Source organism: Cricetulus griseus, chromosome 6 (assembly GCF_003668045.3).
Source record: "Cricetulus griseus strain 17A/GY chromosome 6, alternate assembly CriGri-PICRH-1.0, whole genome shotgun sequence".
Lineage (NCBI taxonomy): Eukaryota > Metazoa > Chordata > Mammalia > Rodentia > Cricetidae > Cricetulus > Cricetulus griseus.
Window position 1 is genome coordinate 66,145,824 of NC_048599.1, and position 59,018 is coordinate 66,204,841.

At 38.9% G+C, this 59,018-nt stretch overlaps 4 protein-coding genes across 5 annotated transcripts; 1 reads left to right on the top strand and 3 right to left on the bottom strand.

Annotated features, from left to right (window-relative positions):
- Window positions 1-7,439: 7,439 nt before the first annotated feature.
- LOC100750400 (olfactory receptor 4F3/4F16/4F29) lies at window positions 7,440-8,378 on the top strand. The gene has a single exon (XM_027420894.1). It carries the CDS (start codon window positions 7,440-7,442, stop codon window positions 8,376-8,378), a length of 939 nt encoding a protein of 312 aa, XP_027276695.1.
- Window positions 8,379-17,483: 9,105 nt separating this feature from the next.
- LOC100770541 (olfactory receptor 4F15) lies at window positions 17,484-18,446 on the bottom strand. The gene has a single exon (XM_027420995.1). The coding sequence runs from the start codon at window positions 18,444-18,446 to the stop codon at window positions 17,484-17,486; it is 963 nt and encodes a 320-aa protein (XP_027276796.1).
- Window positions 18,447-30,234: 11,788 nt separating this feature from the next.
- Window positions 30,235-32,607, bottom strand: LOC100774881 (olfactory receptor 4F6-like). Of its 2 annotated transcripts, XM_027420997.1 has the most exons (2): window positions 31,697-32,607; window positions 30,235-30,256 (listed from the first exon to the last, which is right to left on the bottom strand). In XM_027420997.1, the coding sequence occupies exons 1-2, from the start codon at window positions 32,605-32,607 to the stop codon at window positions 30,235-30,237; spliced, it is 933 nt and encodes a 310-aa protein (XP_027276798.1). The 2 variants fall into 2 exon arrangements, with proteins under 2 accessions (XP_027276798.1, XP_027276797.1); XM_027420996.1 differs by lacking the exon at window positions 30,235-30,256 and having other exon boundaries at window positions 31,669-32,607.
- A 16,431-nt stretch (window positions 32,608-49,038) lies between these two features.
- LOC100774586 (olfactory receptor 4F6-like) lies at window positions 49,039-49,977 on the bottom strand. The gene has a single exon (XM_027420998.1). It carries the CDS (start codon window positions 49,975-49,977, stop codon window positions 49,039-49,041), a length of 939 nt encoding a protein of 312 aa, XP_027276799.1.
- Between the last annotated feature and the right edge of the window lie 9,041 nt (window positions 49,978-59,018).

Below are 59,018 nucleotides of genomic sequence, written 5' to 3' on the forward strand. Positions count from 1 at the left end.
ATTTCTTTGACACTTTTGTTTTTCTTTTTTCTTTTGAGAATTTCCTGTTCAGGTCCAAGGCCCATTTTCCCAATTGGTCATTTGTTTTTTTGAATCTTTTTTTAAAAAGTTCTTTGTATATTTTGGATATTAATCCTCTGTTAGATGTATAGCTGGCAGTGAATCTCTCCATTTGTGGCCTTCCTCTTCACCTGGTTGATTATTCTTTATTTAGGCAAAAGACTTTTAGTTTTATGAAGCTCCACTTGTTAATTGTTGACATTAATTTTTGGAGTCCTATTCAGAAAGTCCTTTCCTACACCTGTGTCATGCAAGGTACTGTCTATGTTTTCTTTTAGCAGTTTCACTTTCATGTTTAGGACTTTGATCCATTTGGAGTTAATTTTTGTGCAATGTGATAGATACAGATCTAATTTCATTCTGAATGTGGATATCCAGTTTTCCCAGCACCATTTGTTAAAGATGCTTTCTTTTATCTAGCATATGTTTTTAGTATCTTTGTCAAATTTTAAATGGATGAAGTTATATGTACTCATGTTTGGGTCTTTGATTTCCTTCCTTTAGTTCACACGTATGATTTTGTGTCCATACCATATTGTTTTATTTTTCTCTTCAAGATGTCTCAGGAGTATATCTTGAGACTTTGTATGGTAAGTATTTCATTTTTATTATTTTTTACTCAGGATCGTTTTGGTTATCTGGGGTCTGTGATTCCACATGAATTTCAGGATAGATTTTCTATTTTTGTGAAGAATGAGATGAGAATTGCATTAAATCTGTTAGAAGATGTTGGGTGTTGCTTTTTATCTACATACTGAATTCTTCTAGGAGGTCTTGTTCTCCCTTCCCTTGTCCTTTCTTTTGTATATCTGCTCCTTGTATAGTGGAGTTTGGTGTATTAGAGTAGACAATAGTGTTGGAGAATCCATAATTCTTTCACTTTTTAATTTAATATCTTACTGAATAGATAACTACTTAATGACCAATTTTTTGTCAAGAAAATTACCTAGACATTAGAAAACCCTAGTTCATAACGATTATAGATAGTTATTTGGAGCTGGGCATAGTGGCACATGCCTTTAATCCTAATACTTGGGAGGTGGGCAGAGGCAGGGGAATCTCTGAGTTCAAGAGGTCTACAAAGAAAGTTCCAGGACAGCCAGGGCTATTATACAAAGAAATCCTGTTTTCAAAAACCAATAAATAAATAATAAATAAATATTTATTTATTTGATAGAATGATATTTCTTTTACGCAGAGGCAAGACTATGGATGAAAGCTATTACATAGATTAACAGTTGCATTTGAGATAGATCCAAGAACAAAAGGTTTACTTTTTGGTGGCTCTTTTTCTTGGATTCTTGTTGTATTTGCTTATACCTTTTTTTGGCCTACCTAAATATATGTATCTGGAAAATAAAAATAAAGTAGGTATTTTTGTGTCTGTCTTGTGTGTATATGGGAGGAAACATGATTTCATTCAAAAGTAATTAGGATCTGAGTGTGATGGTTTGTGACCTCAGCACTTGCAAAGCCAAAGCAGGAAGATAACAAAATTTGAGGCCAGTCTAAGCAGTTCAGTAAAACACACACCAGTAAAGCTTTTGTATTCATGAGGGACACCACTTCCCCTAGGTGACCTATTAGCTACCTTCTCTGATGTCACTGTGGGGAATCAGTCTAAGAGGCATTCTGCATGGATTGAATTCACAGTGGCCTTTCTTTCTTTTTTTTTTTTGTCACCATTTTCTTTTTGCTACCAACTGTATTGCTAAATAGCTATATGTTTTGTGCTTAGAGGCATGTCAAGTAGAGGCACTTGGCAGGTGTGAGCTTTCTGGAGCTGCTGTCATTAGGCCTTCAAGAAAACAGGTGAGTTAGGAAAGATGGGCTGCATTTCAGTGACCAGGATTTTCTTTCTTTCCAAAAATACATTGTTTACTTAGGTGTACAAATGTGTATTTATGTGTGTATGTGTGTGAGTGTGTGTCAGAGGACAACTTGCAGGAGTTGGTTCTGCTTCTACCATGGGGGTCCTGGGCATCAAACTCAAGTCATCCAGCTTGGTGGCAAGTGTCTTACTTGCTCAGCCATCTTGCAGGCCATGATCAAGATTTTCTGGTAGCTCAGACCACAGTTTGAAATCAATGAGTAGAGTAGAAGAGGCACCGAGACAGTTGAGGATAGTGGTTGAAAATACTCTGTTGAGAACAAAGGCTGGCATTTAAGACTAGGAAGCATGCTGTGAGAAGCAGGCTGGGAGTCAGGAACGGGCACACAGGAATACAAATAGTTCTGAGATATTTGGATTTAGTTGTGGATTAAGATTGGTTTGGTAGTAAACATCTACTAGAAGTGATTTGTTTTTGACAGTGGAAAACAGCTTTCAGGATCAAGCAGACACAAGGACATAAATCAGGCAGTGTGACCTAAAGAAGCAGAAATTAACCGGGTATAAAAAAAAGGAATGAAGAGACAAAGCTGAAGTGATCACTGAGAGAGATAAAATATTATATTCCCTTTAATTTCCTCAGTTGGATCCCCGTCTTTTTGAAATATTGAAAGAACCTTAATTTCTAGTTGGAATGATTTTACCTAAGTATTCATCCAGAGAAGACCACCTCAGCCAACTTTAGCTGCTCTTATATTTGCACTTCTGCATTGGATGTTGGGCAATGGTGTCCTGTTGTGTTTCTCCCATTCACACCCCCCCCTCCCCCCCCCCGCCTCCTCCCTCCGAGCTTGGGTCAGGTATGGGAGACAGAGCAGAAGACTGTAGTGTACAGCTCGCTGCCCAGGAAGAGTCAGATGAAGAGCCACTGAAGGAGGGTGCTCTTCAGGGAAGTGCTGTACTGAAGAGAAATGGAAAAAGCAGGGCACCGAGTTACCGGCCAGCCATTTTCTATCCACTAGGGTTTGGGTCAAACATCCCCTGAGAACCCAAACTCATGGCGTGCCTGTGTGAATAGCTTTTCCTTTTAAAGACTTCCTCTGGTTGGGTGGGTAGAGCCCATCCAAACTGTAAAAATATAAATGAGTTTTTAGAAATTTATTTGTGTATTTTACACCCCAACTACAGTTTCTCCTCCCTCCTTTCCTCCCACTCCCTCCCCCAGTCCTCCCCTTTGCCCCCATCCACTCTTCCCTTTATAATTCAGAAACAGGACCCCTATGGATGGCATATCAAGTTGCAGCAAGACTAAGCACCTCCTCTTGTGTTAAGGCTGGGCAAAATGACCCAGTATGAAGAACAGGGTCCCAAAAGCCTGCAGAAGAGTCCGGGACAACCCCTGCTCCCATCGTTAGGAGTCCCACAAGAAGACCAAGTTACACAACTGCCTCTTAAATGCAGAGAGCCTAGGTCAGTTCCATGCAGGCTCCCTAGTTGTCAGTTCAGTCTCTGTGAGCTCCTATGAGTCCAGATTATTTGTTTCTGTGGGTTTTCTTGTGACGTCCTTGACCCCTCTGGCTCCTACAATCTTTCCTCCCTCTCTCTTTAGCAGGATTCCCTGAGCTTGGCCTAATGTTTGACTGAGGGTCTCTGCATTTTCCACCAGTTGCTGGTTGACTATTGGGCTAGGCACCAAATCTCTGAGTGAGGCATCATTACATTGACTTTTATTTTTCTCTAGTCATACTTGGTTCTATCCTAGGTCGCTGGGCCATCCAGCCTCTTGGTCCTGATGCCCCAAGTAGTGTCAGGGGTGGGCTCACTCTTGTGGCATGGGTCTCTGACTGGACCAGTCATTTGTTGGTCACTTCCACAATCTCTGTGTCACCTTTACCCCAGCACATCCCATAGGCCAGGCAGACTACAGGTTATATGGCTGGATTGGTGTCCCAGGCCCTCCACCGGTAGTCTTGCCTGGTCACAAGAGGTGGCCAGTTCAGACTATGTATTCTCTTTTACTAAGATTCCTAACTGGGGTCATCCTTGTAGATTCCTGGGAGTTTCCCTTGTGCTGAGTTTCTACCTCACCTGAAAATGACCCCTTTTCCAGCTGCTCTTTCCCTCATATTCCTATCCCCACCTGCCCCCAGTCCACACATGAAATCTCTTCTAATTTCTCCTTCCCAGGGAGATCCAAGTGTTACCCCTTGAGGCCTCCTTGTCACCTAGCCTCTCTAGGGCTGTGGATTGTAGCCTGGTTATCATTTACTTTACAGCTAATATCTACTTGTAAGTAAGCAATTACCATGTTTGTAATTTTCTTTCTGGGTCTGGGTTATCTCACTCAGGATGATTTCTTCTGGTTCCCTTCATACACATGAGTCTTAAAGTTCTTTTTGTCTTCTACATTTTTTGTGTCTGTGAATGTTAATCGCCACTCTCAGAAGAGGAGGGTTTTTCTTTTCTACACATTTCCTTTTCTCAGTATGGTTTTTTCCTGCCTTTGCTCCCTTTCTTAGATTTTCTCCACTTTCCCCCTTTAAAGACAGACTTCAAGTAGCCAGACCCTTGAACTCTTTATGAAGCCAAAGATGACCTTGGATTTCTAAATTTCCTGCCTTTGCCTCCAACTACTAGGATTGCAGGTACACGCCACCATATCTAGTTTAGTGGATACCAGGTTTCGAACCCAGGGTCTTGTGCATGTTAGGCAAGCTTTCTGCCAACTGAGTTACACCCTCCGTTCCACATTTTCTACCTATTCTTTATATGTCTCCTTTATTGTCATTACCCAAAATGATCTAAGTTGGAGCAACCATTCAATATTGCAAAGGAATGAATTTGAATTAATTCATAAAATATTTATCTACTTCCCAGAACTGATAATTATACCCAACCATATACCCTTTGATCTGAGGATGAAAGCACAGATGACCAATGCAGGGAAGTAATTTTCTAGAGCTTGGAAATAGAGAAAATATTCTACACACAATCAACTCTACATATCACAGATAAAAGATATCAAAGGAAGGGGAAAGGGATATATATATATATATATATATATATATATATATATATATATTTCTAGATACTAGAGTTGAGCAAACTTCATGAGGCTTTATTTGGGGCTCTTAAAAATGGGACATATTTCAGAAGAGGTGAGACAAATGTTTTGTGAGGAGGGGGAGTTTTAACAAACGAGGAGAAGGAAGTGGAACTGGTGAGAACACTGACTTGGCTGGAGGGAACTGTGAATGACTTAGATGATGCTGATGCCAGGAGGCCTGAGGCTGCTTGATTTTTCTTTAGCCAATGGGGAATAACCAGCCAATTGGGAGTGATTTGAGCAGTAAGGAGATCTAACTAGAGGTTTAGAGTACTAAGGTGTGTGCAGTGGGCTGGGGAGCAGAAGCTACTGGGACTACATTGGGTATTTAGGCTCCCCTATTTCCTACGTTTGGATGGTTGATCCTTGCTGTGTGTAATTTGCCACTTCCAGTCTCCTGGGTGGGTCCAGAGTTTTATTTTTGGTTCTCCTCTTGCTGCCTAAGTCTTTCTCAATCTCAACCAGACTCCAAATAAATCAGTGAAAATGCTGTCTTTCTTTTCCTTTCTTTCTTTTTCTTTCTTTCTTTCTTTCTTTCTTTCTTTCTTTCTTTCTTTCTTTCTTTCTTTCTTTCTTTTTTGAAACAGGGCTTCTCTGTGGCTTTGGAGGCTGTCCTGGAAGTAGTTCTTGTGGACCAGGCTGGTCTCGAACTCACAGAGATCTGCCTGCCTCTGCCCCCGAGAGCTGGGATTAAAGGCAGGTGCCACCCCAACGCCCGGCTTTATTTTCTTTCTAATGTCCAAACTGAAGGATACCTGGTGACCTTTCACTTGGTGCCTAGGTTTATTTGATTTGACAGTGATATGATCAAAGGAAAAAAAGTCAGTAAGCAACAGATTTTACAAATCTCATTGAAAACTTAAAGTTATACAGTTCATTGACAATGAAGCTGCTAGATGAGATCACCACAGCTAAAATCCACCTGTTACTATTCTACTGTACTGTTTTCTGTAATAAAAGTTATATGTAACACTCTAACTTTTTACATAGATTTCTTTCTCCTCTCTAGATTCTGATGGCTATTTGAAACAGGCTCAATCTTATGTTTATTGTGATTTCATGCACTTTTGATTTCCCAGAACTTTATAACGAATTGTTTCCACCTCATATTTCTTCCTATTCTGGCTCCAGCAAAATGCCCACCTTTCCTTTTTATTTAGTTGTCAAAAACTCAGTTTTGAGAGATTGTTTCTGCCTTCTTGTCTTTCATTTTGTTGGTAGTTGTACAGCATCGATAGGTGTGTGTGTGTGTGTGTGTGTGTGTGTGTGTGTGTGTGTGTGTGTGTGTTAAAGCCCATGTGTGGGATTGAACACATGGCCTTGGGTATGCTAGCCAAGTGTTCAGGTATCAACAGACGGTCAGTCTGATCAATCACTTTTGCCTTGATTTTAGAGATTCCAAGTTTCTCTCTCATTCACCTATGTTTTATATTTTTGAATACCTTTGGTTTAGTGGTTATGCTCCAGCCCCTATAATTCCATAGGTGGGGCGCTCCTACAAGGTCCTTGTATTCCCAGCAACTACATTCTTCCTAAGGATTCCATGGACACAAATTCAGTTATTATTTCTTTTACTGCACTGTGAATGGCACCCTCCACTTTTGGGAAATAATCTCAGATCTTGAGTCTGGGACTCTGAGCTCTCCTGTTCATTGATGCCATTTTCCTGTCTCTATCACTCTTTCTGTTTCCTTTTCCAGACTCTCAGTCTTGAGCATTTCTGTCTTTTCTCTAGATGTATACTTTCCTGTGGCTCTGTGATTACTTATATACACACGAGATCTATATTGTCCCTTTATCTTAACTTCCTCCTAAAATGCTGCATTTCTTAAGGTAAAGACCCCTCCCTCAACCAACTTAAAAACTCCAAATAAGCTGAGCATGGAGTAACACACCTTTATTCTTAGCACTCAGGCATGTAGATCTCTGAGTTCAAGGTCAGGCTGGCCTACACAGGAAGTTCCAGACTAGCTAAATCTACACAGTAAGACTCTGTCTCAAAAAACAAAACAAAACAAAAACCACTACTCACCCACCTACCCAACGAAACCTCCAGATAACTCCTCCACTTTGGAGAATTGCCTCTATGAATACCTAACCTACAAACTTGAGTCTTCCTATGTTCTGCCAATAAGATATAAACTAGCTTCTAGATCTTGCTTTTGAGTTCTGGCTTATTTTTCTTCTCAAATTTTCATTGGAACTCTCTTTTTTCTGCCTATCTTATAGACTTCAAGGTACAACATTAGGGACTATGAAGGTAAAGATTGCTAAACAAGCTCCTATGATAATGTGAGGTCAACTTCCTGTAATAGATCCCTCAGCATTTATTTCCTAGAGGTTCTTCTGCTCTGATGGCACCCTGAATGATACATGTAGTAATTCCACTTTCTTATTCTACTGTTCTTTCAGGAAAATCTGGAGCCAAAAGTGACTGAGACCATGTGGGGAGAAAATCATTCAGTGGTGTCTGAAATTGTGCTGATGGGATTTGCGAGTTCTTTGGAGATATGTGTTGTCCTCTTCCTGGTTTTCTCTATGTTCTATATGGCAGGCATTTTAGGCAATTTCTTAGTTGTAGTCACTGTGATCTCTGACCCCCATTTACACTCTCCCATGTACTTCCTGCTCGCCAACCTCTCTTTTATTGACATGTGGATTTCCTCCATTACAGTTCCCAAGATGATTTCTGATCTTTTAAAGGAGAGAAAAGTCATTTCCCTTCAAGGTTGCATCACTCAGATGTTCTTCATTCATGTCAGTGGAGGAACAGAGATGGTGCTGCTCATAGTCATGGCCTATGACCGCTACATTGCTATCTGTAAGCCCCTCCATTACCTCACCATCATGAACCCAAGGACATGCATTTTACTCTTAGTAGTGACTTGGACCATTGGGATCATGCATTCACTGATCCAAATTGCATTTGTTGCAAACCTTCAGTTCTGTGGCCACAGTGAAGTGGACAGCTTTTACTGTGATCTTCCTCGCTTTATTAAGCTTGCCTGCACAGTCACGTACAGGCTGGATCTCATGGTCACGGCCAACAGTGGCTTCATCTCTTTAGGAACTTTTGTCACGTTGATGATCTCTTATGCCTTTCTGCTGGTCACTGTTTGGCAGCATTCTTCTGGAGGCTCGTCCAAGGCTCTCTCTACATTGTCAGCTCACATCACAGTGGTGGTATTGTTTTTTGGCCCATGTATCTTTGTGTACTCATGGCCTTTTCTTACAGTGCCTGTAGATAAATTCCTTGCCATTTTTGATGTAATAATTACCCCATTTCTGAACCCGGTAATCTATACTTTTAGGAACAAAGAGATGAAGGCAGCAATGAGGAGGATATTCAGTCAAAAGCCATCTTCCCAGAATCTGTTTTAAGAATGTGGTATCAGCAAAGACAAGTGTCTCTGACATTTCCTAAATTATAGAGAAGACACTAAAGATACATAGCCCTACACATGCTTCACTTACTAGTGAAATTACCAACACACAAGATGTTCTTGATATATTTTCTGCTTATAACCAAGGAAGATGTATTCTTTTAGTGTAATGTGTTGGGATAAAATGTATTAATATGGAACTCTTCCTATATTTTTCTACCCTTTCCTTGATATAGAGGGCTCTAGATATATTACATATATCATCTTGCATTCTGAGGAAGCGTTTCCCTTCTTACGTCTTCTTTTTTATTTTTTTGTTTGGTTTTATGATTCACAATATGAAGAAACTGTTCTGCAAATATGAGAAAATTTGCAATTGTTACACATTTTGAAAAACAATGTTTTTTTGATTTTAATATTTAAAATTTTTTTTATTAGTTCAAATTAGGAACAAGCTTGCTTCACATTTCAATCCCTTCTCCCTCTCCCTCCCCTCCCCCATCCCTCCCCTGCACCTACCCTTTAACAGAAGTAGAATTACATCCCTTTCTCCCTCCTTTTCCTACCTTTATGCCCTCCCAGATACCCTTCCTCCAACTCGTCTCAACCCCTCTGTCTGATAGCCTCTTTTTCTTTGATTGTTATTGCTGCATACATATGTATATGCATAATTATATGTACAATCGAACATCCATTTTTCTGATTTTTTTTTAAATCGAGACTCTGGGTGAGACATTGTGGAATCAGCTGTGATAAATGAGAAAAAAATGAGCATAGCAGACATTTAAGCAATAGCACTTGTCTCATCCTTCAATGTATATTGCCCTTGTATAAGGAAAAGTGAATGGTAATGATTTTAAAATTACCATTTATATTTTTGAGATGGCCTTTTACATAGCCCTGACTGTTCTGGAGGCTGTCCTCAAACTCACAGAGATTCCCCTGTCTCTGCCTCCTGAATGATGGGCTTAAAGGTGCACACCATTACACCTAGTCCTTAAAATTACTTTTTTATGTTTACCACAGTATCATCCTGAAATTGGATCACTGAATTACAGCTTTTTCTGGATACCAACCAGTGCTTATGGCAAGCAGAGATTAGGTCTTAAAACCACCCTATCCTCTTTAAAAACTGTGTTCTAGCAGTGTCAGAGGATTAGAACAGCAGAGATCTGGTAAGGAACAAAGATGGCGCCAAGCTTATTACCCCCATGTGCTTGTCCCCAGCTCCATGGTTGTAGTTTCCCTGTTGTTTCTAGGAGACACAATCTCACAGCAGACCTCCAGGTCCTCTAGTTCTTGTAATCTTCCCACCCTCTCTTCTATGATGTTCCCTGAACCACAGGTTCACTAGTAGTGTTGTAGATGTTCTCCACATTATGACCAGTTGTGGCTTTTAAAACATGGTCTCCATCTACTGCAAAGAGAAGCTTCTTTGATGAGGGTAAGAGATACACGTAACTGTGGGTGTAAGGACATGTTTTAGAGTGCAGCTAGGAATTCTGCTAGTCTAGTAGTAGGTTCTTCTCTAAGATCCATGACCTCACTGGCCTTGCTTAGTTGGTTAGACTTACAGTACCTGACATGATTTCCCTCCTGGTGAACAGGCTTTAAGAACAACTAGACAGCTGTTGGTTACTGCCACAACATGAGAGCCACTGTTTCACCTTTAGGGATATCTTGACATGCTGGCCATTGTTGTGGTCAATTGGCATCACAGCTGGTTAGGACAACTGTTTGCTTCTCTTCTCTGCCAGCTTGCCTAGCATCTTCTGGTATTGTGGAAGCACAGGAAGGAGGCTGTCAGGTTAGAGTCAGCTCTAATCTGAGTCCTGTGTCAAATATGTATGGTGTCTTCAGCAATAGAGGCTTACCTTCAACCTTCAAGGGGCAACCCAGGGCAGTAGCAATAGCATACCCAAGTGTTTAAAAGATCCATATTCCTTCTTCTTCTTCTTCTTCTTCTTCTTCTTCTTCTTCTTCTTCTTCTTCTTCTTCTTCTTCTTCTTCTTCTTCTTCTCCTTCTCCTCCTCCTCCTCCTCCTCCTCCTCCTCCTCCTTCTTCTTCTTCTTTTTTTTTTTTTTGAGACAGTCCTGGCTGGCCTGGAACTCACTTTGTAGGCCAGGTTGGCCTCAAACTCACATAGGTCCATCTGCCTCTGCCTCCCTGAATGCTAGGATTAAAGGCGTGAATACCATGTCCTGCTCTCATGTTTCTTCTTACTATTGGACTGAACATTATAAAATTTTCCAAATTTCTGGACATGAAAAGTAGAATATAATATGCATTCAATGTATTTTTTATCAACTAAATTTTTAATTTTATAATTTTTGTAAGTGAATCACTTTGATAATTTCTTCTAACATTAAGCTTACTATTTTGGTATTTTTCTTATAGCATATTAAAATGCATCATTAAACAGCCACATGTGATGGTTCATGCCTATAATTCCAGTGCTTGGGAGGGGGAGACATGAAGCAACTATCTAGTGATTCTTAACCTTCCTAATACTGTGAGCCTTTAATAACAGTTCCTCTCGTTATGGTGATCCCCAACCATAAAATTACTTTTGTTGCTACTTCATAACTGTAATTTCAATACTGTTAAGAATTCCAATGAAAGTTTTTGGAGATAGAGGTTTGTGACCCACAGGTTGAGAACCAATTGCTGGTCTAGGTCAAAAGGGAGTTTCAGACATTTTAACCGCTCCATGCAGGATCTATACTTTATGCATGAAGAGACTAAATAGTTTGAATTAGTGAAATGAAAAGCTGAGATTAGACATCATGTATTGTGGGTCTCATATATGCATTTAATAGTCAGATGTGCAAAATTAGGCAGCTCATTTGATGTCATCTTTTATGATTTTTATTTTAAAAGAAATTTGTACCATTTGTTTTACATATGTGAGTGTTTGTAAGTGTTCATGTGCCATGGTGAATGTTGGTGGTCAGAGGAAAACTTTTGAGGTCTTCTCGTCTTCTATCATCTGGGACCCGGGGACTGAATTCAGGGATGACCTCATCTTCCAGTTTGGTGTCAAGTGCCTGAAGCTCTGGCCATCTCTTTGGCTTTTGAGTCATTTAAAAAATTCTGTGAAATGTATATCACTTTTCTTGGACTATTTTTCAACAAGAGATATGGAATATTTTTTACAGTCTGTAAGCAATTAGGAATAGTAACCCTTTGCATTCTAGTACTCCTATACTAAAGAAATGCTTGGTGCAAAAGATTGGAAATAGTTGGCGAGGTAGCTGAATTATAGAGCTCTTGTGTATAAGAGCTCTGTATATTGTGTATAAGGTCTGGTTTGATCTCCAGCACAGCAAAAGCAAAGAAAAACAAAGCACACCAATGGAAACCAGAGCAGAACCATTCCTAGTTCCAAAGCCCTTGAAGAAATTGTCTTGCTTGTGTTCATCTGAGACACCAGAAAGACTCTTTCAGATTAGTTTTTTAATTTATAGAGCTAATCACTTAAAGTGGAAATATGTAGAAGCTTGGTTTAAGAAAAACTCATATTTGAGGACAGAAGGTTTGATTAAGCACACACAGAAGGTGATGAGATGGAAAACATGATGGGAAAACCAGGAGGGTAGCTTCATGTGACATAATAAATAAAGTCAGCAGCATTTCCAGGAAGATTAAAACCAGTCTTCTGGCTTGTTTTCAGTGGGACACAGAGGCAGAGGGTGGAGAAAAGAATCCTAATGATCTCATTGTAATTGGTGCTGAGGATCACTAGGGAGGGAAGGGAAGGTATTGGTGAGGAAAGTAGTTCATATATTTCAAAAAAGTATATCACTACAAATGGGATAGTAACTAAGAAAGAAAAGTATGGTAGGAGTTCAGTGATGTTAAGATTGTAATGCAATTAACTCTATATAAAACCAGCAGTAATTCAAAACTCTTCTTTTATTAATGATGTAACTATAAACTCTGCAATCCAAGACACATTAGCAAAACACTCTAGAATGTAGAGGGATGGCTGGGTACAGCAGACAAAAATAAATGACTTTATTTTAATGTATTTCCAGTTTGTTGAATTTAGGAAGCATGACTCTCTATTTCCCAACTTTCCACTCCTTAAATTCTTAGATTCCTTTGTCTGTATAACTCAATTAAGGCTGAGGTTATATAAACAAATGGTCACAGAGATCTAGACATGGAAAATGGGTTTAGGTGATCCTTATATTGTTTATTTTTATTTCTTATTGTGTCTGTGGGTGCACATACTTGTGTGTGATGTGGTGTGTGTGGTATGTGTGTGTGTGTGGTATGCGTGTAGCATGTGGTGTGTGTGTGTGTGTGTGTGTGTGTGTGTGTGTGTGTGTGTGTGTGTGGTGTGGTGTGTGTGTGTGTATATCTGATATCAAGAGGATTACCTCCCTCTTTTGTTTTCCACTTTATTTTTTGGGAAAAGACGAGCTGTGGAACGCCTTCTGAAGGACTCATTTTTAGGATTGTCAATTCCTTCGATGGAACACTGGCTCTAAGGATTCCGAAAATACTGAGGAGCAGTTAATTCATCCTTGAATAGCTGTCATTATTACTGTTAGATTTCTGCTTAAATTAGAAAAAGAGAGAGATGAGACATGAGACTATAGAGAACACATTAACGAAAGTTTATTATATCACAGGAGAGCTAGCGAGAGAGAAATAGAAGAACAGAGCAGAACAGAGCGAGAGAGCGAGAGAGCGAGAGATCGAGAGAGAGAGAGAGAGAGAGAGAGAGAGAGAGAGAGAGAGAGAGAGAGAGAAGAGAGAGAGAGAGAAAGAGAGACAGGTACGAGCTTTAAAGGGAAAGCCAAGCATTCACACTGAGGCTTCATGCATGTGCAGTGTCCTCATGCAGGTCCGTCATGCATAACAGGTGATGTGGCGATGACGGACACATCATCCCACTTGTCCCACCTGTTGTCAGGGGCCAGGGTCTGTCTCTTAAAGAGGTACGGGCACTTACAAATAATTTTGTACATTATTTTTGTTTTTCTACAATGTTCAGTGACTAAAAGCTGTCATGGTTCCTGGGTTAAAAAGAGGTCTGCCTGCTTCTGCCTCCCAAGTGATGGGATTAAAGATGTGCACCACCATGCGTGGTCTGACCTTGTACTTTCTATAGCCCAGGCTGGCCTCCAACTCACAGTGGTCCTCATACCTCCGTTGCCCACCCCCCCCACCCCGGTTTCTGAGATTACATATGTGTGCCACTACACCTTGTGGATTTTTCTTTTTAGCATAATTTTTCTGGTTAAAAATTATGTAATTATGCTAAAGAGAGTAGGAAAATATGAACAAAATCCCAATAGTATTTTATCAAAACTAGTAACAAAGAAGTTTGCATATATTTAAGTATAAGGATTAATAAAATTATATATATGTCTACTTTGTAAGTACATTTCATGGCTCTAGCAAGACTTCAAACTTAAGTTTTTTTATTTTTCGCATGTGATGTTGGTAATCAAATCCAGGGCCTCCTACATGCTGGGAAAATGCTATGCCACTGAGATATGTCTCTCATTCCAAGAAAAAAATTAGACTTATTTGTAGTTTGGTTTTGTAAGAAAATTTTATTCATTATTCTATAGTATTTAAGCATGAAGCTAACACATGGAAAGGTTTAAAATACACCAATCAAGGCATGAATTAAAATAAATATGCATCTACTTTGTAACCTGAACATATTCAGCATGCACATTAGCTTGTCTCTCCCACTCTGGTCCTTGAAATAACTCTGACTGTAGAACAGTGCTTCACTGCTGGCGGTGACTGCCCCCTAGTGGGCACTTGGTAAGATTTCAGGTAACTGTGTGCAATCGCATAGGAGCAGGTCTGTTATGCTTCTAGCTTCTAAACACACTTCCCACCAGCAAAGACTTCTCCAGATCAGTGCTGATTGTGTTAAGGGATTTATTAGCCCTTGGGAAAAATAGGAATCAACTCTTATTTTATGAGTAATTTCTCTTACAATTCTAAAAACAGATTTTACCAACCAGCAAATAATGATTTAAAGGAGTTATTACTGCCAAAAATAACAGTTAAATGTAGTGAATTTCATGTTCACTGTAGACCATTAGGCTATGCTTTGAAGTGAACCCGTGTTTTATGATGAATTTGTTCTGTGTGAGCCATAATGATCAACATTAGATCAGTCACATTTCACTTAGAAAGAGACAATCAATTCACAGCACGTAATTCATGGTAGAATCAGTATATATGGTTAATATGTACAATTAATGTAAAAAACAATACATATTACAGTGATTTAAAAATCTACATAGAAAGCTGACTTTTTCAGATTAGATGCTAAAGCTGACCATTCTCACAGGATATTTGATCACACTGCAAAACCTGAAATTGCATTAATTAAATAAAATCAATCTTGGGTCAAGAGGTGGAGCCAGCAACCAGTTGACAGGAAGTAGCTATGGAGAGTAAGAGGAAGCCGGGAAAATGGATAGAGAAATGCACGGGAAATAGTGTGGAAAGACTTATGAGTCTGGTGACTTTTTGGTTTGGGACAGCAGAATGGAAGCTGTGTAGCATGAATAATAAGAACCCAGAGACAGATGATGGGATTCAAGCTGAAGATCAGAAAAGCAAGGCCGCCAGCCAGCAGCTCTTACCTCTATCAAGGCTTAAATAGAGATCCTGTCTTCTCTGTGGCTGGAAACTGAATCTCTCATGAGACCCTTTGCTTCTTCCTCATCTGCATCTCTAGTGCTGGGATTAAATCCGTGAGCTCTTTAAGACTGATTCATTCTTGTGTAGTCCAGGGTGGCCTTGAACTCACAGAGATACATCTGCCTCTGTTTCTTGAGTCCTGGGATTAAAGATGTGTGCCACCACTGCTTGGCTTCTATGGCTAGCTAGTGTGGCTAGCTTTGCATTTTGATCCCCAGGTAAGGTTTATTAAATCATAAACAATATATCACCACAAAGCCATCTTTCTGAGACTTTGGCTAAGGAAGAAGGCCAGTTGGTTGCTCCTCTACCTCCCTGAGCTAAGAGGTTTTCACCCCAGCATTGACTACCAAGTCTTTATTGGTAAAATAATAAGATTGAGATTTAGTCTAAAAACAACAGACCATTAATTCACAACCATCAGGAGCGTATGGTATGTATTGGGAAGCACTTGCTTTTCTTCAAGTGGGCTGGAGTTTGGTTTCCAGCACCCACCTCAGGCAGCTCACAATATATAGTTCCTTTTCTTGCCTCTGTGAGCATCTGAACACATCCGGCATGCGCGCGCGCGCACACACACACACACACACACACACACACACACACACACACATAAATAAAACCAAATCTTTAAAAAAGAATTCTATAGACATAACAATAGACAAATTGGATAATGAATAAAACAAATATCAGAAATTGATCCCATTATACATAGTCATTTAATTTACAAAATATATTGTTTCAATTCAAAGGAAAGGAATGAAACAAATTGCTGTCATCCAAAAAAAAACCAAATAGAAATCTTGACTTATGCTATCAAACTCCAAAATGATTAAGAATTGGCAATTTTAGGGACAAAAAAGCAGTATCTTTTTAAGCGTACAGAGGACTGCAGGCTTATATAGTAGATTTTGATTGAGACTCTCTGAGAACATCGATCTAGACAAGAGAATACTGCTTAATATGGAGGTTTCATTTTTTGCACAATTAATGTAATAGTTTAACATTCACTTTTTCTAGGACCTGGGGAAGGAAAAGTATGGTAGTGAGAGAAGTTAGGAAATGAATTAGAAATGCTATGACATGCCAAATGAAATGAGGGATGCAAGGGAAATATACAGTTCTCCCCTGTACAATCAGGCTTACAGGAAAACACGAAAAGTGAAATATGAGCATTTATTCAAATACACAGCTGACCTGAAAATGAAAGGACATTGATGTAGTTGTTAGCATCAAGGTTTCTTGAGCCTGGCTCTCCCTGATTCCTTTATAGCTGTTTTTTTTTTTTTTTTCTGGGAAAGTTCCATTGATTTCTCTTTTGAAAATGTAGGTTTCATCCAGCAACTGATGGGAGCAGATGCAGAGACCCACAGCCAACATTAGTTGGAATTCTATGGAAGAAGGTAAGGAAGGACTGTAGGAACCAGAGGGGTTGAGGACAGCAGGAGAACATGGCCCACAAACATCAACTAACCAGGGCTCATAGGGACTCATGGAGACTGGAGCAGCAATCAGGGAGCCAGTGTGGGTGTGACCTAGGTCCTCTGCATCTATGTTCTGGTTGTGTAGTTTGGTGTTCTTGTGGGACTCCTAACAGTGGGAGTCAAGGGGGGTGTCTTTGATTCTTTTGCCTGCACTTGGGATCCTTTTCCTCCTATTGGGTTGCTTCATCCAGCCTTGATATGAAGTCATGTGCCTAGTCTTATTGTAACTGGTTATGCCATGCTTGATTGATATCCCTGGGAGGCTTGCTCTTTTCTGAAGGGAAGTGGAGGAGGAGTGGGTCTGGGAAAGGGGAGAGAAGTGAGAAAGGACTGGAAAGAGTGGAGGGAGGGAAAACTGCAGTCTAGATGTAAAATATGAAAAAAGCATAAATAAAAATGTATTCTTTATTTTAACATGTATAACTTAAGGAGATTAGGACAAATAGTTTTGGTCAATCACAGCAACTTTCAATTCTAATATTCTACACACAAGACTAACAATTTTCCAGACTGTAATACAGAGGAATATGATAAAGAGGTGAAATATACAGGGGCTGGAACAATGGAAAGTAAATATATTAAAAACAAGAAACTTAATATCAAAGTAGATAATGATCAGATTAAAGATCATGTGACTATATCTATCTTTTAATAAGATAGTCTTTCTACTATACAAAAGAGTTAAATATCATTCTTTGATTTATGCTATGAAATTTCCCTGTATCGTGGACTTTCAGGATGGTAAATTATAACAGACACTGAATTGATCTTAATACCCTGATGTATAGAGTGTCAACTATTAACACCATTTCTAATAGTGTAACCAATGCCACAGTTTATGGGCATGCAGCATCACATAAATCTTAGGAATGTCTCTGACATTCTGCAATGACCATGATGGAGCATCTATAGTTGTACCATCACAGAAAAACCTTTCATGACATTTTCCTGTAGTGCCTAAAATAGCTCCATAGTCTCCTCATTGCCACTTTCATGTCTTTGTTCCTGAATGTATAGATGACTGGATTCAAAAAGGGAGTGATAAATGCATCAAAAATAGCAAGATATTTATCCAGGTGTGATGTTGGTGATGGCCATGTATAGAAAAACATTAGTGGCCCAAAGAACAAGATGACCACAGTGATATGGGCTGAAAGAGTGGAAAGAGCCTTAGACAGTCCACCAGAAGAATGTTTCCAAACAGTGAACAGAATGAAAATATAGGAAATGACCAGTAAGAAAAAGGAACCCACAGAAATGAGCCCACTGTTGACAGTGACCATCAGCTCAAGCTCTTGAGTGTTTGTGCAGGCAAGTCTAAGGAGTCGGGGGAGGTCACAATAAAAACTGTCCAATGTATTAGGACCACAGAAAGGCAAGTCTGCCACAAACACCAATTGTATCACTGAGTGAATAAGGCCAATGACCCAGGATGTAACCAAAAAGAATAGACACACCCGTGGGCTCATGATGATCAGGTAATGCAGAGGCTTACATATGGCTACATATCTGTCAAAAGCCATGGCTATGAGCAGCACCATCTCAGTGCCTCCAACTGCATGACTGAAGAAGATCTGAGTTATACATCCCCAGAAGGAGATGGTTTTGTGTTTCTTGAAAATGTCACAGATCATCTTAGGAGCTGTAATTGAGCAGAATATCATATCAATGACTGAGAGATTAGCTAAGAGAAAGTACAGGGGGGAGTTCAGATGAGCATCCAAGGTTACAGTGAGCACAATGACGAGATTACCAATCATGCTTGCAGAGTAGAACAACAAGGTGAAGACAAAGAGTGAAAACTGAATCTCCCATACATTAGTGATCCCGAGGAACACAAACTCGGATACCACCGAGTGATTCATTCCATACATTGCTCTAGATGTCAGAGTCAGCATTCACATTTGCTGAGGGAAGAATGAAAATGAGAACAGCTTACTTAGGCCAGAGTTAGTGTTTGAGAAAGAAAGCCTCTAACTATGGAAGTAATTATTACATTATAATTATGCATAGCAAAATACTTTTTATCACATGTACACAGGCTCCCTCTTAGATGGGCTAGCTGATTTCTACATGGTGTCATAGTTTTCAAAGCTACTACTACTAAATCATTCCCACCTCTAGACCTATTTCTTCTCTGTTGTTGCTTAATATTAAGTGGATATTTTCTATTTCCTCTTGTCCAGGATATTCTATCTGGATGACAAAAAGTCATTTTTAAAACCTTTTGTCCACAATTTCTTTTCTTCCTTCCTTCTTTCCTTCCTTTTTGTTTTTTTTTGAGACAGGGTTTCTCTGTGTAGCTTTGGAGCCTATCCTGGCACTCGCTCTAGAGACCAGGCTGGCCTCGAACTCACAGAGATCCGCCTGCCTCTGCCTCCCGAGTGCTGGGATTAAAGGCGTGTGCCACCAACACCCAGCTGACTACAATTTCTTAAGAACTGATATGATTTCAGCTATTCATATGAGCCACCTAACAATATTCATGCATGATATATAATTTTAAAAGTCTCTCCACTTATTATTACTCAATTAAACTGTAAACATTTCTCCTTTTTCTTTGACTTCTAAAATTTCTGTCATTGTATCATGCAATACACAAAGTCTAATTCTCAAACTCCAGGTAAAACATGATGTACTTATTTGTAAAATCACAGTCTGAGGGAGTCTTCACACACTCAATGCTTTTGTCCTGGCTATTTTTATGTCAACTTGACCCAAGATAGAGTCATCTGAGAGGAGGGAACCTCAACTGAGAAAATGCCTCCATTAAGACTAGGCAAGCCTATAGAGCATTTTCCTAATTTGTGATTGATGGGAGAGGACCTAGCCCATTGTGGGTGGGTGCCATCCCTGGGAAGGTGGTTCTGGGTTCTATCAGAAAGCAGATTGAACAAGCCATGAAGACTAAGCCAGCAAGCTTAGCACTCCTCCAATGCTACTATATCAGCTCCTATCTCCAGATTCCTGCACTGTTTAATTTCCTGTCGTGACTTCCTTTGATGATGAATAGTGATATGGAAGTGTAAGCAAAGTAAATCCTTTTCCCCCCAACTTGCTTTAGATCATGGTGTTTTATTACAGTGGTAATGAAGACCTAGCAAAGATAGCTCTGTTAGTATTTAGTTCACTTTGTCATTCATAATTGTATAAATGCTCATCTCTTGAAATGAAATGTAGCTTCTTGCTGGAGGTGCTGCCCAGTGGTAGAGTACGTTCTTAGCATGTGTGAGGCCTATGTTTGATCCCTGGAAGTGCAAAATAAAACATAGATTAATTTGATATGGAAATCATGTTTGGTTCTCATGTGTAGTTTCTACCACCATCATGTCACTAACAGGGACTCACGAAGCCTGATGATAAATAAGTGCTTCACACTTGCTGAGTGAAGGAATAAGCTCCTGGGACTGAGGGCTGACATTAGAGTCGAGAGTATATCACAAGTCAGTTGGCTTCAAACCAATAGTACATAAATGGCATGCTAATTAACGACTGTCACAAGATCCCAAGGTCATTCCTGTACTTTTTTAAACCACACAGAGAAAAGTTGTATGGGAAAATTCTCTTGTAAAAATAATTAGAAGCCTCAGTCACTCATTTGAAAAAGTCAGTGAAAGGCATCTAATGTTTCAAAATGGAGGAAGTAATTTTACTTTATAACCATTATACACTTTCAATGAAGTCTGTTTGTGGTCTAAAGAGTTGTGATCTGGGATTAAAAACACTCTCTATTATAGATCTTCACACCCACTTGACCCCCAAAGGCAAGAAATACTTCACATAAAATTTACACTTTTTCAAAATAGACTTGAATTGGGTAAAGAAACGGCAAATAAAATACTGGGAGGAAAGAGGCAGATTGCCTGTGTCTGAGCTTAGAGACAGCATGACTTCTGAGTTATAAAGAGCATAAAAGCAACTAAGGTCAGCCATCAGATCACAGCATGGGAAGAAGAGGACAATAGTTGTTTAGGGACAGGTGCTGCAGGTGGGCAGTGAGATGGTCTATACAGAAGCAATTTGTTCAGATCTCCAGACTCTCACTAATTATTCTTCACAATAAACAGTTTTCATCTGTCTTTCTTATTTACTTAGCACTCCTGGGGATTGGACCCAGGTTCCTGTGTATTCGTTTACAACAAAATGCTTTACCATTGAGCTATTTCCTCAGTCCCACAAGTAGTTTTTATATTGGTATCTGATCACTGTTGTAAGAACTGGTCACACATTTTGTGGCTTAAAACAGCTATCCTGGCCTCAGTCCACTGTCCCAACCCTCACATCATTCACCTACCTCCTCATCCTCGCCTAACCCAACACATTTATAATTTTAGAAGCAGGAAAACTGTTGTGAATCTTTGGATATAAAATTAAAGTATCCCCAGAGACTCATTCCTTCTGAAGTTCCAGAAGAGAAAATGTTACTGGTTTCCTTGTCAGTTCCAGGTTCTAAAGACTGCCTGCTCTTCTTGGTTTAGAGCCCCACAACCCCAGCAACTATACCCATTCTCTCACCTCTCTCATTCTGACTCTCCAGTGTTCTCTTATAATAATCACTGGAATTACATTGGACAGACAATGATAATCTTAGATCTTAAAATTCTTTAGCCAATTTTATCCACAAAGTTGCCTTTGCCATAAGGTAATATTCACAGATATGTGTTGAGGACATACGCATCCTTGAAGGACATTATTCTGTAAGCCATACTGTTTTAGCAGGGTAAATGACAATCTTACAAGGAAGCAATCAGTTAGACACTGTGGGTTTGGGGTACTAAAAAGGATATTGAGGGGTGAGGAACATATAGTGCATCCTGACCTATGAGTACGAATCAATAGTTTCTGACTCCACTACACATAAGATGGACAATGAATGGCCATCAGTTATGAGGCAGTGGTAGTCAGTCAACCAATATGCTATTAGAGAAATTGTCATGCAGGTTTGTAAACGACCTCTGAGTTTTTCTCTGACTTTGTCTTGTTCATTAATCCAGTAAACATTTTGAATACCAAGAATGCCAGATATCATCCCAGAGGAGTTGTAACACTGACATGAATTCTTGGCTTTGTGGAATCCATATTCAGTATAGAGAAAATGCAGTTTTAATACGAGATCTTCCTTTTTCAGAAGGAAGGAACTATAATTCATTACCTGGAACATCTCAAACCCTCTGCTTACCTCAGAAAGTCTCTGCTAGGTGTTCTGACTTCTTTTGTGATCTGAATTCTTATGTATATGACTGCTATTACATACTTTATTTTTCAAGGTCTTTATTTAATAATTGTGAATTGATATCGCCACTTAGATTTATAAAACTTGGGGGCAGGTATCATGTCCCATAACTTTTTTTAATGACTGAAAAATCAATTCAGAGGCAACACTAGGAAGATTTCTTTGGTTGTCTACTCACTCATTCAACAAATGTGTATGTTTAGTGTTAAAGTGTCTAGCAATATAGTAAATCTTGGAGATAACAGAATGGTGCAAAATCTAGCTATCATGTGGAATAACTTAATGGTATAGGAAATTGAAGGTGCACAAAATGGCTATGAGAACAATTCTAAGAGCTTTATAAAACCACTTTATTCTGTTAAGTTGGGTTGTCTCTTTCTTTTTAGTTTGGTTAAGGGTCTGTAAATGCTAAGAACCAGCTCTTAGATTCTGTGTGTTATTTTCACTGAGTGTCACTCACATCCCTTTCTCTTTTTCTTTCATCAAAGAAACGTCTCTTGGAACAGATGGAGACCATTACAGAAAATCACAACTAATCAAAATGCAGAGTGGCGGAGCCCATTTGCAACCGATACAGCACAAGCCTCACACCCAAGGCTCTGGGATCATCATGGAAAGAAGGGCAGAAAAATTGTATAAGCCAGAGGAACAGGGGGTTTGTTGTGAGGCCAAGTCTCCTAGAAATGTCAGAAGCTACACCCACGAACTTTCACTATGTGGCTGACTAACATGGAACTGAACAAGGATGACAACAGACTTGCCTACGTGGAAAAGGGAAAGCTCCCGCTGCCTCAACTGTACACTAAGAACTATACCCATCTAAGAATGCCGAGAGGAGAAATGGTCTTCCTCAGTGAAGAGCACACTAATTGGATATAAAATGGTCATCCCTGAAAACACATAGAAACAAGCGACACTGTATGGACTAAGCGGGTTTTACTTATGTATTTAGGAATTTATATGTAGTAAATAAAAAGAGGCCATGAATTTGAAAGAGAGCAGGTGGGAAGAAAGGTAACATGGGAATGATGTGAATATATTTTAATCTCAAAAATTAAAGACTAATTCAAGATTTCTATCCAAACTTCCATGTGATGTGCTATAAACTAATCAAAACTTTCCTAAAAGTGGGAAATTTAAAAGCCCCCAAAGAATTCCTTGTGATTACTAAGAAAAAAAATATTCTTTTAATTTGGAAAATGGGCTTGTATGAAATAATCACAGTGAGAATATACTGCAAAGTGGGAAGATATGAGGTGCTTTTTACAAATTGAAATTTGGATCTCAAAACCCCAAAAGAACTGGAAGTGGTGACGTACACCTGTGTTCTCAGCACTTGGGAGGCAGAGGCAGGAGCTTGCTACTTGTTTGGATCCAGACAATGCTGCAGAGTGAGTTACAGCCAGCTGTGCTATATAGAAAGCGTGTTTGAGAAAAAGGACAAACCACAATAGCTGAAAAAAAATGGCACTCAACTGTTCATGAATTTATAAGGACAAGAGCAAAATTAGTTTATCTATTTAAAGACGGAAATATGATACTGCATATAAAATTTGTACAAAGAGAAAGCCCAGGCAGAGGGCAACTTGGTCGTATTAGGGCAATTAAATATACTTTTAAAATGAGAAAAGAATTAGATGGAAGAATTAGAATAAGAGGGAGAAAGGGAAACTAGATAATTGAATGTGGCAGGGGATAAATATGGCCAGGGAGGCTAAATATTAGGATACAGAGAAAGAGATGGCAGAAGGGAAGTTCAAGGGTGCACTCTTAAAAACAGTAGCATTCCCAAATAATTCCCTGCTAGCATTCACCAGCAGAGCTGTGTCATTTTAGGTTAACACATTGTAGTCCCCAGTCTTGCATACACTGCTGAAAAAAGGGAATTTTATCAAATTATTACAGATGAGTCTCCATGTGGCTTTCCTGACATATCCTGAGATTTTAGTCATGCAAGGATGAAGGTTTTGTGAATGAATAATATAAAAACCTGCATCTTTAAACCTGCATCATTATCCAAGGAGGATTAGCTTGGGTCTGTGGCTGCAGGAGACAGGGCACAAGAAGAAAGTCTGGGTGGAAGAGAGACAGTCTACAGGAATGGCCACCAGATAGAAGAGACGGAGAAGTAGGACTGAACACACATTTATTCCTTTCATAATCCCTTAAAAGCTAAAGAAGATAAAATAACATGAATGGTAAATATTAGTGTATTTAGTAACTTACTCAGTTTTTTTTTTGCCTTCAGGTCTTCAGATTTTCTGAGTAGCATACTTCCATCTCTGAGAGTTAGTCACTTAAAGACTCTGAGTGTTTCCCCACTTTTACACCTCCTGGAACGAGTGTGTCCTCTTCTGTGACTATTGCTTGTCAGGGGTATTCTGTCTTCATTTATATGGAATTGAAAAACACTTTAGAAAGGATTGCCACTTGACTTTCAGAAAACTTGAAAAAAATGTGATGCTCACTACTGAACCAAAGGACTAAAATCTGTCTGGAGATGTTCCTTTTAATTTTCCATCTGGGGCATAATGTTTCCCTCGGTTTACAAAGTTTGAAGATTAGTTTATTTCCTGTTTTGCTTTTGATATTTTACTAATATAGCAATCCTAAAGTTCTTCTTTGCATAAGTTCTTTGTTTCTTGCTCTTACTAGAGTCGATGTATGCTCAGTTCTCCTGCTGTGGACCTGATGAATTTGCCCATGAATGTGTGCTCACTTCTGCTATGGACTTGAAGAGCAAGCCTGTGAGTCTTTCAGTAGTTAATAGGCTTGAAGTTGGTAAACACAAATAAAATCACTTCTCTGTACCTTTCAGTTTTTAAAATAATTTTTTATGGTTAATAATTTTCCTACTACATGTATACAAATATTTTTGATCATAGTCACCTGACCACTGGCAGGTGTTCATGTTGCAGTGAATGGTTACCCACCATGTGAAAGCAGCTCCCCCCTTCTTTGGTATCAATCCTCTGGGTTCCTTTGGCTTTTCCTCATAGGATCCATTTTCTGTCCTCCTTTCTTTGTTGCTGCTACCTAGTGACTCCTGTTCTCCTTGAGTTAGCCAAGAAGAATTATGATAAATGTTTTAAAACTACAATATTGATCAGTTGACATTTAAACATTACATATTTACTTTTATAGACCCTTTTATTTCTTCCATCATGCAATTTTGGCTGATTCTACATGATTTTACCTTGGTGTAAATTAGTACCTTTGATAGTTTTCTTTTAAGTGCATTTTCAATCACTGTATGGCCACATTTCTTACAGTACATTGATTTTATTTTATTCTTTTAAACTGCACTTGTGACTTACGAATGTTCTCTTCATGTCTTAGCTCTTCTTTAAAGAAAAGTAAATAGCAAACTTCTCTTGAAGAAGATGAGAATATTTGTCTTTATTTTCCTGATAATAATTTCCCTAATGAGCCACAGATGCAGTTAACTAACCTGCATCCTAGTCTAGTCCTGAGCTGAACCAGATGAGGACCACACTGCAGTGCACCTGAGATGAATCTTGATCCTGTAAGTGACTTCAGTGAAGATAACATCTTGTCTTTATAACCACAAAAGACTCACAGTTACTCTTCTGTCCTTATCATCATTCCTCCCACCACCCCATTTCTTCCTGTCCACAGACCAAACCTTAATGTATGCAAAAGCAAGCTGTTACCCAAGTCTTCCTTGCTGTTGAAATTTATTTAGCATAATGTCTTCCTGTTGTGAACTTCAGGGCATCCTTCCTTTGAGGTTACTTGAAGGTCATTACTTCAAGTACGGTGGTATACAAAATATTTTTATAAAAAGAAAACTGAGCTAATTCACTGTGGGAAGGATAGTGACCATATCAAGCTACAATGATGAGGTCCTGAAAAACTAAAGTCAATTAACTAAGGAAATTGTCTTCTATAGCATATTCATTTTGGTCAAGGCAACAAGGGGAATGTTAATAATGGGTCACAGGGGGGCAAGATGATGCCAGGATCTGCACAGAAATCAATTTCTATCATTTGTCAATTTAAACACTATCATGATTAGTCCAAATATTCCTTAGATACCTTGTAATATTTGGTTTCCAAGAAATTCATGGAAATGATGTCAGAATCCTTGAAAACAGAATTTGCTTTATACATTCATGGGCTACACAAGTTAAATCACTATAAGAATTTTAAAATTATCTTAAAATGACTTTTATAAATTATGAGTTTAATACATTGTAGTAAGTGTGTAAGTACAGGCTTTGTCTAACAAAATTTGTGTCTTGCAGAGAAACTTTGTTCTACTACTAAGGGTATCCAGCTCATATTTGTCGCATTTAACAAATGGATTTAGTTGTTTGAATGCCTTAAATGTCCCTCACTGTACCTTATATTTGGAGGCAAGAATAATATGACCATAGAGAGCATACTCATTATGGTGCTTAAAAAACTATGATGCCTACAAACTACACCAATCATCAGCATGGCATGATAACTCTAAGGGTGCAGTAGTGGCACACATGTTTTAGGTGGTAACCAAAAGATCTCTAGTTTGACTTAAGGCCTGATCAACAAGAGGGGAATCATGTCTGATACTGGAAACCTAGATAACCAATGAGTGCTATTGAAGTCGTGGTTATTGGAGGAGAATCTGCAGCTATTAATTTACTAAACACACTCACACATGTGTGTGCATGCACACATACATACACACTCACACACTCATGCATACACATCACACAAGCACACAGACACAAATGCTCACTCACACATGAACATATACTCAAATGCCTACATGTGCACTCACGCAAATACATGCAAACACCCATGCACCCCCTTATACACGAACACAGACACATACATACATACATACATACATACATACATACATACATATTCAAACACATGCACACCTACACATACATGAACAATACAAACAAGCATAGATACACACCACACAATACACACACTCACATACACACATACAAGCATGCACACACATACATAAACTCATGTACATTCACGTGCAAACATGCACATACAGGTACACACACAAATGTTTGCACACACGTGTATATTGGTTTATGTGCATATAAACGACGCTGTCACCTGAAAATGAGAGAAAACACATGATATTGATATTTGTCTTTTGTCATTCTGTGTCTAACTTTTTTCTCTAATATGATGATGCCCAGTTGCATTCATTTCCCAGTAAATCACATAATTTAATATTTCTTTATGGTTAAATAAATCTTCACTCTGAATATATACAACAAGTTTTCTTTTTAAATCCATTTATCTGTTGGCAGACACCAAGGTTGAATTATGTAACTCTGAAATTCTGTAATTCTCTCATTACCACCATAGTCCTCATATAGACAATTTCTTCTACTAAATCACAGACTGTGACTGTATTCACCCCCTTGTTACCTCCCTAGTCCCCTCACACTTTCCTCTCCTGCTTGTCTCTTTCCTTCTTCCCAGACTCTCTTCTACTTTGTGACATGAATTTGTGTAGGTAATAGTACATAAAACTAAAAATTAAAAAAATGCAGGGAAATAACAATACTTCTAAATGTACAGTAAATTGTAATAAAAAGGGATTCACTAGGACAAAACCTGAAAGCTAAAAAAGATAAAAAACCAGTAGTGGGACATGCCTTTAATCCCAGCACTCAGGAGGCAGATGCAGGAGGATCTATGTGAGTTGGAGTGCAGCCAGGTCTGCATAGTAAGTTCTAGGACAGACAGAGATACATAGGAAGATCCTGTCTCAAAAACCAAAGTAAAACAAACCCCCAAACAAAAACACAAAACCCCTCCAAAACAAAACAACAACAAAACAACCCAACCAACCAACCAAACAAACAAACAAAAGTTAAGAATGAACATGATTCCCCTGTCATGACCCCCCCATGGCTCCTACAATCCCTCTTCCATTTCTTCAGCAAGACTCCTGGAGCTCAGCCCAGTGCTTAGCTGTGGATCTCTATATCTGCTTCTGTCAGTTATTGGAATGAGCATCTCTGATGACAATTAGGGTAGTCACCAATCTGATTATAGCAGATGGCCAGTTCAGGCACACACACACACAAACCTGCATACAAGTGCATACACACAGACACACATACGCAACCAATTCATGAGCCACACATGCATGAAAATACATATACACAGACACACTGGTACACACTTGCCAACAAACATGCACCCACACATACACAAGCATGCTCACACATATGCATACACACATACATGCACACACACACACACACACACACACACACACACACACACACACACACACACGCACATATTAGTAATCATCCACACATGCACACATCCACACAGACATACTTGCACACACAGAAACACATGAATCCACATGGATGCTTAAACACATGTATATTGGTTTATATGTATATAAAGAACTCTATCACTTAAAAATGAGAGAAAACGCTTGATATTTGTCTTTTGCCCTCTGACTTTTTTGTTTAATATCACGATGCTCAGTTGCATCCATTTCCCACTAAATTACATAATTTTATTTTTCTTTCTGGCTAAAACTCCACTCTGTATATATACAAATTTTTTTAAATTCTTTTTTTTTTTTTGTTGACAGACACCAAGGCTCAATTCTGTAACTTAGTGTTCTAGTTAATTTCTGTTGCTGTGATAAAATGTTGAACAAAAGCAACTTGGAGAAGGAAAGACTTTCTCTGACTTACAGATTACAGTCCCTCAAGGAGGAAAGCCAAGGCAGGAACTCAAGGCAAGAAGCTGGAGGTAGGAACTGTAGCAGAGACCATGGAGAAATGCTGCTTCCTGGCTTGCTCTCCAAAGCTTCCTCAGCTTGCTCTCTTTCCAAGGGGTAACATTCTCTGCAGTGGGCTGAACCCTCCCACATCAATCCCTAGTCAAGGAAAAGCTTCACAGACATGCCCACAGGCCAATTTGATAGAGATATTCCTCAACAAAGGTTCTGTCTTCCCAGGTGATGCTATCTTGTGTTAAGCTGACAACTAATGAGCACATGAAGGTATACATGATGGGAAGGCATCTTTATGGAGCTTTGCCTTATAGTCTTTGGGGTTCATATACTCAGAAGTGATAGAGTGGGGTCATAGGGTAGTTATGTTTCTAGTGTTCTGAGGAGCTGCCATATTGATTTCCATAGTTCCTAGAACAATCTATACACCTATTTATCATCATTAGTTGTTTGTTTTGTTTTTTAATAATGTATTTATTCTTTTAAATTTCATTTTACATTCCAACCACAGTTCTCTCTCCCACCCCTCCTCCCGCCCCACTCGATTACCTTCCAGCCCACCCCCAGTCCATTCCTTTTCATGGGTAAGGTCTCCTATGAGGAGCCAACCAAGTCTGGCACAATAGAATGGGGCAGGGTCAAGCCCCTCTCCCATGCATTAAGGCTGAGCGTGGCATTCCACCATAGGGAATGGTCTCCAACATGCTAGCTCATGTATCAGGTTTGTATTGTGGTCCAACTGCCAGGGACCCTCAGATAGTTCAAGCTTCACAACTGTTTGTTTTCTTAATGATATCCACTATGGCTGGGGAGGGGTGGAATCTGAATATAGTTTTAATTTGTATTTCTCCAATATCTAAGGATGTTGAAATTTTCTTTTTTTAGAGTATTTATTTGCCATTTATTTGTACTTCATCTTCTGAAAACTGTGTGCTATTTGTACCACGTATTTTTTGGGTTGCTTAGTTTAGTAGGGTCTTTATATATTTTGGACATTACTTCTTCATAAAATATGTGGCTATTGACTAACTTCTCATGGGTGTGTTGTTTATTGTTCTCCATTTTCTTTTCTGATACCCTCTCACTTTCTCTTTGTCCCTCTCTCTCTTTTACTTTGTCCTTTGTTAAATCGCACGTAGGCAGCTTCTAGTCAGCCAATCTTAACTATTTGGATTGTTCATGTGTTACTTTGATCACCCTGGAGCAAACACTTAGGATCGAGACTTACTTAACAGGGAAACTACGTCAGTTGATAACTGATTTGAAGCACAAAACTCTATGATCTGCCTTAAATTCAGTAGTGTTCTAAGAAACTGCACTGTTGACAGTCTGTTACAACTCAAAGGCACTTTCTTCCTTCTCTATGATATGGGTGCTGGGTTTGCTAACTTCCCTTTGTTGTCAGTTCCTTTTGTTAGACTCTAATAAAGTGGTTCTCAACCTTCCTAATGGTGTGACGCTTTAATACAGACCCTCATGTTGCTGTGACTCCTAACTATAAAATTATTTTTTTTGCTGCTTCTTGACTGTAGGTTTGCTACTGTTATGAATCATAATGTTCATACTGTTATGAATCATGTCTGATATGTGACCTCTGTGGGGTTTGTGAGCCACAGTTTGAGATCCACTGTTCGATTACAACTCCATGTCTCCTTATTTTTCTTGATTCTATTGTAAGGAGCAGACAAACCCTTCTCACAAACACTCACTGGACGTGGCACCTCTGCCTCAGGGTTGTGTCCTGCCATGTAGATCTTTCTTTAAACTGACATACGGGGATCACCAGACATCCCCATCCACCTGTCCTTCTTCTAAGCTTCTAATCATTCTGCTGATTTATTTTAAGTTTTAATAATTCTGATATTTTTTCCTTATTTATTTTCCTATCTCTATGTGTGCATTCTGTTTCCTGTCTTCCTAAAAATGCTATTTCTGTGATCATATTTAGGTTTTTTCCAGAAATCTACTCAACACTTGTTAAAACCAAAAAGGTCATAAACTTTGTTTGATTTTATTTGAGACATAATTGGTTTTTATTTGTGATTCTAGAATTGGGAAGCACCTCACTGTGTAACGTTTGTGTAATGAATGGTCCGAAGATCTTAACAGAGAAAGTCAGCTTCATGAGGAGAAGAATACTGAAGAAAACAGGACTCAAGGGAAAGAGGAAATTTGAGAAGAGGATGCATCCTCACTATATTCATTCTGTTTTTTTTTTCACTCCAACTTCTGGTTTTAGTTTGGTTTTGTTTGGAAATGGAACTGTTTAGAAGTAGAATTTGACCATGAACATCTCCTTTAGCATTGTGAGCCCTCTCTGGTCTGGTTTGTGCCGCTGGAAACTCATCTGAAGCAACGGCTTTCCCTGAAAGTCACTCAACATAATTTTATATCTAATCAATGATTCCTCATTATTAAAATTTGTCTTTTCAGAAAAAGATGCAGTTTCAGTCTTTCTGGTCTTTGAGGAAGCTAGATTTGCACACAAATGGTTGACAAACAAAAGTCTGAAAGGGCAGAAAATAAATCATCAGAATAGTAAGAAAAATCAGATGAAGTAGAAACTATAAGTAAGAATTAAGCTTGAAAATAATCTCAAGATTGTAAAATTAATAGCTAAAAACCACATACTGATTTTCACAAGTAGATTCTTTAACATTTGACATTATTGAATTCATCATTATCTCCACATAACATCATTGGTGAGGAATGACATGCACAAACTTTACATTTAGTATGCATGCCTTTATCATGATAGTTTTGTTTCATGTGTTTGAGTGATTTGCCTGCAGGTATGTATGTGTACTACATGCATGTTGGTTTTGGCAGAGGCCAGAAGAGGTGATTTGGTTCATTAAACTGGAATTGCAGATATTTGTGAGCCTCCATGTGTGTGCCGGGAACCAAACCTTGGTTCTATGTAAAAACACTTAAGTGTTCTAAACTACTGACTCATCTCTCTAGCCCATCATATCTCTCACAGAAACTATTTAACTGGTATTTCATTTTTGGGGAAAGCAAGTGAGAGCATGTCAAATTTTAGTATACCAAACATTCTGGATAAATATAACACAGTAAATGCAGCAATATCTACCTGAAATTCTAGTATAATTTGTGTGCTTATATATCTTCAATATATTTAAGAAACTTTATAGTAATTAATAAACTGACTGCATAATCTTTTCATTGCCACCTTCATCTCTTTATTCCTAAGTGTATAAATCACTGGATTTAGAAAAGGGGTAATAACTGCATCAAAGAGGGCAAGAAATTTATCCAAATGTGATGTTGGAAATGGCCACATGTAGAAGAAGATTAAGGGTCCAAAGAACAAAACGACCACCATGACATGGGCTGACAGAGTGGAGAGGGCCTTAGATAAACTACCTAAAGATTTCTTTTGCACAGTCATCAAAATGAATATGTAAGAGATGATCAGAATTAAAAAGGAAGCCACAGAAATGAACCCACTATTGGCAGTAACCATGAATCCCAAGGTGTATGTGTCTACACAAGCCAGTTTAATAAACCGAGGAAGGTCACAGAAAAAGCTGTCCAGTTCATTAGGGCCACAGAAGGGTAAGTCAACCACAAAAACCAGCTGGGTCAGTGAGTGGATTAAGCCAATAATCCAAGAAGCAACTAAAAACAAAATGCACTTTTGTGGACTCATGATAGTCAAGTAGTGCAGAGGCTTACATATGGCAACGTATCGGTCAAAAGCCATGGCTATGAGCAATACCATCTCAGTGCCTCCAACTGCATGGATGAAAAAGATCTGAGTGATACAGCCCCCCAAAGAAATGGTTTTGTGCCTTCTGAAAAGGTCGTAAATCATTTTTGGTGCTGTGGAGGAGCAAAATATCAAGTCGAGAAAGGAAAGATTTGCTAATAGGAAGTACATAGGAGACTGTAAATGGGGATCTGAAGTCACAGTTAGTACAATAAGAAAATTTCCTAACAGACTTGCCACGTAGAACACACAGGAAAAGAGGAAGAGGAATACTTGGATTGTCCATGAGTTGGAGAGTCCCAGGAAGACAAACTCAGATACTACAGAGCGGTTTGCTTCACTCATTGCCTCTGTTGGCTGTGACAACCCTCATGCTATCTGAAATAGGAGAGCAGTGAGAAACACTGATTTAGGACAAGCATCGTTCAATTGACAAAATCACATGAAAGACTAACATATCTTTGGAGATAGCTTAAGTAAAATAGCAATTCTTTGTCTACTGGGGAATTCTGAGGGAGGGAGAAATAGTCTTCTCCAGGGAACAGTCCTCCAGTTGGTGATCCAATACCAAGTGGTCAGCCCTGAAATCATATACATATGAGTAACATTCCATGTACTGAACAGGATATATATATGTATATATATATATATATATATATATATATATCCAGATGTGGATCTATATATATTCATATATATATGAATATAAATGAATATATGTGTACATATATGTATGTATGTATATATGTACATGTGTAGAAACATTGAAAGAAAAAGAAGCCAAGAATTTGGAACAAAGCAAGGGGAGAATACATGGAGGGGATTGAAGGGAGGAAAGTAATGTAATTTTATAATTTCAAAACTTAAAAAAACCAAAATGTGCTTGCTCCAGGCCAAATAAATGTAATTCATCATATTCCCCTCATATATCTTGTTGTTCAAAATATACTAAGCAAATCAACTTTTTAATTTACCCTGATAACATATTTGTTATATTTTAAAAATAAATTTTGTAGGCATATCTTTCAGACGACTCAGAGCTAAATGGTTTTTGGATATTAAATGTGAAATTCTTAAGTGCCTGTGGTTTTCATAATTTGGAAATTCCTTATTACATATTCATATTACATATATGATCACATTAAAATGCCTATATTCACATTTTAGGCCTAAAAAATTTAGGACTTTTTTTTTATCTCTATATTGAGATGACAAGTTAACAAAAAGGGCAGAGTATATAGGCTTATAGCACACACTGTGTGATTTGGAGAAATTAAAAAAGCCGTGGATACTCTGGAGCAGATTCTGTCTGGATTCTCAGTGGAAGAAAAAAAATGGAAAATATCAAGTAAAAGAGGCAACCAGAATGAGAGCAATGTGTTATGAATCCCCCACAAAGAAGTGAAAGCGAACATGTCAGACAATGTGGCAAGGACCTGTTCCCTTTAGAATTTAAGATTCTTAAATTCATTCACAAATTAAATGCATGCCACAATATCAACATAATAACCTTTTCTTACTAATTAGAGAAGAGTTTAAATATCTGACAAAATTCAAGGTTTGAGGATCAATGGAGCATTGTTATACTTGATGGGAGACAAATCAGTTGGTTCAGTTTGAAATGCCTTCTGATTTTTACATAGATGTTTGCTTCGCCTCACCACTTCTACCTCTAAGAATCAAAATTTTTGAGTGTATTCGCTTGGATATTTATGTGACTAAGGTAGACAACCAGATAACACCTTTCGTTATTTTGGCTAAAGCGCTGTTTTTAAGCTGGGGCCTATATGGAGCCTTCACCCTTATGTTCTAGTCTTTTTGGTGTGGGAAAGCACTCTGCAGGCTACTGAAAGAGACACATGGATAGCAAGCCAGCCACAAAACCCTGGACCTAAAATCTTCCCTGTTTGCAAGATGTGCTGGGGCAATGGTAGCAAAGAGTTTGTGGGAGTAGTCAACCAATGTCTGATGCCCACACCATGAGAGGAAACCTGTGCTCTTACTGCTTGGGATGTCTAGGAACTGAAGACTGGATAGTCATGAGACCCAGGTTAGAATAAATAATGACTGGCAACAAATCAATGAAATGATTCCCAATATTATTCTTCTATACTCATAAATTGGTGCCTTTCCAGACATCATCAGAGAGGTTTTTTGAGGGTGTTGGTAGCTCACACCTTTAATCCCAGCACTCGGGAGGTAGAGGCAGGCAGATATCTGTGAGTTAGAGGCCATCCTGGTCTACAGAGCAAGTTCCAGGACAGGCTCTAAAACAATACAGAGAAAAGAGAGAGAGAGAGAGAGAGAGAGAGAGAGAGAGAGAGAGAACAATGAAAAGGCAGCATCCATCCATGTAACCTACCTGGATCAGTGTCAAAATGATCACAAGTTAGACAACCCAGTGCTGCTGAGCTCTAACCTGTGCCATGGCTTGGCATAAAAAGTCAAGTGTAATACCTCCACAGAGGGAAAGGCAGCTAATTAACAACATGGGAAAGTCGCTTTAGTGTTGTCATAGGATTCTGGCATTGCCATTCTGAGTACATTTAGTCAAGGGAATAGTTTCCAAGGACCACAGAAATTTGGCCAGAGCTGAAGAGAAACTGTGGTAATGGGTCACTTGAGGAGGAATAAGGGAGACTAGGGATTTTGTATTTGTGAATATTAAATGTTTTTTACATATTTTAAAATCCCTTTGGCCTATTGGTTTTCTTATTTATAAGAAGGTAAACTCCATGAGATTGAAAATATATGCCTTCTAAAAGTGAAAAGTAATGTATCATTTTTATAAGAAGGTAGAAATGGAGAGATAAAAATGAGTAAAATGAATAAAATGAATAAAATGTCCCTTAATATTTACTGCATGATATAATCCATGTCTCATAATAAGACTTGACCAAATTAGAAGTGATAAGAGGTGCACCTGTCTGGTCAACATTGAGCCAATTTGTTATCAATACATGATATGGAGAGAAAAAAAACACAATTCAATTAGAATAGCTCTAATTCAATCAACCAAAGTGCCATTGGATCAAGTAAAGGACAAATCATTTGCAATTTGACCTTTACAGAATAAGACTTAAAAATATCAACAGAGCCTAAAATTTGTTTCTTTACCTAAAAATTATGAAGAGAATCAGTGAAAGTGCCATTTGTAAATTATAGCTATACTATATATCATTTTTCACTGGTGATTACACAGTACCTAAATTAATAGTTCTTCTGGTCTCAATTGGAATTCCTCAGAAGTTAGGCCATCTAGCAGACTGACTGGCATTGGAAGGATTTAGGTAGCCTCACTCATATGCCTTGAACCCCTGAGCTTTACAGTCTAGGCAGATCTTTGAAAATAGTATTTGGTCATTGGTTTTGCCCAAGCTTTGTTTTCTCCTGATTGTTGTGCAAGCAACAAAAGGATAAAAACATCCCAAGCACATGCTGCATAGCATCCTAACTTCTAGAAATCAAGTAACAAACCCTTTGCTACACCTCATTGGTCAAAGCAAGCTCAGGTACCAAGTCAGCTCAAAGATTTGAGAAATAGTTTCCACCTCTTGGCAGCAAGAGTTTACAATATTTTTCAACAACTAGAGATTTTGTGACTCACTAATCTGAGTTGTGTTGATTAGCTAAGGCTTCATTAGAAGTAAGTTACATCTCAGGCTGACCCCCTTATCATCGGAGAAATGGTCTCATTATGTGGCCCAAGCTGGACTTGAGCTTGTGCTTCTCCTGTCATAGCCTCCGGAGTTCTGGGGTTATAGGTTGGTGTTACAACACCTTGCTCAATGTGATGTGTGTGTTTTCACTGTTCAGAGGTGGTGTTACTGTAACTTCCACTCAAAGGAATGTCAGCTGTCTTCTATGTCTGCTCTTTTCTTTTATACAACATATTTTTAATAAGCCTTTAAAATATTTTCCTTTCTCCTTATTTATTAATTTTTTGTGCCCTCCTCTATGTAGTGTGTGTGTGTGTGTGTGTATGTGTGTGTGTGTGTGTGTGTGTGTGTGTGTGTGTGTGTGTGTGTGTGTGTGTGCGTGCGTGCTCATGCTACACTTGCTTATGTAGTTCAGATGACTACCTGAAAGACTTGGGTCTCTCCTTCTGCCATTTGAGTTTGAGGTACTTGCCTTAGGTTGTTCAGCTTGGTGACAATGTCTCTCTACCTGCTAGTGCATTTTGTTTTCCCTTAATATATGTTCTCATTCAGTTTAAATCTTGATACTACAAATATGGCTTGATTTGGTCACCTGATCTTCTAGATTCTTTTGTGCCTTGAGTTGAAGAGGCGTCCTTCCCTTAAATCAATTTCAGGAACCTAAAAAGTAGAAACACAGACTAGCGACTGAAATTGAAAGACACCTTCTCCTACCTCTCTTTGACTTGATTCTCAGAGCTTGGCCTGGTGCTTGGTTGTAGATCTCTGCATTTGCTTAAATCAATTATCGGATGAAGGCTCTATGATGATAGCTGGGATGGAGATTCATTAACCTGATTACAGGGTAGACATAGTCTCCACTATGCAAGTGTGTGTCTAGATCATGATGGAGAAATCTATAGAGACAGCTGAATCAAGCTAGTGGAAACTAATGAACTCTAGACTGACAACTGTGGAGACTCTAGGGGTACTGAACTTGGCCTCCATATGTGGGAGACAGTAGTGAAGATTGGACTATCTGAGGGGCTCCTAGCCTTAGAACATGATACAAACCTGGTATACAAGCTAGCTTGTTGGAGCCTATTCCCTATGGTGGGATGCCATGATTGGCCTTCATGCATGGGTGAGGTGCTTGACTCTACTTCAACCTATTGTGGCAGACTTTGTCAACTCCTCATGGATGCCCTTACCCATGAAGAAGAGTGGAATGGGGGTGGGCTGGGGAGAGCATGTGGGGGACAGTAGGGCTGGGAGGGAGAGCTGTGGTTGCAATGTAAAACAAAACTTAATAAATAAAAACCAAAAATACGGAAAAAAGAAAGGAGCCTCCTCACTACTCTCTTGCAAGAATATTCTCAGTATCAGTGAAATCAGATTATATATACAAACATATATGTTTTTTACATCATAATTCTCTCTCTCTCTCTCTCTCTCTCTCTCTCTCTCTCTCTCTGATTAACTGAGGTGTTCACAGAATGGAAGTTTGGAAGATATAAGACAAAAGCCTTTATGAATCCAAAATATAGCATCAGAGTATGCCACACTAAGCAACAAGGTATCAAGAGAGTCATATTTCTTGACCTCTACTCAAATGTCCTACAAATTCAGCATGTTCTTATACAGGCTGGAAATGGCAGAGCTGTGATACAAGGCAGATTGTGTAATAACCCTGATTTAACTAACATTGTGCATCAAAGTTTTCTTAAGTGCTTTAATTAAAAAATACCAGTTTTAGGTGAATGAACTTTTTTTTTTTTTAGAGAAGAAAGGGTTTATTTGGGCTTTTGGTTCTAAGAGGTTGAAAGCCCATCATGAAATCTCTCTTTTTTATTTTTTTTATTTTTTATTTTATTAGTTCTAGTTAGGGAACAAGCTTATTTCAAGTCCCTTCTCCTCTCCCCCCCCCCAAACTCCTCCCCCACCCCCAGCCCACCCCCACCCCATCCACCCACCACTCCCCAGGCAGGGTAGGGCCCTCAACGGGGGCTCTGCAAAGTCCACCAAGTCTTCCTATGCTGGTCCTGGGCCCTTCCCCATGTGTCCAGGGCCAGAGTGTAACCCTTCACATGGGATGGGCTCTCAAAGTCCCTTCTTGCACCAGGGAAAAATACTAATCCACCACCAGAGGCTCCCTGGAGTGCAGAGGCCTCCTTATTGACATCCATGGAATGAACTTTTTCCATGTTAACATTTTGTATATGTTTCTATGATTCCAGTTATATTTCAGCAGTATTTATATTTCACTAATGAAGAGTTTTATGATATGTTACTAAATGAAGATCTCTTCATGAAATAGTCTTCACTGTTACATGCTGATGTGACTCAATCACTTCTCCTCCTATGTAAAAATAACCTGTAAAGGCTCCGAGTTTTGTTCCAAAAGCCATGCCAGGGATGGGGGTTGGGAAGTGGTGCCCACAACGACCTGTAACTCCAGCTTTAAGAGATCCCATTGTTTCATTAGGCCTTTTTGGGCACCTCAAATCATGTGACATTCTCTCTATGTCTTTTCCTCCCACCTTTCCCCCTCATTCCTTTCTTCCCATGTTTATTACTATATATTCATTACTCCCAGTTTTGCCTATAGACAATTTCTTTTTTTTTGAACTGTAAAAGCAAGGTTTTATTGTTCATCCAACCATGACAGGGACCCTGTCTTGCAAGCTGATGCAGCAGCCTCCAGAGGGAGCGAAGTCCCCTGTCTCCTGCTGGGTTTTAAAGACAGAAGTTGCAGGAATACATCAGTAGGTACGGGTTGGTTTCTGATTGGTTGACATTTGGAAAAAATTAGAAGAGTTTCTCAAAATCATATTTTGACATGAAATAACTGTGTACTAATTATTCTCATTGGTCAGTAGTGAGAAGGAACATTCTGAGGTTTCTTTCTTTTTTTGTGTGTGTCTTAAATCTCCATTTAATCCATTAATGTCTGTCATACACACAAGAAATGCCAGGGGCTCTTCTGTGGGAAGTGGCTTGCAGTGGATGAATGTGTCATCTCAAGAGGTAAAGAACAATGACTGTCTGCAGCCGCTTGTAGGCACACAGCATCTCTCACTTTCAGTGAGTAGTCAGTGATTGCGTCAAGGACACTTTGGTGTTTACAGGATATAGGTGGATGGCACAGTGCATAAATCTGTACTTCGATATAAACTCATTCCCCTCCCAGGCCCCTTGGACTTGTTTAACATATGCCTAGAATGCTACTATACTAGAATGTGCTATGGTTTTCTCTTTTCAGTTCCATTATCATTTCCACAGAGACACCGTTCCTAGAAACACAAGGTGTTATCCTCACATTTACCCATTTATTCATTTCATGAATTGTTGTTCTGTGATGTTCATTACTACCTGAACTCTGTGTGTGTGTGTGTGTGTGTGTGTGTGTGTGTGTGTGTGTGTGTGTGTGTGTGTGTGAGTGTGTGTGTACTATAAACTTTAAGAGGGCAGTGACAAAAATATGACAATCTTGTTTGAATTACAAACAAGATTGAATTACAATACTATCCCAGTTCCCTTCTACCTCCCTTCCTCCTGTACCAACCCCCGAACTAAAATCCTACCTGTCATATGTCCTTTCTTCTAATCTACACCTGACTCAAAATTTCTGCTTCCTCATGACCTCTGCATCCTTCCTTTTCTTTCCTTCTCACTCTCTAGCTTCCTCCCCCCTCTTCCCATGCTCTCAATTTGCTCAGGGGATGGTGACCCTTTCCCCTTCTCCAGGGGACAAAGTTTGTCTCTTTTAGGGTCTTATTTGTTTACTAGTATCTCTGGCAGTGTGGATTGCAGGATGGTAATCCCTTCCTCTATGTCTAAAATTCACATATGAGTGAGTACATATCATGTTTGTCTTTTTGTGATTGGGTTACCTTGGTAAGAATGGGTTCTTCGATTTCCAACCATTTTCCTGCAAATTTCAAGATTCCATTGTTTTTTCTGCTGAGTAGTACTCCATTGTATAAACGTACCACATTTTCTCTATCCATTCTTTGGTTGAGGGGCATCTAGGCTGCTTCTAGTTTCTTGCTATTACAGATAGTGCTGCTATGAACATGGTTGAACAGATGTCCTTGTTGTATGAATGTGCTTCTTTTGGGTATATGCCTGTAGTGGAATTGCTGGATCTTGTGGTAGACTCATTCCCATTTTTTTTGAGGAGTCGCCATATTGATTTCCAAAGTGGCTGTACAAGTTGGCACTCCCACCAGCAGTGGAGGAGTGTTCCCCTTTCTCCACATTCTCTCCAGCATAAACTGTCATTGATGTTTTTGATTTTAGCCATTCTGACAGGAGTAAGATGGTATGTCAGAGTTGTTTTGATTTGCATTTCCCTCATGGTTAAGGATGTTGAACACTTTCTTATGTGTCTTTCAACCATTTTAGATTCCTCTATTGAGAATTGTCTATTTAATTCTGTACCCCATTTTTTAATTGGACTGTTTGGTGTTTTGGAGACTAGCTTCTTGAGTTATTTGCATATTTTGGAGATCAGCCCTCTGTCAGATGTGGGGTTGGTGAATATCTTTTCTCAGTCTGTGGGCTGTCATTTTATCTTGCTGACTATGTCCTTTGCCTTACAGAAGCTTCTCAGTTTCAGGAGGTCCCATTTATTAATTGTTGATGTTATGTTCAGGAAGCGGCCTCCTGTACCGATTAATTCAAGGGCATTTCCCACTTTATCTTCTAGTAGATTTAGTGTGGCTGGGTTTATGTTGAGGTCTTTGATCCATTTTGACTTAAGTTTTGTGCAGGGCAAAAGGCTTGGTTCTATCTGTAGTCTTCTACATGTTTGCATCCAGTTATGCCAGCACCATTTGTTGAAGATGTTCTCTTTGTTCCAGCATATATATTTGGATTGTTTGTCAAAAATCAGGTGTTCGTAGTTGTGTGGGTTAATATCAGGGTTTTCAACTGTATTTCATTGGTCTACCTGTCTATTTTTGTGCCAATACCAAGCTGTTTTTAGGAGTATAGCTCTGTAATAGAGCTTGAAGTCAGGGATGGTGATGCCTCCAGAAGTTCCTGTATTGTACAGGATTGTTTTGGCTATCCTGGGTCTTTTGTTTCTCCATATAGAGTAGAGAATTGTTCTTTCAAGCTCAGTGAAGAATTGTGTTGGGATTTTGATGGGGATTGCATTGAATCTGTAGACTGCTTTTGGCAAGATTGACATTTTTACTATGTTGATCCTGCCTATCCAAGAGCATGGGAGATCTTTCCATTTTCTGGTATCTTCTTTAATGTCTTTCTTTAGAGACTCAAACTTCTTATGATACAGATCTTTCACTTTTTTGGTTAGTGTTACTCCAAGGTAGTTTATGTTGTTTGTGGCAATTGTAAAGGGTGATGCTTCTCTGATTTCTTTCTCCACCAATCTGTCATCCGTATATAGTAGGGCTACAGATTTTTTGAGTTAATCTTGTATCCTGCCACTTTGCTGAAGGTGTTTATCAGCTGCAGGAGTTCCCTGGTAGAGTTTTTTTTGGGTCACTTATGTAGACTATCATATCATCTGCAAATAGTGAGAATTTGACTTCTTCCTTTCCGATTTGAATTCCCTTGATCTCCTTTTGTTGTCTTATTGCTCTAGCTAGAACTTCAAGGACAATATTGAAGAGGTATAGAGAGAGTGGACAGCCTTGTCTTGTTCCTGATTTTAGAGGAATTGCATTGAGTTCTCTCCATTTAAGTTGATGTTGACTGTCGGCTTGCTGTATATTGCTTTTATTATGTTGAGGTATGTTCCTGTTATCCCTTATTCTCCAGGACCTTTATCATGAAGGGGTGTTGGATTTTGTCAAAGGCTTTTTCGGCATCTAGTGATATGATCATGTGGTTTTTTTCCCTCAGTCTGTTTATATGGTGGATTACATTGATGGATTTTCATATGTTGAACCATTCTTGCATCCCTGTGATAAAGCCTACTTGATCGGGATGGATGATTTCTCTGATGTGTTCTTGGATTCGATTTGCCAGTATTTTATTGAGAATTTTTGCATCAATATTCATGAGGGATATTGGTCTGTAGTTCTCTTTCTTAGTTATGTCTTTGTGTGGCTTGGGTATCAAGGTTATTGAAGCCTCATAAAAAGAGTTTGGTAATGACCCTTCTGCTTCTATTGTGTGGAATACTTTGAGGAGAATTGGTATTAGCTGTACTTTGAATTTCTGGTAGAATTCTGCAGTGAAGCCACCTGGCCCTGGACTTTTTTTGGTTGGGAGACTTCTAATGACTGCTTCAGTTTCATTAGGGGGTTATAGGTCTATTTAAGTTGCTTATCTGTTCTTGATTTAATTTTGGTAAGTGAAATCTGTCCACAAAATTGTCCATTTCCTTTAGATTTTCAAATTTTAAGGAATACAGGTTTTCAAAGTATGACCTGATGATTCTCTGGATTTCCTCTGTGTCTGTTGTTATGTTCCCCTTTTCATTCCTGATTTTATTAATTTGCATGTTCGCTCTTTGCTGTTTGGTAATTTTGGATAAGGGTTTGTCTATCTTGTTGATTTTCTCGAAGAACCAACTTTTTGTTATATTGATTCTTTGTATTGTTCTCCTACTTTCCATTTTATTGATTTTAGCCCTCAATTTGATTATTTCCCGGTGTCTGCTCTCTGGGGTGTATTGGCTTCTTGGTTTCTAAAGCTTTCACTTGTGCTGTTAATTCTCTAGTGTGATTATTCTCCTGTTTCTTCATGTGGGCATTTAGCGCTATCAACTTTCCTCTTAGCACTGCTTTCAGAGTATCCCATAGGTTTGGATATGTTGTGTCCACATTCTCATTGAATTCTAGGAAATCTTTAATTTCTCTTTTTATTTCTTCCCGGACCATTGAATTTTGCAATTGGTTGTTACTTAATTTCCATGAGTTTGTATGTTTTCTGTAGTTCGTGTTGTTGTTGATTGTAATTTTAAAGAATGATGGTCTGATAAGACACAGGGGGTTATTTCAGTTTTTTTGTACCTGTTGAGGTTTGCTCTATTGCCAATTATGTGGTCAGTTTTAGAGAAGGTTCCATGTGGCGCTGAAAAGAAGGTAAATTTTTTGTATTTGGATGGAATGTTCTATAGATACCTGTTAAGTCCATTTGTGCCATAACTTCTATTAGTTCTTTTGTTTCTTTGTTAATTTCTGTATGATGTTCCTGTCCAGTGGTGAGAGTGGGGTGTTGAAATCTCCCACTATAAGTGTGTGCGGTTTTATGTGTGATTTGAGTTTTAGTAATGTTTCTTTTACAAACGTGGATGCCTTTGTATTTGGGCATAAATGTTCAGAATTGAGACTTCATCCTGATGGATTTCTCCTGTGATGAGTAGGATGTGACCTTCTTCATTTCCTTTGACTGATTTTAGTTTAAAGTCCAATTTGTTGGATATTAGGATTGTTACCCCTGCTTGTTTCTTGGGTCCATTTGATTGGAAAGTCTTTCCCCAATCTTTAATTCTTAGGTATTGTCTGTCTTTGAAGTTGAGGTGTGTTTCTTGTATGCAGCAGAAGGAAGGATTCTGTCTTCTTACCCATTCTGCTAATCTGTGTCTTTTTATAGAGGAGTTAAGACCATTAATGTTGCTGGATATTAATGACCATTTATTGTTCATTCTTGTTTGTTTTTGATTTGGTAATGGTGGAGAGATTATGTGTGGGATTCTCTCTTTTTTTCCTTTTGGCTGTTGGTAAAGTGGGTTTATCTATTGCCTATATTTTTCTGGTTGTATTTAACTTACTTGGGTTGCAGTTTTCCTTCTAGAACTTTCTGTAGGACTGGATTGGTGGATATGTATTGTTTGAATCTGGCTTTGTCATGGAATATCTTGTTTTCTCCACCTATAATGATTGAACGCTTTGCTGGGTATAGTAGTCTGGACTGGCATCCATGGTCTCTTAATGTAAGTAGAATATCTATCCAGGACCTTCTGTCTTTCAGAGTTTCCATAGAAAAGTCAGGTGTGATTCTGATAGGTTTACATTTATAGGTTACTTGATCTTTTTCCTTTGCTGCTCTTATTATTTTCTCTTTGTTCTGTATGTTTGGTGTTTTAATTATTATGTGGAGACCTTTTTTGGTCTCTCTATTTGGTGTTCTGTAGGCTTCTTGTATTTTCATTGGCATGTCTTTCTTTAGGTTGGGAAAGTTTTATTCTATGATTTTGTTGAATATGTTTTCTGTGCCTTTGAGTTGGATTTTTTCACCTTCTTCTATACCTATTATTCTTAGGTTTGGTCTTTTCACGGTATCCCATATTTCCTGGATATTTTGTTATAGGGATTTTTGGACTTAAGATTTTCTTTGGTTGATGAATCTATTTCTGTTAGTGTGTCTTCAACTCCTGAGATTCTCTCTTCCGTCTCTTGTATTCTGTTGGTTTTGCCTACAGCTGTAGTTCCTGATCATTTTCCCAGCTTTTCTATTTCCAGCATTCCCTCAGATTGTGCTTTCTTTATTGTCTCTATTTCAGTTCTTAGGTCTTGAACTGTTTGCTTGAGAGATTTGTTGATATCTTGTATTTTTTTGGTTTGTTTTTTCTTCCATTTCTTTAAGGGATTTTCTCATGTCCTCTTTGAGGTCCTCTATCATTTTTCTGAAAATGCTTTTAAGGTCATTCTCTTCTGGTTCATCTGCATCGTGATGTTCAGGTCCTTCTGGTGTATGGTTCCTAGTTTCCGGTGGTGTCATATTGGGTTTTCTGTTGTTGAATGTGCTTTTTTACCTTGTCCTCTTCTCATCCTTTATTCTGTTGGGTGTAGCAGGAGTTTCTTGCTATCCTGGTGGGTGTGGGACCAAGGTTCTCTTCTAGTAGATGCAAACAGATTCAATACTCTGTTGTGGGTCCTCTTCTCGTGGATGGAGGTGTCATTGTTAACTGGGAGTCAGAAGTGTTCGTGCTGGTGGATGGAGGCAGGACTGCCTCTGGGTGTTCGGTGTTCAGATCCTGCTGCAGAACTCTGTCCGGCACTCAGGTCTCTGGTGTCAGATGATTCTGAGCAGTGATGATGAACCAGAACCAGAAACAGCTCCTGGCCTACCTGGGCCGGTGGATGGAGGCAGGACTGCCTCTGGGGGATCCTATTTTTATATCCACTTTGTTAGCCTGTGTCTTTTTATTTATTCAGCCGAATGATGCTGAGAGATATTAATGACTAAAGATTGTTAATTCCTGTTATTTTGTTGTTGATGGTAGTGTGTGTGTTTCCCCTTTTTTGTTTTTTGTTGGTGTGAGATTAATTATTTTCTGTGTTGTCATGTGTGTAGTTAACCTCTTTGGGTTGGAGTTTTCCTTCTAGTACTTTCTGTAGGGCTGGATTTTTGTATAGATATTGTTTAAATTTGACTTTATCATGAATTATCTTGTTTTCTCCATCTATGGTAAGGGAAAAATTTTCTGGATATAGTAGTCTGAGTCTCTTAGAGTCTGCAAATTATCTGTCCAGTCTATTTGGCTTTCAGTGTCTCCATTGAGAAGAAGTAAGGTGTAATTATAACTGGTTTGTCTTTATATATTACTTGGCATTTTTCTTTTGCAGCTTTCAATATTCTTTCTTACATATGTTTAGTGTTTTGATTTTTATGTGTGGGGTTGTTGACTTTCTTTTCTGATCCAATCTATTTGGTGTTCTATAAGCTTCTTATACCTTCATATATGACCTTCTTATGGTTAATAATTTTTCTTTTATGAATTTGTTAAAAAATATTTTCTGGGCCTTTGAGCTTGGATTCATCTCTTTCTATTCTTGTTTTCTTCTGTTTGTCTTTTCATAGTGTTGCAGATTTTCTGGGTGTTTTGTGTCAGGAATTTTTTTTTCACAGATTTTTTAAAAAAAGATTTTATTTATTTATTATGCATACAACATTCCACTTCCATGTATATCTGCACACCAGAAGAGGGCACCAGGTCTCATAATGGATGGTTGTGAGCCACCATGTGGTTGCTGGGAATTGAACTCAGGACCTCTGGAAGAGCTGCCAGTGCTCTTAACCTCTGAGCCATCTCTCCAGCCCCATCACAGATTTTTTTTTTATTTGATTTAGAAACAAGATTGTTTTACATGACAATCCCAGTTCCCTCTCCCTCCTCTCCTCTCCCCAACTAAAACCCTACCTATCACATATCCTTTCTGCTCCCTTGGATAGTGAAGCCTTCCATAGGGTGTCATCAGAGTCTATCGTATTCTTTGGGATAGGGCCTAGGCCCACTCCCGTATGTCTTGGCTCAGGGAATATTCCTCAATGTGGAATGGGCTCCCAGAGTCTACACCTATGCTAGGGATAAGTAATGAACTACTACAGGAGGTCCCGTACATTTCTTAGGTTTCCTCACTGAAACCCATGTTCCTGGGGTCTGGATCAGTCCCATGCTGGTATCCCAGCTATCAGTCTGGGGAGCAAGAGTTTCCCGTTGTTCAGGACAGCTGTTTCTGTGGGTTTCACCAGCCTAGTCTGGACCCCTTTGCTCTTTACTCATCCTTTTCTGCAACTGGATTCCATTTCAGTTCAGTGATTAGTTGTGGATGTCTGCTTCTACTTCCACCAGCTGCTGGATGAGGGCTATCCAGTTGCATATAAGTCAGTCATCAATCTCATTATCAGGCAAGGGCATTTAAGTTAGCCTCTACTCTGTTGCTTAGATTTTTAGCTGGTGTCATCTTTGTAGATCTCCAGACATTTCCCTAGTGGTGTCAGGAAATTTTTATATTTAATGTTTTCATTGACCAATGTATCATTTTCTTCTACTGTATCTTCTGTGCCTGAGATTTTCACTTCCATCTCTTGCTTTCTGTTGGTAAAGCTTGTGTCTGTAGTTCCTGTTCAGGTATCTTGATTTTCCACTCTAGGATTCCCTTGGTTTGTGTTTTCTTTATTGTTTCTCTTTCCCTTTTCAGTCTTGAACAGTTTTATTCATTTCCTTTACCTTCTTGTTTTTTCCTTGTGTTTCTTTAAGTGATTTATTAATTTCCTCTCATTGTTTGCTTGTATTTTCCTGAATTTCTTTAAGAGATTTATTCATTTACTATTTAAGGACCTCTATTATCTTCATAAAGCTGGTTTTAAGGTCATTTTCTTGTGCTTCAACTGTGTTGGAATATTCAGGGCTCAATGTAGCAGGACAGCTGGGTTCTAGTGGTGACATATTGCTATGTCTGTTGTTAATTGTGTTTTTACACTGAACTCTAGGCATCTGGGTTTTGGGTAATAAGGTTTAGGTGTCAATTACTTAGTTTATCTTTGTTGGATGGGTGTTTTTTGCTGGCTCTCTTTTTCTTCTCTAGTCTTTAGGTCTGAGATGCCTGTGTTTGGTGACTGTTGAGTCCTCTAGTACAGTAAGTTGCCTCTGCTAGTGTTATGGAGACCTGTGTGACCTCTGTGGTTTTGGGTGTTGGTGTTGCCTTTGAGCTTCTGGGAATTGGCATGGCCTCTGGTGTTTTGGTTACTAGCATGTTCTCTCATAGAGTGGGGTGCTTGTGCAGGAGAAGTGGGCCAGCATATCATGACAATGGGAGGTGGGCTGTTGCGGAAAGCTGGGTCATGTCTGAGGACTACTGGAGATCTGCAGGCAGCGTCTTATTCTGGGTACTGGCATGACCTTTGGTAGAGCAAGGGTCTTCTGTCAGAGTTGTGGATTGGCCCAAGACCAACAGCTCAAGAATAGCACCACCTACAATGAGCTGGGCCCTCCCTCATCAGTCAATAATTATAAGAATGCCTATAGCCAGATTTAAAGGAGGCATTTTCTTCATTGATGTTCTCTCCTATTAAATATACAACTTGTTCAAGTTGATATAAAACTGGCCAGCACAATTGACCCCTGGTCAGCCTGATACACAAACACAACATTGGTAAGCCAACCTGTAGTTTTCTTATTTTTCCCTAAGATCACACATTACCATCAACATCACAATGTAAACATTACAAATTTTAAAAGTTGCATAGACCTTAAAAATACACTTAAAAATTCAGTCCCTTTAAAATTCAAAGTCTTGGGGTCAGGTATACTCTTGGTTCAAGGGAAACTCCTAAAAATCTACAAGGATGATCGAAGCTGAGGCTCCTAGTAATAGTAGGTAAGTGGCCTGAACTGGCCATCTCCTGTAATCAGATTGATAATACAGTCAAGCACTGTGCTGAGCTAGGGGAATCCTAATGAAGAGCGGGGGGGGGGGGAGGATTGTTGGAGGTAGGGATATCAAGGTCAATCTAAGGGAACCCACAGAAACAAATAATCTGGGCTCATAGGAACTCAGAGTCTGCACCAACAGCTGGGGATCCTGATCCAGACCCTCTACACATGTGTGACAGAATGAATTTGGGAAGAGGATGCATCTTTCTTACATTCCCTGTTTTTTCCTTTCCAACTGGATTTTGTTGCATGAAAAATGAGGCATTTGAACTTGATCCCAAAAGGCTCCTTTAGTACAGGAGTCCTTCCTGAATTGGCCTGTGTCTCTGGGCTGAATGTAGGATTTTATTTTAAAACAATTTTCATAAAATTGTTTAGCATAGAGTTTATACTTAGACAACAATTGTTCATATCAGAGTTTCTTTTTTTTCCCTCCAACAAAACTGATGTGGTTTCTGTCTCCTTACTTGATTGTGAAAAAGCAGATTATCACACAAATGGCTGATAAACAAGATACTCAAGGGACAGAAAATAATTCATCAGGAGAGTATGCCAAATCAAAGGAAGGAAAGGTTAATCTTTGTGTTTCAAGTAAAACAGTCCATTTGAAATGCAATCTTTAGAAATGTGCTCTTTCACCAGGCTCTCTGGAACATTTAGGTAACTTTCAGTGTGCTTCCATAAGTCTGTTGTAAAACCACCTGAGTAAAGCCAAATGCCATGTTCCAAAAAAGAAAAAGAAATGTGCTCTTTAACAGTTACCATTATTGAATTGGTCACTGTAGTGAGGTAAGATTATTGATGAGCTAAGCCTGGCAAACTCTCTTGTCTTCAAGTCTTTCCTGGAAACAGTTAATAATATCCAAACTCAGTTCAGGCAGAAAACAAGCAAGGGTGCATCACATATTAGTACACTGTAATATTCTGTATAAACATAACAGTTTATATAGCACACATCCATCTGAAATTCTACTTCCATGTTTATGTATCTTCAGTAATTTAAGAAAGCTTAGTATAATTCACAAACCTAACGCATAGTCTTTTCATTGCCTCCTTCATCTCTTTATTTCTAAGTGTATAAATTACTGGATTTAGAAAAGGGGTAATAATTACATCAAAGATGGCAAGAAATTTATCCAGATGTGATGTTGGAAATGGCCACATGTAGAAGAAGATTAAGGGTCCAAAGAACAAAATGACCACCATGACATGAGCTGAGAGAGTGGAGAGGGCCTTCGATAAACCACCTAAAGATTTCTTTTGCACAGTCATCAAAATAAACATGTAAGAGATGATCAGAATTAAAAAGGAAGCCACAGAAATGAACCCACTATTGGCAGTAACCATAAATTCCAATGCATTGGTGTCCATACAAGCCAGTTTAATAAACCGAGGAAGGTCACAGAAAAAGCTATCTAATTCATTAGGGCCACAGAAGGGTAAGTCAACCACAAAAATCAACTGAGTCACTGAGTGGATGAAGCCAATAATCCAGGAAGCAACTAAAAACAAAATGCACTTTTGTGGACTCATGATAGTCAAGTAATGCAGAGGCTTACATATGGCTACATATCTGTCAAAAGCCATGGCTATGAGCAGTAACATCTCAGTGCCTCCAACTGCATGGATGAAAAAGATCTGAGTGATACAGCCCCCAAAAGAGATGGTTTTGTGCTTCCTGAGAAGGTCATAAATCATCTTTGGTGCTGTTGATGATGAACATATTAAGTCAATGATGGAAAGATTGGCTAGCAGGAAGTACATAGGAGACTGTAAATGGGGGTCTGAAGTCACAGTTAGAACAATAAGAAAATTTCCTAACAGACTTGCCATGTAGAACATACAGGAAAAGAGGAAGAGAAGTAGTTGTATTGTCCATGAGTTGGAGAGTCCCAGGAAGACAAACTCAGATACCACAGAGCGGTTTGCTTCACCCATTGCCTCTGCTGGCTGTGACAAATTTCATGCTATCTGAAATAGGAGAACAGTGAGAAACTTTGATTTCAGACAAGCATCATTCGATTGACAAAGTCACATGAAAGACTTACATACCAGATAGTTATGTATTTAGGAATGTGTGTGTGTGTGTGTGTGTGTGTGTGTGTGTGTGAAGGTGAAAGAAAAAGAGGATATGATTTTGAAACAAAGCATGGGGGGAATACTAGGAAGGGATTGCTGGGAGGAAAGGAGGAAGGTAATGTATTTGTTTTATAATTTCAAAAAATAAAAAATATAAAAATACTTTCTGTGGCCTCCCAATAGCAATTAGTATTCCTCTCATATATCTCAGTATTCAAAGCATACCAAAAATTAATGCTTTCATTTACTTGTGTAACCATATTTGTTATATTGAAAAACATAATGTTACAGGTATATCTTTCAGATGACTCTGAGCTAACTGGTTTTTTGGATATTCACTGTCAAATATATATATATATATGTATATATATATATGTATATTAATACTATACATATGATCCAATTAAAATGCCTATGTACTTAGTTTTGGACCAGAGATACACATTTCTTCTTTTTTCATCTTTAGAGAGCTCTCAGTTCCATGCTGCGAAACTGGAGTCTCTTCTTTATTCAGCATCTTCCTGGCTGTTTCCTAACCATGCTTCCCTGACCCTGAGGCCATTTCTCTCTCCTCCAGCAGAGATAGACATTTCTTTTTTTTTTTGACTTTTTAAATTTGAATTACAAACAAGATTGAATTATCTGACAATCCCAGTTCCCTTCTCCCTCCCTTCCTCCCCTACCATCCCCCCAACTAAAACACTACCCATTACATATACTTTCTTCTAATCTACACCTAACTCAACCTTTCTGCTCCCTCATGACCTCTGCATTCTTTCTTTTTCTTCCCTTCTCATTCTCATAGCTCCCTCCCCCCTCTTCCCATGTCCTTAATTTGCTCAGGGGATGGTGACTCTTTCCCTTTCTCCAGGGGACAAAGTTTGGAGATAGACATTTCTTTTATCTCTATATTGAGATGACAAAAGGGCAGAGGATTCAGGTTTATAGTACACACTGTGTGATTTGGAGAAATTAAAGAAGGCATGGAACCTCTGGACCATATTCTGTCTGATTCTCAGTGAAGGAAAATTTGGAAAATATCAAGTGAAATAGGCAAACAGAATGAAAGCAATGTGTTATGAATCCCTCACAAAGAAGTGATAGCAAACATGTCAGAGGATGTGGCAAGGACCTGTTTTACTAAAGATTCTTGAATTCATTCACAAATTAAACACATGCAAAAATATCAACATAATAATCTTTTCTTATTAATTAGAGAAGAGTTTGAATATCAGACAAAATTCAAGGTTTTGGGATTAATGGAGAAGGAAGCATCCTCATACCTGATGGGAGAAAAATCAGTTGGTTCAGTTTGAAATGCCTTCTGATTTTTACATAGATGTTTGCTTCAGCTCAGCACTTCTACCTCTAAGAATCAAAATTTTTTGAGTATATTCGTTAGGATATTCATGTGACTAAGGTAGACAATGAGAGAACACCTTTTGTTATTTTGGTTAAAGTGCTGTTTTTAAGCACAACGGCTAGAAAATACCTTCAGTATGTGACATAGGATAATAGGTAAATAAATCATCTTGAAATAGTGTAATTTTTAGTCTTTCAAGTTAGCAAAGGTTTAAAAGTGGGTAGGTTTCTATAGGTAATAATGGTCTGGAAAGCAGATGTGGGCATTGTTGGTAGACTGTCCAGCTAGTCAATGCTCTACTTAAAACTCAGTTCCCCAGGTTTCACACACTCTGTTTGTTTTACAGAATGGCTCTGCTTTAAAAGAGGGCAGAATTGGGGGTGAGGCTGCTGCTAGGACAGGGGATCTTTCTCCTTAAACTGACAGCGGGGGCCCCATTGCAGAGGTCAACATCCACATAGTTTAGTCAATGTGGAGAGGATGAGCTGGTGCCTGTATGGAGCCTTCATCCTTATGTTCTAGTCTTTTCGGTGTGGTAAAGCACTCTGCAGGCTACTGAAAGAGACACATGGACTCCAAGCCAGCCACAAAACCCTGGACCTAAAATCTTCCCTGTTTGCAAGATGTGCTGGGGCAATGGTGGCAAAGAGTTTGTGGGAGTAGTCAACCAATGTCTGATGCCCACACCATGAGAGAAAACCTGTGCCCTTACTGCTTGGGATGTCTAGGAACTGGAGACTGGATAGTCTGAGACCTAGGTTAGAATAAATAATGACTGGCAAAAAATCAATGAAATGATTCCCAATATTATTCTTCTATACTCATAAATTGGTGTCTTTTCCAGTCATCAGCAGAGAGGCTTTTTGTGACAGGAGATGGGAGGACGTGCAGAGACCCACAGCAGACATACAAGAAAGAGAGGCTAAATTGGAGGTCTCCATTGGGTCCTTCCCCTCTGTACTTGGGGAATCCGAGGAGGAGTGGGAGGAAAGATTGTAAGAGCCAGAGGTGGATGAAGGACTCCAGGAGAACATGACCCACTGAATCAACTAATGAGGGTGCATATGGGCTCACAGAGTCTGTGGGAACCATGGGGTCTGCACCAAGCCCTCTGTGTGTGTTATGTTGTTTTGTGGAACTTTTAACAGTGAGAGTAAGTTTATCTCTTAGTCTTTTTGTCTGCTTTTGGGACTCTTTTCCTCCTATCTGGTTGCTTTGCCCAGCCTCCATTTGAAGGGTTTCACCTTGTCTTATTGTAGCTTGTTTTGTTGTTTTGGTTATTGTCTCTTGGAAGCCTACTCTCTTCTGAAGGGAAATAAAGGGGGGAGTGGATCTGAGCTAGAGGATATGGGGAGAGTTGGGGGCAGCTGGGAGGAATGAGGCGAAAGAAAACTGTGGTCAGGATGTATTGTTTGAGAGAAGAATCTATTTCAATTAAAAAAAGTTACTATGTAGGAACAATAAATGTTTAAGCAATAGTTTGCTAATCATCCCAAATTGATTATACAATATGAGCATATGTCTTAACAGCTTATTGTATAACTATAAATATTGTACTTACAGTTAGAATTCAGACCTCCAACCCATATATATGGACTCTAATTTCTTTATTGTATTCCAAAATTACTGATATTTTCTCTAGCTGGATAATTTTTTGATTCCTTTTGTGGGATGCACATGTAAGACTTCTATGAAAATGCCATTGGAATATCCTCTACCATGCTGATCATTTCATGACTTTGCTCATTCCTCTGACTTGTACACTTTAACTGATGGGCAATATGTTGCAATTTCCACATTGGATTTATTCCTTCTGGTTCATTAGATCTTTCCTCCACTCTATGGTGTTTATACTTGAAATTCTGACTTTCTTCAAAGACAGTTTCAATCAGTGGGATAGACTGTGGTACAAAGAAGGGCTGGAAAGGTAGGTCAAAACAAACAATGTATAACACACACACACACACACACACACACACACACACACACACACACACACACACTATGAAATTCAGAATTTTGTGTGCTAACTAGAGAAAATAATGAAAAGGCAGCATTCATCGATGTAACCTACCTGGATCAGTGTCGTAATGATCACAAGTTAGACAACCCAGTGCTGTCAAGCTCTAACCTATGCCATGGCTTGGCATAAAAGTCAAGTGTAATACCTCCACAGAGGGAAAGGCAGCTAATTAACAACTTGGGAAAGTCACTTCAGTGTTGTCATAGGACTCTGGCATTGCCATTTGGCGTACATTTGGTCAAGGGAATTGTTTCCTAGGACCACAGAAATTTGGCCAGAGCTGAAGGGAAACTGTGGTAATGGGTCACTTGAGGAGAAATAAGGGAGACTAGGGATTTTTGTATTTGTGAATATTAAATGTTTTTACATATTTTAAAGTACCTTTGGCCTATTGGTTTTCTTATTTATAATAAGGTAAACTCTATAAGATTGAAAATATATGCTTTCTAAAAGTGAAAAGTAATGTATATCATTTTTATAGGAAGGTAGGAATGGAGAGATAAATGAGTAAAATGTCCGTCAATGTTTACTACATGATGCAATCCACATCCCATGAAAAGAGGACCAAATTAGAAGTGATAAGAGGTACAGTTGTGTGGTCAACATCGAGTCAATTTGTTATCATTATGTGATGTGGAGAGAAAAAACACTACTCAATTAGAATAACTCAAATTTATCAACCAAAGAGTCAGTGAGTCAAGTAAAAGACAAGTCATTTTCAGTTTGACTTTTATACAATAAGACTCTTAAAAATATCAATAGCCGGGTGTTGGTGGTGCATGCCCTTAATCCCAGCACTTGGGAGGCAGAGGCAGGCGGATCTCTGTGAGTTCGAGGCCGGCCTGGTCTCCAGAGCAAGTACCAGGATAGGCTCCAAAGCTAGACAGTGAAACCCTGTCTTGAAAAACCAAAAAACCAAAACCAAAAAAAAAAAAAAAATAGAGCCTAAAATTTACAGGTAAAATTTGTTTCTTTACCTAAAAGCTATGTAGGGAATCAGCAAAAGTGCCATTTGCAAATTATAGCTACACAATATATCATTTTCCATTGGTGATTACACAGTACCTAAATTAATAGTTCTTCTGGTCTCAATTGGAATTCCTCAGAAGTTAGTCCATCTAGCAGACTGACTGGCATTGGAAGGATTTAGGTAGCCTCACTCATATGCCTTGAATCCCTGAGCTCTACAGTTTAGGCTGTTCTTTGAAAATAGTATTTGGTCATTAGTCTTGCCAAAGCTTTGTTTTCTGCTGATTGTTGTGCAAGCAACAAAAGGATAAAAACATCCCAAACACATGCTGCATAGCATCCTAACTTCTGGAAATTAAGAAACAAACCCTTTGCTACACCTCATTGGTCAAAGCAAGCTCAGGTACCAAGTCAGCTCAACGATTTGAGAAATAGTTTCCACCTCTTGGCAGCAAGAGTTTACAATATTTTTCAACAACTAGAGATTTTGTGACTCACTAATCTGAGTTGTATTGATTAGCTAAGGCTTCATTAGAAGTAAGTTACATCTCAGGCTGACCCCCTTATCATCAGAGAAATGGTCTCATTATGTAGCCCAAGCTGGACTTGAGCTTGTGCTTCTCCTGTCATAGCCCCCAGAGTTCTGGGGTTATAGGTTGGTGTTACAACACCTTGTTCAATGTGATGTCTGTGTTTTCATTGTTCAGAGGTGGTGTTACTGTAACTTCCACTCAAAGGAATGTCAGCTGTCTTCTATGTCTGCTCTTTTCTTTTATACAACATATTTTTAATAAGCCTTTAAAATATTTTCCTTTCTCCTTATTTATTAATTTTTTTGTGCCCTCCTCTATGTAGTGTGTGTGTGTGTGTGTGTGTGTGTGTGTGTGTGTGTGTGTGTGTGCTCATGATGCACTTACTTATATGGTTCAGAGGACAACCTGAAGGCTTTGGGTCTTTCCTTCTGCCATTTGAGTTTGAGGTACTTGCCTCAGGTTGTCAGCTTGGTGACAATGTCTCTCTACCTGCTAGTGCATTTTGTTTTCCCTTAATATATGTTCTCATTCAGTTTAAATCTTGATACTACAAATTTGGCTTGATTTGGTCACCTGATCTTCTAGATTCTTTTGTGCCTTGTGTTGAAGAGGTATCCTTCCCTTAAATAAATTTGAGGAACATAAAAGTAGAAACACAGACTAGTGACTGAAATTGAAAGACACCTCCTCCTACCTCTCTTTGACTTGATTCCCAGAGCTCTGCCTGGTGCTTAGTTGTAGATCTCTGCATCTGCTTCCATCAAATATTGGATGGAGGCTCTGTGATGATAGCTGGGATATTTAACCAATATTATCACAGGGTTAGACCAGTTCAGACATCCTCTCCACTATGCAAAGGTATGTGTGTCAAGATCATAATGGAGAAATCTACAGAGACAGCTGAACCAAGCTGGTAGAAACTCATGAAGTCTAGACTGACAGCTGTGGAGACTCCAGGGGGACTTTACTTGGCCCTCCATATGTGGGGGACAGTAGTGAAGATTGGACTATCTGAGGGGTTCCTAGCTGTAGGAGCATGATACAAACCTGGTATAAGAGCTAGCTTGTTGTGGGATGCCATGCTCAGCCTTAATGCATGGGAGAGGGGCTTGTCCCTACAACAACCTATTATGGCAGACTTTGTCAACTCCTCATGGACACCCTTACCCATGAGGAGGAGTGGACGGGGGTGCACTGGGGGGAGAGGCAAGAGGGCAGCAGGAGGAGTGGGAGGGAGAACTGTGGTTGGAATGTAAAATGAAACTAAAAGAATTAATAAAGAGGAATATATGGAAAAAAACAAAGGCGCCTTCTCAATACTCTATTGCAAGAATATTGTCAACATCAATGAAATCAGATTATATATGCAAAAATATGTGTTTTTACATCATATGCACACACAGATACACAGATTCCCTCCCCCCTCTTTCTCTGATAATTAACTGAGGCGTTCACAGAATGGAAGTTTGGAAGATATAAGACAAAAACCTTTATGAATCCAAAATATAGCATCAGAGTATGCCATACTAAGCAACAAGGTATCAAGAGAATCATATTTCTTGACCCCCTACTCAAATGTCCTACAAATCCAGCATGCCCTTGTAGAGGCTAGAAATGGCAGAGCTGTGATACAATGCAGATTGTGTAATGACCCTGATTTAACTAACATTATGCATCAAAGTTTTCTTAAGTGCTTTAATTAAAAAATACCAGTTTTAGGTGAATGATCTTTTTTCATGTTAATACTTTATATGTGTTTTTATGATTCCAGTTATATTTCAGTAGTATTTATATTTCAGTGATGAAGAGTTTTATGATATGTTACTAAATGACAATTTTTCCCTTCATGAAATACTTTCCACTGTTTCATGCTGATGTGATTCAATCACTTCTTCTCCTATGTAAAAGTAACTTGAAAAGGCTCTGAGTTTTGTTCCTAAAAACTGTATCAGGGATGGGGGCTAGGCAATGGTGCTCCCAACTACCTGTAACTCCAACTTTAAGCGATCCCATTGTTTCTTTAGGCCTTTGTGGGCCCCTCAAATCATGTGACATTCTCTCTTTCTATGTCTTTTTCTCCCTCCTCCCCCAATTATCTTCTTCCCGTATTTATTGCTGTATATTCATTACTCCTAGTTTTGTCTATAGACAATTCTTATCCTGTATCACTGAGACTGTATTTACCCCTCCTGTTAACTCCCTAGTCCTTATATAGACAATTTCTTATACAGTATCATGGATTGTGACTATATTCACCCCCTTGTTACCTCCCTAGTCTTCACATACTTTCCTCCCCTGCTAGTCTCTTTCCTCCCCACCAAGATTTCTTGTATCTTTTGGCATGAATTTTGGTAGGGAATAATATGTAAAACTAAAACCTTTCAAGGTCTGTGAAGAATTGTGTTGGGATTTTGATGGGGACTGCATTGGATCTGTAGATTGCTCTCGGCAAGATTGCCATTTTCACTATGCTGATCCTGCCTATCCAAGAGCGTGGAAGATACTTCCATTTTCTGATGTCTTCTTTAATTTCTTTCTTTAGAGACTCAAAGTTCTTACTATACAGGTCTTTCTCATTTTTGGTTAGTGTTATCCCAAAATATTTTATGTTGTTAGTTGCTATTGTAATGGGTGATGTTTCTTGGACTTCTTTTCAGCACATTTATCTTCTGTATATAGTAGGGCTACTGATTTTTTTTTTTTAGTTAATCTTGTATCCTGCCACTTTGCTGAAGGTATATATCAACTGTAGTAGTTCCCTGGTTGAGTTTTTTGGGTCACTTATGTAGACTATCATATCATCTGCAAATAATGAAAGTTTGGCTTCTTCATTTCCAATTTGTATCCTTTTGATCCACTTTTCTTGTCTTATTGTTCTAGCTAGAACTTCAAGTACAATATTGAAGAGATATGGAGAGAGTAGACAGCCTTGTCTTGTTCCTGATTTTAGAAGAATCGCTTTGAGTTTCTCTCCATTTAATTTGATGTTGGCTGTCAGTTTGCTGTATATTGCCTTTATTATATATTATGTTTAGGTATGTTCCTGTTATCCCTGATCTCTCAAGACCTTTATCATGAAGGGGTGTTGGATTTTGTCAAAGGCTTTTTCAGCATCTAGTGAGATGATCATGTGGTCTTTCTTTTTCAGTCTGTTTCTGTGGTGGATTACATTGATAGATTTTGTATGTTGAACCATCCATGCATCTCTGGGATGAAGTCTACTTAATCAAGGTGGATTTTTTTTTCTGATGTATTCTTGGATTCGATTTGCCAGTAATTATTTTTTGATTCTTTTTTTTTTTTTATTAATTCAGGTTAGGGAACAGGCTTGTTTCACATGTAAGTCCCTTCTCCCTCTCCCTCCCCTCATCCCCAACCCTCCTTCCCCCACCCCCAACCTATCCCCCACCTCATTCACCCACCACTCCCCAGGCAGGGTAGTGCCCTCAACAGGGGCTCTGCAAAGTCCACCAAATCTTCCTGTTCTGGGCCTGGGCCCTTCCCCATGTGTCCAGGGCCAGAGTGTATCCCTTCGTGTGGGATGGGCTCTCAAAGTCCCTTCTTACACCAGGGAAAAAATGCTAATCCACTCCATAGGCTCTCTGGAGTGCAGAGGCCTCCTTATTTGCATCCATGTTCAGGGGTCTGGATCAGTCTTGTACTGGATTTGCCAGTATTTTATTGAGTATTTTTGCATCAATGTTCATGAGGGAGATTGGCCTGTAGCTCTGAATCTTAGTTGTATCTTTGTATGGTTTGCATACCGAGGTAATTGTAGCCTGCTAAAACAGTTTGACAATGATCATTCTTCTTCTATTTTGTGGAACAATTTGGGGAGTATTGGTATTAGCTCTTCTTTGAATTTCTGGTAGAATTCTGCACTAAAACCATCTGGTCCTGGGCATGTTTTTGGTTGGGAGATTTTTGATGACTGCTTCTATTTCAATAGGGGTTATAGGTCTGTTTAAATTGCTTATCTGTTCTTGAGTTAATTTTGTTAAGTGATATCTAT

Excerpts from the sequence above, each read along its gene's own strand:
- LOC100750400 (XM_027420894.1), top strand. The coding sequence starts at position 7,440 with ATGTGGGGAGAAAATCATTCAGTGGTGTCTGAAATTGTGCTGATGGGA.
- LOC100770541 (XM_027420995.1), bottom strand. The coding sequence starts at position 18,446 with ATGCTGACTCTGACATCTAGAGCAATGTATGGAATGAATCACTCGGTG.
- LOC100774881 (XM_027420996.1), bottom strand. The coding sequence starts at position 32,607 with ATGAGTGAAGCAAACCGCTCTGTAGTATCTGAGTTTGTCTTCCTGGGA.
- LOC100774586 (XM_027420998.1), bottom strand. The coding sequence starts at position 49,977 with ATGGGTGAAGCAAACCGCTCTGTGGTATCTGAGTTTGTCTTCCTGGGA.